We start from the raw sequence: 72,089 nt of genomic DNA, 5'->3' as shown, positions 1-72,089 counted from the left end.
TTGACTCAGGAGCCAAAGCAAATTTTATTACTCTTGAACTTGCAACTCAGTTGGGTCTTCGACCAGAGGAGATTGGTTCTCTTTGTGAGGCCAACATGGCTAATCCAGAGCTTAGTACCCTTGTCACTCCTATCATAGGGAAGCTATGGATTCACATTCAGGGATATGTGGATTATGAGAATTTCTATGTGATGCCTTTACCTGAATGTGATGTTTTGCTGGGGATGCCTTGGATGTACCATGTGCATGCTATCATACATACACATGATAAGAAGCTTACCTTGACTTACAGGGGTAAAACCCAAGTCATAGATGTAAACTCGAAGGGAGAATCAATCCCAGTTGTATCCGCTTCGACGATTCCTTCTATAATGAAAAAGCATCTTTCAAGGTATTTGACTTTTGTCAAAGAAAAAGAACCAGATGAGGATAACTCTGATTTTTCCAAGCTGGAAAAACAGCAAACTAAGTTTTTATTTCAGTTTCAAGATTGTTTTTCAAATGAACTTCCAGAGGAGTTATCTCCTGAGAGGCCAAAAGATCATACCATTGATATCATTCCTAACAGTTCTCCACCTAACCGACCACCATACAGGGTGAGTGTGGCACAGCAGGAGGAGATCATGTGTCAGGTGAATGAATTGTTACAGAAGGAGCTGATTCAGCCAAGCTCTTCTCCATATTGTTCTCCTGTGTTACTTGTGCAGAAGAAGGATGGATCTTGGAGAATGTGTACTAACTACATGGCTTAGAATAAGATCTCAATCAAGAATCGATTTCCTATTCCACGCATTAATGATATCTTAGATCGATTGGAGGGATTAGCCATCTTCAGTCGCATTGACTTAAAGAGTGGTTACCATCAAATACGAATCAGGCCCGAAGATACATAAGACTGCCTTCAGGACTACTTTTGGGGCTTTATGAGTTTCTTGTCATGCCATTTGGTTTGACCAATGCTCCTGCTACCTTCAATCGTACGATGGATCGCATTTTCAGAGAGCACATGAAGTTTGTGGGTACATTCTTTGATGACATTATTGTGCACTCGAAAGATAGAGGAGCATAGGCAACACTTGGTAGTTGTATTTGTAGAACTCAAGAAACACAACTTACTAGTCAACACAAAGAAGAGTGAGTTCTTCATGCCAGAGATACATTTCTTGGGACACATCATCTCACGAGATGGAGTGAGGATGGACACTGCCAAGATAGAGGCAATCAAGAATTGACTTCCATTGAAGAACCTACATGAAGTTCGTAGTTTTCTTGGCTTGTGTTCATACTACAGTCGCTTCATTCGCTATTTTGCTGAGATAGCTTCACCCTTACATGCTTTGCAAAAGAAGGTAGTGCCTATCCATTGGGGGAAGAAAGAAATTGCAGCATTTGATGAGCTGAAAGAAAAGCTATGCTTAGATCCTGACATCATTTTGCCAGACTTGCGAAAGCCTTTTGTTCTTGAATTAGTGTTGGTGGAGTACTTACTTATGCAAGAAGGCAGAGTGGTTGCATATGAGCGCAGACTGCTCCGAGATGCTGAACACAACATGAATGTATATGAGCAAGAGTTGGTAGTTGTAATTCATGCTCTTACTGTGTGGAAGCACTATCTTTTAGGTGCTGATTTTTATGTGCAAACTGATCATCAATCGCTGTGATACTTTCTCACTCAGAGAAAGTTATTAGAAAAGCACATGAGATGGGCAAACTTCCTTTCCATTTTTCATTTTCAAATTGTACATGTGGCTGTAAATAAAAATGTAGTGGCTGATGCACTTTCTAGAAGGCCACGTACAGAAGCTATGTCCAAGAAACCACGCGTATCTACAGTTACCATTGTTTATCACAATGAGCTTGATGCCATGAAGGAGCAGTATGCTATAGATGATGATGCTTTTGCACATATTTATGATCAACTTATGGAGGGCAATAGGCATGATCATTACACAATTAAAGAGGGATTTATGTTGATGCATGGAAAGCTGTGTGTAACGCAACCATTGAGGCATAAGGTGCTCATTGAAAGTCATGCCCCACCATATGCAGGGGACATAGGGGTATTGAGGCTACAGTCAAAGCAGTAGATCACTACTTTTATTGGCCTTCACTACGGAAGGATGTTGAGGCTTATGTCAGGACATGCATCACTTGTCAAAAGGTGAAGTATGACAGGCAGAAACAGCCCGGTTTACTTCAGCCTTTACCTATATACCAGATAGACCATTGTTTGAGGGAAGGGGTTCTTATCCTTTCGGAGGTGTTACCGGAGGCCAAAGGCCACAGGCGTGAGAAGCATGAGTGTTGCAATGCTCTAATGCAATGGATCGCACACAGTGCATCGTGCAATGGTGTGCGAGTGTCGTATGCTATACTGCAGTGACGACATATATACGAGTGCACTATGCTAAATGACAATCACCTGCGAACTCCACAACATAAGCAGAATAAGAAAATATCGTCCTACACTGGTAAACAATCCCCATATCGAGAAGAGACAAGAGAAATGAGAAAGTGACTAAGTTGGCCAAAGTACATATCACTGGACTAGTGTCTCCAGGTCACAAGTCGCAAGTCACAAGAATACACAGGTCTATCCCCATAGTAGACAGAGGGTACACACAAGTCTCTCCGCACTCTCTCCTTGGCGATCTCGTAGCTCTAGCCTCTCTCTCTCCTCACACTCTCTTTTCTTCCGCTCCAGTGCCGAATGCTAAATGCCTTTCCCTCTCTCCACCTTCTCCTCCATCCTCATCCCCCGCCTTGGAGGGTCCCTTCTTCATTGAGAATCCCCCCCTTTCTTCCCATTGGTCATCCTCTTATCTCCTTAACTGTTGAGAATATCCGTTGCGCCGCTGGCTCTCTTGATGGCTACGGCAACTTCCTATGGTGTGTAAGGGGTGTGTGTGTAAGGGGTGGAGAGAACCGATGGAGGGGAGAGAGAGCCAAAAAGCAAATCCACCAAACTTAACCTTATCCATCAAAAATAGCATATCCACTAAATTTAGCATATTCGTCAATTTTAGCATATTTGCCACATTTAGCTAAGTGCCAAAAATAGGTTGGATGTGCATCGTCAGTATGATGGAAGATGGAAGAAAAGGAGATGAGTGTGACAAAGAGTGGAGAGAAAAAGTATTGGTAGGAGAGAGGTGGAGGAGCGACAGGGTGGAGAGAGAAGGTGTTTGTAAAAGGGAGGCAGAGGTGGAAAGGGTGGAGAGGGAATGAGTTTGTAAGAGAGGTGGGAGTTGGAAAGAGGGTGGAAAGAGAAGGGATTTGTAAGAGAGAGGTAGGGGGTTGGACACAGGGTGGAAAGAGAAGGTGTTTGTAAGAGAGAGGTAGGGAGTTGGACAGAGGGTCGAAAGAGAAGGTTTTTGTAAGAGGGAGGTAGATAGTTGAACATAGGGTGGAAAGAGAAGGTTTTTGTAAGAGAGAAGTAGAAGTTGAATAGAGGGTGGAAAGAGGAGGGTTTTGTAAGAGAGGTAGAAGTTGGACAGAGGGTGGAAAGAGAAGGGTTTTGTAAGATTACAAAGGTCGCTAGGAAGCTGCACCACAGGCAAACCAACGCCCGCAGACTCCCCCTCTAGCCCACCCTGTAATTCCCTGCTCAACTCCAAACAGTGAAATGGCATCCAATTACTAGACAACCCTCTATCCTCAACCAACCAAAGCATGCAACAAAGACCCCAAAAGCATCCACTGTCTGTGCCACACCTGCACTTGCACAACCAAGTGCCCAACCAGCCAAACACGACTAAACAAGTGCAAGACAAGCCCTCAACAGCCAAACTCTGGTGCAATCAATCGACAAAGCACTTCCAAACAGGTTGCCTCAATGTATAGCCTCTCTGGCCACTACCCAACAGCATAAATCAACCTCTCTTCGCGAGGAAAGAAACCCAAATGCAATAACTAGCCAGCAACCATCAAGGAACGGCAAAACCAAGCCTTCTACCCAGTATCCACAAAAGATAGGTCACCTAGGCTGAAAAACCCTAGATCCTGCACAGAAAAGATGATTCTGCTCTAGCATAGCACCAAAAGCATCTTAGAAGAGAACACCCACGCCTAGAAAGTTACCAAAATCAACACCACCACCCAGAAGCTCCCCAGAATCAAATCACAAGTTCCTACAGAGTTTGGACAGCCTGGAAAGCAAATCACAACCTTCTACAACAGACTCGACAGCCTGGAAACACCTAGAACATCCTTGGAATAGGTCACAGTCACCTGGCACAGCCTGGAAAGCCTGGAGATCAAATCACAATCTGAAGAAGACACTCTGGCTAAAATCGCAATCTACAACAGGCTCCTAGATCAAGTGCGATTTCTTTTGGCAGGCCCTGGATGCACGGGAACTGGCCCTGGCTGATGGCGATTTTCCCTGATAGGCTTTGGATGCTCCTGGCAGATGACGATTTGGGTCTGGCAGCACCTAGCCGCTCACAACTGATAATCTGACTACTCTGGAACTGATTTTGGCCTTCTGCACCCAAAAATAGGGCTCTTTGCTCAGAGAGGTAGAAGTTGGACAGAGGGTGGAAAGAGAAGGTTTTTATAAGAGAGAGTTGGAAAGAGAAGGGTTTTGTAAGAGAGAAAGGTTTTATAAGAGAGAGGTAGAAGTTGGACAGAGGGTGGAAAGAGAAGGTTTTTGTAAGAGAGAGGTCGGGAGTTGGACAGAGGATGGAAAGAGAAGGGTTTTGTAAGAGAGATAAAAGTTGGTCAGAGGGTGGAAAGAGAAGGTTTTTGTAAGACGGAGATGGGGAGTTGGACAGAGGGTGGAAAGAGAAGGTTTTTATAAGAGGGAGGTGGGGAGTTGGACATAGGGTGGAAAGAGAAGGTTTTTGTAAGAGGGAGGTGGGGAGTTGGACAGAGGGTGAAAAGAGAAGGTTTTTGTAAGAGGGAGGTGGGAGGTGGATAGAGGGTGGAAAGAGAAGGGGTTTGTAAGAAAAGGGTAAGGGGTTGGACAGAGGATGGAAAGAGAACAGTTTTGAAAGAGAGAGAGAAGTTGGGCAGAGGGTGAAAAGAGAAGGTTTTTGTAACAGGGAGTTGGGGAGTTGTACAGAGGGTGGAAAGAGAAGGGTTTTGTAAGAGAGAGGTAGAAGTTGGACAGAGGGTAGAAAGAGAAGGTTTTTGTAAGAGGGAGGTGGGGAGTTGGACAAAGGGTGGAAAGAGAAGGGTTTTGTAAGAGAGAGGTAGAAGTTGGACAGAAGGTGGAAAGAGAAGGTTTTTGTAAGAGGGAGGTGGGGAGTTGGACAGAGGGTGGAAAGAGAAGGTTTTTGTAAGAGGGAGGTGGGGAGTTGGACAGAGGGTGAAAAGAGAAGGGGTTTGTAAGAGAGAGTTGGGAGTTGGACAAAGGGTGGAAAGAGAACAGTTTTGCAAGAGAGAGGTAAAAGTTGGATAGAGGATTGAAAGAGAAGGTTTTTGTAAGAGGGAGTGGGGAGTTGGACAGAGGATGAAAAGAGAAGGTTTTTGTAAGAGGGAGGTGGGGAGTTGAACAGAGGGTGGAAAGAGAAGGTTTTTGTAAGAGGGAGGTGGGGAGTTAGACATAGGGTGGAAAGAGAAGGTTTTTGTAAGAGGGAGGTGGGAGGTGGATAGAGGGTGGAAAGGGAAGGGGTTTGTAAGAGAGAGATGGAAGTTGAAGAGAAGGTAGAAGGAGAAGGAGTTTGTAAAACAGGATGAAAAGTGGAGGCCGTAGTTAGAGAGAGAAAGTGACAGGAGTAAAAAAGAGAGGCCGCATTTAAAGGGTGGTCATTTAGAAAGAGAAAGTGACACGGGATGAAAAAAATGTCACTTAGAGAGAGAAAGTGACTCGGGGTGAAACATGAAGGGCTTACTTAAAGAAAGTGACACTCGAGTGGAAAGAGAAAGACCCATGTAGAGAGAGAAAGTGGCACCAAGGGGAGAGAGGAGGAGCCATGTAGAGAGAAAGTGGCACCAGGGACAGAGAGGAGGACCCTTGTAGAAAGAGAAAGTGGCCCTCAGAGGGAGAAGATGTCACCAAGAAGGAGAAGGTAAGAGTGTATATGGAAGGACTAGGAGGGTGTTTCCTCATTAATCATGGTACCTCTTGATGCGTGACCCATTCACTGGTACAAATAGGAGTCTACCTTCCAAAGTGGCCAAGTAAACTCCACCACTTGGGATAAGCTTGGCAATGAAAAATGAGCCTATCCAACCACTTACAAACTTAGGTTTGTGTTTGAGAAACTTACTGGAATACAAGAGTACTAAATCTCCAACTTTGAAATTTCTTTTTCTGAGGTTCCGGTCATGCCAAGCTTTTTGTCGTTTTTGCCACACTTCTTGAGCGAAAATTGCTTCACATCGATGCTCTGCTAGTGCTTCCAAATCCCACAAGCCTTCCATTGTGCAGGCTTCAAAGTTGTCATTATTGTCTGGAAGAATCCTGTGGGTGTCAAGATGAAATTCATAAGGCATAACGGCCTCCAGTCCATAAACCAGCTCGAAGCGTGAATACCCAGTACTCGCCTTATAAGCAATTCGATAGGCCAATAAAGCAGCTGGAAGTATGTCGTCCCGATCGGCTAAAGAACTTAGGCAAAGTCGATGCACGATCTTGCACATTGTGCGATTTGAGCTCTCAGCTAGACCATTGGCACGTGGGTAATAGAAAGATGAAAATTTGTGAACTATTTGTAGCAGGTGAACTAGTGCAGCAATGGTGTCATTTAGGAAGTGAGACCCTCACTCATCAACTCAACAGGACAGAGAGATGATCTGGTCATATAGAAATGTGGCTACTACCTGGGCTGTACAGTTCTTGACCGACCCATTTGCTTCCATAGTCGGTGGCAAGCAGAGCATACGTGTTCCCTCGACGTGTGGCAGGAGAGATGGGTCCAATGAAATCCAATCGCCAACGATAGAAGGGAGGCACTGGAGTGAATGGTTTGAGAGGGAGGTACTCATGCCTTGTAGGCTTGGGGCCCGCTCGTTGACATGAATCACATCTGGTCACATGAGCATGGCAATCGCAGAAGAGCTTGGGCCACCAGAACCCTGCTCGCATGATCTTCCGAGCAGTAGCATCTAAGGCCATATGCCCTCCCTATGCCAGGATGTGCCTCTTCAAGAATGGATTGTGTCTTGTGCGGAAGCACACACCGTCTCAAGATCTGGTCCTTCCCGAGCTTGTACAATTGACCTGCAATCAACTTAAAAGGAGCAGCTTAAAAGATCCACTTGCGTTTCTCTGTTGGAGTTAATCCTGGAGGAAAGCCACCTGTAGATAAGAGGTATACTATGTTGGCATACCATGGTGGAAAGCAGTCCACCGTAAACAGGCATTCATCAGGTAGTGCCGTCATTCTGAACAAGCTCGCATCGAGTAATTCATCGGTGATACCAGTGGCTGGTTCCCTGGAATGTAACCTGGACAACTGGTTTGCAAGTTGATGCAGTCTCCCAACCCTCACCACAATGTCGAATTCAAGTTCTTGAAAAAGAAGAATCCATCTGCTTATCCGACCACCAAGAGTAGGCTTATTCAATAAATACTTAAGAGCTTGATGATCAGTGATGATCACAAACTTGTTGCCCAAGAGGTAGTGATGATACTTGGTCATGGCATAAACCATGCTGAGGCCCTCCCTTTCTGTGGTACTGTAATTGCGTTCTACTCCATTGAGTTGTCGACTCGCGAATCAATCTTGGTATCCTGGTTAGGTTGAGCCAGTATAGCACCTACTGCCCACCCACTAGCATCCACATGGACATGAAAAATTACATCCCAATCGGGCTGCTTGAGGATGGGGGCCTTCACAAGGCGATGCTTCAGATCATCAAAGGCTAGTTGTTGTAGGCTAGTTGTTGTGGGGTGGCCCAAACAAAAGATCGGTCTTGATGTAGGAGTTCTATCAGTGCAATAGCAATGTCGGCATAGAAACGTATGAACCTTCGGTAATATCCTACATGCCCTAAGAAGGACTTCACCTCTTTGGGTGTACGAGGGATGGGCAATGAGATGATCACCTCTACCTTTTCGGGGTCCGTGGTCATGCCCTCAACAAAAACAATATGACCAAGGAGAACACCTCGGAGGGCGAGAGAGAAACATTTGTCAGGGTTCAAACACAAGCGCACTTCTCTGCACTTATCACAGATCCATCTCAACTTATGTAGATGATCATTTTGTATGGCCGGATCAAGATGGGAGGTCGATTTACCATTAAAAGCAGAGAAGTCATCTAGAAATACCTCAAGAAACTTGCCGATATTCTCTTGAAAGAGTTTATTTACAAGTCGTTGAAAGGTTGCCGGGGCATTACATAATCCAAAGGACATCATTCGGTAGGCGTATGTTCCCCATTGAGTGACAAAGGTAGTCTTGGGTTGATCCTGTTCTTTCACTCGAACTTGGTTGTACCCGCTATATCCATCCATGAATGAGTATAAAGCATGTCCTGCCACTGTCTCCAACACTCTATCTGTGAAGGGAAGGGGGAACCTATCACGTCATGTTGCAAGTTTTCCGGTCTCTCTTTTGGGTACAATGACAATTCCGCTGACCCAATCGGAGTAATCCATTGGGTAGATTAATCCTGCTTGTTCCATTTTTTGTAAATCTGTTTGGACTGCCTTGCCGTAGTTGGGATTCATGCAGTATGGACCTTTAATCACAGGGTCTGCATCCAGATATAAGTCGATGTGATGCTCCATGAAATCAGCTGGAACCCCCTTCAGATCCTTGTAGGACCAAGCAAAGACATCCACAAATTCTTTAAAAAGGTCGATGACTGCAGCTAGAAGATAGTCATGTTCCCAGACCCAAGTGGCTAACTTCAAATGCCTGGGTTGGTCCTCACTTCCAATGTTGAGATACCGCCAGTTCCGTGCCTCACCAACAGGGGCAATGCATTGGGATGTTAAGGTACTTGGTTCACCCATTCTCAGTCTTGTATGTGCATTATGCTAGAGTATCTTCAAGGGGAAAGTCCCCCTCCACTTCTCTCAACCAAGACGGGGGGTAAGTAACCGGGGGGTTCTCAAGCATTAACTGAGATGTAGAATCAGTAGATGTTGTAGATGTTGTATGCCTTCATGCCTCGGTGACTGTTTCAGCATGCCCCGATAAGGTAAGCCTTCCACCTCATAAGTGGTTTCCGGAAGGTCTTGAATTGAGGGGTGGTCGACTTCTGATAAGAAAAGATCCAGCAAAGTGAGATCGACCATGTCCTCACCTTTGTATCCGGTATGCACCCTGGGTCCCCCCAAGACCTCAAGTTGTTGGTGGTGATTCTCCTCAAGTTCAACAATGTCTATGTCACTTTCTTCTAAATCACTATCACCATCAGTCTCGTCTTCATAAGTGTTACTGTCTTCTATATGACCATCATTGCACTCAGCTGTACCATGGTTGTACACCGTAGTACCATGGTTGTGCACCGTAATACCATGATTGTGCTCTGGAGTACCATTGGTGGGTTGTGCAGTACCAGCCTCGTCTACAATAGATCCTTCATTGTATCTTATAGTATTGTCAGCATCATTTTGACCAATGTCCTCCATGTCGGCCACTAGACGATCCTCAATGTTACTGCAATATCATCATTGTCCTCAGTACGATCAGTGGTGTCCACTGTAGTACCCATAGTGACCATTCTCTAATACATGTGTCGACTATTGCAAAGTCCAAAGGGCATCCTTTTGTAAACTAGTTCAGCCAGACCCTGTCGTTCTGGGTGGATTTTTTATACTGCAAGAAGGTGTTCTTTTTTATCTACTTGTTGGCATAGTTCCACCATGTTGACCGCTAAGGAGCCCAGGGCTCCCATCCAATCCAAAATGACAGCTTCCTCGTCTTCTTGATCAGCCCGATCCAACAAGTAGGTCAAACTTTCAAAACCTTCTAGGGTTGTCTCCTTATTGATATCTTGGTCACCACCCCTGGGCCAGTCCCCACAGGCTCAATGCTCCTCTCCGGCTTGTTCTTCAAAATCCTCCTCTCCTAGTTCTATTGGTATGTGCCTTGCATGCCCTGTGACCATATCTATTTCGAGATATGACTGTGGGTCATTGTCTCTAGTGGTTTCTCTTCCATCACTCCTTTCCCTTTTTCCTGGGCAGGGCTAGGTCTTGTCCCCATAGCCCCTTCTCTGTTGAGTGCTGTTGGGGACAAAGTGGGAGGACCTACTCGTGCCTCATTATCCCGGTGCTATCCAAGGGTTGTCACTTCTGTTGCAAACCTCACAGTTTTGGACATGCGGGATGGAAGCTGAGGTGTGCTACCTTCATCTTCAGAACTTGTTTGAAGATCTCTCGTCACACCCTTTACCACCTCCTGATACCTCAAAGACATAGAGTGATCACCCGAGGATGAGGCACTTCCAGAGTTAGTGGTTGACCTTAATGGATGTGTGCCCTTCGAGTTTGTTTCTGAATCACTATCAGAAGCCAGCATGGGTGGTCTATTCCTGGGCGTACTATGTACCTTGGAGGGGGAGAATGACCTCGGTGGGAAAACACTTGTCGAACTCATTGGTGCTAAGGTCTCCGATGCTGACTCTGAGTCACCCTTACATTTGTCACCTTTTGTATGAAATCGTGTCACAACGCCCAACACTGCGCCAATCAAATGGGGACTGTTGCCCTCCCCCGCCACTACTACATCAACCATATTCACTTGGGATGCGGGTTCCACTCTTCTATTGGAACAATCTCTGGTGTAGTGGTCGTTTGTGTTGCACTGTGTACAAGAGGGTCCCCCGAACGACTGTGTACAATCATCTTGGTAACCCATCATGTGTTACAGATGCGGCGAGTACGGCCACTGCAATAAGTGCAACTTCTGGTGCTTTTAGAGTGGTTTCAATTTCTAAGATCATTGGTTTGGTTCTGTGGGGTCATCCTTTAAAAATTGACCCCCTAGAGATCTTACAAACTAGGGTTATTGGTTCCTTTGGATAAGGGTCATGGTGTGCCATCTGACCCCTAGGCGCATTAAAATCCCACACCTCATTTTGCCTATGTGTCTTTTTGTGGCCAATCTGCTTGCCTTGTGTCACCCCTGGAAGGCCCTGGAGCCCTTCCTTGGCTTTCCTTGCTGATTTGAGACTTCACCCCTACCAAGGGCAACTTCATTCCTGGATGGCGGATTTCTGCAGCTCTCCCTTTGCTGGCTGAAGTAGAGTTTCATGCTTTCTTCGTGACAGTTCTCCTCCCCTTGGTGCCCTCTGTTACTGGCATGCTTTCGAGACCTGGACGCCTTCATTCTAGGCCACTTTTCAAGCTGTTTGAGACTTTCTTCGCGATATAAGTTCTTTTCTGCATCTGAAGCCATATTCATGGGCGCCTCTCTTCCTGCTCTTGCGTAGTGCAAGGCGCAATGAGAACGGAGGTGTTTGTGGGCTGTACACTCTGTTCTAGTGGACGCATTCTTGGCTGATCTACTGCAGTTTGCTGGACACACTCTTCTCTAATCTGAAGACACTCATAGGCAGCTCCGTCCTACCAAAGTTTGCTGTCCACTTCTCATCCTACTTTTGGAGCTGTTTCGGGGTGAAACAAGCTCTTTCTGTTGGCTGAATTCTCATCTTCCTCTTACACTCTTTGCTATAGCCATTCCTACTGAGTTCCTACTAGCTTGGATGCCCTGCCGTTGGCCCGAGAGAGGATTGGGGCACTGGTTGTGATACTCTCTTCCTGGGGGTGCAGTGGTTGGCCTTGGGCTCGGTAATGGCTTGGAAATGAGTAATGCATTGCTTGGCATGCTGTCAGACTGGTTTGCTTGTGAATATGCATGTCTACTGAAAGGAACCAAAGTAATGTTGGGGTAAAGGCACTATGGCCACCCAAGTACAGTTAGTATACTTAAGTACAGTTAGTACTTTTATTTGTTAAGTACACTAAGTACGGTGTACTTAGTGTTGTGAAATCATAGGTACCTTTTGGGCATTAACTAAGGCCCCTAGCCTGGTACCCTAGGCTAAATTCAGTGACAATTAGTTTAGACATTTCACCATCACCACCACGTCCCCGTGACATACCTCCCTCTTGAAACAGCAAACTATCTTATTTATTGTCCCAAAATTACAGCAAATAGAAAAGGGTGTCACAATAGGCATAAAATAGCCCATAATCAATAGTAGTACATCACATGAAGTAGCAAAAATACAATGTACATATAACAAGACTGCATATCCATCCATATGGGAGTGTATCAACCAATTGGAGTGTCATGATCACTCATCATAGAAGTCTCATGGGACAGCATTAGTGCCTCGAGTGAAACTGCAGTGTCACCAAGCGACCTCTAGATATTCTGTGAGCTTGTCTGCACTGTGGGTGCGGAGGTGCAACCCCCCCATGAGCATTCGGTAATGCTCCAGACATATGCTCTGCTGAACCAGCATGAGTGACTACCGCAGTAGGCTCGAGACCAAATGCCTCAAGGTAGAGCTGTAAAATCTGAGGTGAATCTGCCAATTCACTCTCTTCAATCTAGATCGCATCATTCGCAGGATAGTTCTTGCACTTCACTCGATAGCCTCTGGTAAGTCTATCATTAACTTTCCGTTCCTTATGTGCCACAATCTGCTCAAGAATCAAGACCTCATCTTGCTCATCAACTTCAGGTTGCTCTTCAATTGGCATATCCTGTGGCACTTCTCCATGAAAAGGCTTTAGCAAGCTAACATGAAAAGCATTGTGGATGGTCCACTGCTCAGGTAACTTCAACCGGTAAGCTATCTCATTGATCTTCTCAAGAACTTGAAAGGGGCTGTAGTACCTCATATTCAGCTTGATGTACAGCTTTACCTTCCTTTTCTTGTTCGTGAGGCGTGCTTTAAGAAAACGCAACAACACCCAATCACCTTTAGTGAAAACCAAGTCCCTGCGATGCTTATCCGCAGCTCTTTTCTGCTTATGTTGGCTGCGTTGGAGGGCATACTTAACCTTTTCATAGGTTGCCCGCAAGTCCTCCACATACTCCTCTGCCACAAAAAAATTCTTCTTTGTATACAAGATAGGAGGAACCTTCCTCGCTCCTTCCACTATTTCAAACGGTGCCTTACCCGTAGAAGAGTGCACTATATTGTTGTATGCATACTCAATCAGTGGCAAGTATTGTTCCCACTTTGTTTTGTGCTCAGACACATAGCATCGGAGCAAATCCAAAGTTGTAGAATTTGCCTCTTCTGATTGACCATCAAATTGTGGATGATAAAAAGATGAAAACAGCAGTGAGGTTCCCATGTCTTCCAATAAACCTCCAAAACATGCTGGTCATCCGTGACTCACGATAGACTCAGGCATCCCATGATACTTGAAAATAGATTTTAAGAACTCCTTTGCCATCTGCTCTGAAGTAATCTTCTTCCTTATTGGAATGAAATGAGCCATCTTGCTGAATCTGCAAATTATGGTCCAAATGCCATCATGACCAGAAGGAGTGCGAGGGAGATAAAAAACAAAATCCATGGCGATACTCTGCCATGGTTGTTACCTTATCACAAGAGGACCACCTGTCGACAGGCGTTGACCACATGACGACATTTGTTGACCACATGTTGACCATGTGTCAACACAAGTTAGCCACGCGATCACGCGGGTTTATCCAGGGGTACTATCTGAGGCAACCATGTATCTACACATGTCAACCACAGGTCGACACATGTCAACCACAGGTCAACCAGGAGTATCATGTCCAAAGCGATCTCATCAAGAGCTGCGCACATGGAGCAGTCACGAGTATTTACATTTACACAGTGGTTCAATGATACAGTGGTGGAGTGGATGAGGATGAGGATGAGGATGAAGGAGAAGGTGGAGAGAGGGAAAGGCATTCAGATTCGACACTGGAGCGGAAGAAAAGAGAGTGTGAGTAGACCTGTGTATTCTTGTGACTTGCGACTTCTGACCTGGAGACACTAGTCCAGTGATATGTACTTTGGCAAACTTGGTTACTTTCTCATTTCTCTTGTCTCTTCTCGATATGGGGATTGTTCACTAGCGTAGGATGAGATTTTCTTATTCTGCTTATGTTGTGGAGTTCGCAGGTGATTGTCATTTAGCATAGTGCACTCGTATGTCGTCATTCACTCCAGTATAGCATACGACACTCGCACACCACTGCACGGTGCACTCTGTGCGATCCATTGCATTAGAGCATTGCAACACTCGTGCTTCTCACGCCAGTGGCCTTTGGCCTCCGGTAACACCTTCGAAAGGATAGGAACCCCTCCCCTCAAACAGTTTATGGCGATCACGGTGGGACACTGCTCGTGGTGAGTAGCACGAGTGAAGTGGTGATCTAGGGTCCTAGAGAGGTCTTATGCCAAGTAGTTCTGAAACATTTGAAGGAGCTAGTGAGAGAACTAGGAGGTACTTGAAGAGAGTGGAGAAATGACTTCCGACAGACCAAACTAGGTACAAGAAGCATTACGTGCGACGTAAGTTTGCGAAGTCCTCAACTCGAGCACAAAGTGAGCTCATTGGAGCAGTAGCCAGAGCAAGTAACTTCATCGACACTCTCATTGACTTGGATCAACAGGAACCCTGGTGGTCAGATCCGGACTCCGGAGAAGTGCAAAGCGGAGAACATGTGAAAGAAGAGGGTACTAAGGACGAGGGCTCCTCAGGGACTCATCAAGGTCAAGGCAGCCCCTCTCCTCCTCCTGCAACGATGTCTTCATCACCACCTCTTCTACCGGAGTAGTGACTCCATCTGCTCCCGCCTCGACCTCTTGTGGACAAGTTGCTACCTCATCTGTTATGCATAGCTCCGGGCTCCTAGCTAATCCTTCTTCTACATCTATCCCATTAAGGGGTACTTTTGCTCCGGCCATGGCTTTATCTGCCATGATGGTTTCATCTCCCTTTCTATCCACATCGGTGTTGCCTTTTCAACTACCTCTTCCTTCCCTTTTGACTACTCATCCATGACTTCAACTCCGTCCCTCTCTTTCCCAAATGCTCTCCCATCCTCTTTCACCCCCACATCTTCCATGTTCTCACCCTTTCCCTCTGCAACACCGAGACCCCCCACTTACGCGCTACCATCTGGGTACACTTCCTCTATGACTACATCAGTAGTCACTTCCCCATTGTGGTCCTCCACAGGAGGAGTTGTTGGGGTGGTCTCCTCCTTGGGAGCACCAACACTCATTACAGCCCCATCTGGACTCCCTCCAACTCTTGCATCTTCTCCAACCTCTCGGGTGGGGATGGCCGTTCTCAGTCCTCCAGATAGAGCTAGACTTCTCGAGCTACTCAACAAGGTCCACGTGAAGACTCAAAAGTTCAAATGTCACCTCCATGAGGATGTGGAAGCTCATGTGAGGAAGTTCCTCACAGCATGTAGAGCTAAAGGTGTGGAGAATGAGCATGCGTTCCTTCACATCTTTCCCTCCTCATTGGAGGATGCCGCGGATGTATGGTACAGTCAATTTCCTCCGAACCACTTTCAGACGTGGACAGACCTAAGGGAGGAATGCTTACGCACTTTCAAGTTGGAAAAATTCGAACACCTGATTGTCCAAGAGTTATCCACTGACACCATGAAGCCTAGAGAAAGCATCTCTGAGATGTACACAAGGATGAGAGTCTTGGCGGCAAAGATGTCTGTGCCACCTAATGATGCTATCATGAAGGGATGATTTTTGAAAGCATTACCCCCTACCATTGCTATAAGGCTGGTTGATAAACTCCCTGAACATGCCTCACTTCAAGACTTCCTTAAAGAAGCTGTCAAGATGGAACAGTCACAACTAAGTTTTGCCTCCTCAACGACTACGACCACCTAATTCCCAAGAGAGGAGGGATCATCTGCATGGCAGCAACGCAAGGAGTTAGAAGAAATCAAAGAAGGCCTGAAAGATAGAATAAAGGTGGATGGCCAATCATCCTTTGAGCCCTAAATTCGAAGTGGCCTTTGGTGCACAGAATGCAAGGGTTCTAACCATGGTTACTGGAAGTGCCCCTCCAAGCGAAAGGTACCTACTTCTACCTCATTTTGTACATTTTGTGAGATCCATGGACATGATGCCTCTAAGTGTAGGTACCTCAAAGGATTAAGGAATCTTCTTTCAGAGTATACCTCGAGGGAACCTCTAGTTGTTGCAGTCAACAGAACGATACCCATAACTTCTAGCCCAGCAGAAGTATCTCTTGCTCCCACTCTTGCACGAGCATCTGAGCCACCTCCTCCTCCTGTCATGCCACCTCCATTGCTTCCGACTCCCCCTACACTCTTGTGTCCATTGTGTGTGTCGGTGTGCTCTCTCTTTCTCACTCTCTCCCACCTCACAAGTAATAGCGCTGTGAGTTGGTCACTCACAGCCATGGGTTGGCATTGCACTGGGTTGCACCTACATGTGAGCTCTTGAAGGGAGTCCCTTCGTATTTTGAGCTAACCAGATTAAATAAATACCGCAAGGGACGCCAAGTGTAGGGGCCAACAAGTGTCACTCTATGTTTCTAAGTAGGGACATTCTAGCCTCCCAAACACCGCTGGTCCAAGTAGGAGAGGAAATGGGCCAAAATCCCATAGCTATCCCTGAAGAGGCAGTGGAAACGCCCTTGGATCTCATAGTAAACAGGACACCTGAAGATGAAATGTTCCTCTGTCTCAACCTCCTGCATGTCACACAGTGTGCATATGCGCCTCTCCCTACGTAGTTGCTCCCTCTCTCTGGGTAGTCGCTCTATTCTGCCGCTCTTGATGCGAAGTCTGAGTGAAGAGACCCAGAACTGCCCGAGAGACCCTGAGTGAGTGGGGTAGGTGAATCTGCTAACTCGGATAGCTACCATGGATAGCTCTATCCTAACTCGGTACATGGATACCATGGATACCCATATTCCCTAACTCGGTACAAGTACGTGATGACTTGAAATGCTATATCTAGCTGTAAAGAGGGTGACCCAAACTCAGCCTAAATGATCTGATTGGCTTACCACGAATCATCTATGATAACATGAGAACCTTAGCTACTCCACACAAGCCCACTCTATATCCGACAAGTCTGGCCCCCAACAAGGACTGCCGTACATCCCCGCTGGACGAACCAAGGAGAGATGGATAGAGAGAGAGAGAGTTTACAAAATCTGACTACATGATGAAACAAAACATGAGTATTGGAGCCTTTTCTCTGACATGTCATGGAACAAAAAGTTCAAAAGTGTGGTATGGCCTAGTCTCAATTGTTTTTCTTACAAAAGCTAATAAGGAAATCAAATTCCTCTTGAAAAAGCTTACCTTTTTTATTGAAGCTTGCACAACACAAATCAACTAGTGTGAGTGCAGCCCCATGTTGCACGACTGTAGGAAACTGCATAAAAACTGAATTGGATGAACATAAACTCACGCCATGGACGTGAATGTCTCTCAAAAGGTCACCAAACTCACTACTTGGTATTTCACTAGGCTTCAAAGGATCTCCATAATACTCTTTCAATAGAAAGAAATCTGGGCAGCCAAAACATGGAGTATCAAGCGAACCATAAGACAAAAGCCTAGGAATTCGTGTGCCTTCAAGACCCTTTAAGTGAAGGTGAATGGACACTTCCTTAGCGTACATTCTCACACGCTCACCTGTCATATATTTAAAAACCCCATACCCATCCTTTGAAATCTGGACTTTATGACCTAGGCCACACTTTTCTAACCTTTTGGGAAAAGAGTCTGGAGCAAAGACTTTGAAATCATTGCACATAACTTGTACATATTTTTTAGGCAAATGGTATTCAATTTGTGCCATCTTGAACATCTTTATCACAGCATCCTTGACCACACTATCCTTCCCGGAAAGCAGCTCTACTTGACCTGAAATGCAGCACATAGCAATCAGAAAGTAATGAACAAAAAAACATAAACTCAAAACAATGCTTTTCTTTATAACACTTCCTCTTTATTATGACATATATAAAGTTCATCTCATCTTTGACCAGTCTTTACTATGATAAGCATGAGGTTTATTTACTCATTTCATTACAAATTTTATAATGATGATGAGCTTCAATCACATTCCCTATGAACTGTGGTTAAAGACCTTAATCTGATCCAACAGAGAGAGAGAGAGAGAGAGAGAAGAAGAAGAAGAAGAAGAAGAAGACTATATTATCGTCCTCTAAAGACCAAAAAATCGGCCTATGGGACCTGAGCAATACAAAATCCTCGTACACAAAGACTCTCCCTCGGAAGGGAGGGTATTAAGAGAAACTACCTTTATGTCTTAGGTGAGTTCTTGTGCTTGAAAAGCTTATAGATAAACGTTCCTAAAGCTGGGGATGACCCGCTATGTAGCATATCAGCCAGTCTGTTATGTCCCTCGAGAAGAGAGCTAAATGCTTTCCGGATGTGAGTATAGTAAGGGCATATCATTACCATGTGTTCTTCAGTTTCTGCCATTCCCTGGTCACATAATTGGCATATTCTGCTCTCTTTTGGCATATCTTTCCATCCTCCTATTTCAATCTGCATCTGGTGTGATCGGGTGCGAAGTGAGGCCAAAGCTCTTCGCTTATGTTTTGCCATAGGTGTGCAAATGTACTTCTGCGTGGCTGTTTCTCTTCCTGTATAAGTAGCCCAATATTCGGGCTTAATAAATGTACGGTAGAGAGAGAGAGAGAGAGAGAGAGCGCACTTAATCTGTATCATCAGCTTTCATCTCTGGGTTGTAGCTTTCATCTCTGGGTTGTGTTCAGATCAAGCCGGACACACTTTATGCATGTTCAAACACACTTTTCAGTATGTACTCATTTCAGGTTGTGGCACATTTAATCAGGTCATAGGGACAGACTGAGGCATTTTCTAGCCTATTTATGGGCTGCCTTCGTTGTACCGTTTCATCACATCCATTCATTCATCCATCAGTTGTATCACCCCTTTTAGTACCCTCTGATAGTTTTCAGTTTCTTCTCTCTTTCTCTCCCTCCTTCAGCTCTCCCGCTGTGCATCTGCAATTCTCACACAAGAGAGTGCACCCTCTATATATCTCTATTGAAGTTATCTAAAATTTTCAAAACTTGTTGATCCTCATCAACTTTTCTCCTGTGTATTAGACTCTGTTTGGGTTCTGTAGTTGACACCCCACGCATTGTCCGCCTTCCACATGCCTGCTTCTTTGGCAACGTGCCATCGCTAAAATATGATGAGATGGATTCAGCGTATGTAGCTATTTTGGACTTTCCTAGGCTAAAGAAAATTCATGATGTGCTGAATTTGTTGGGACTATGGTCTTAGTTTCTTTGGCATTGTGCAGTTTTGGACTCTCCACTGCACGATTTGAAGAAGAAAGCTTTCCAACAAAAATCTCAATACAAGACTGATCTTCACATCATGGAGAGTGAAAGCACTGACTCTTGGGGGCAATGAAGATTGAAATAACATAGTATTTTCTTACATAGAAAAAGTTGTAAGAGTTGCTGCAGCAAATGTTTCACTTCCAGATACTTCATGCGCTAAGAATGTTGTTGCCATGCCACAATCACAGCAATACTTTTTTGGCAAAATCTATGCCATGACGTGGCTCGGTTTTCCAGAAGGGCAAAGTTTGATTAGCAAAAGAGCCCAAGCCTTTCCCTATTCCACATATTTCTTTCTGTGTTTTATCATCAATCTACCAAAGACCGAGAGATCACTTTGACAAGCAAGCCATGGCCCATTGTTACACCAAGAAGTGACAAGGGTTAGAATAACCCATGATCAAGGATAGAACCAACCTCATATGCAGCCCCGCACTGTGGGGACTCATGGATTTACACATAGTCTAAGGGGCTAGCATGATGAGATCGGGGTTGTGGTGAACCACCCATAAGGCATGGAAAGAACTCGCTCATGATCAGTGGACAATTAAAGCATAAGTTACTATGACAGTGATGCGGAAGAAGCACATAGAGATGGTTGAACTTGGCATGATGTGTTGCTAGGCTTGGGCACCATCTGAGCCCATGGACTTGCAATGTCTTTGGACATGAGATTAGTAAAAATAAACGGGAGTGGGTATTTTATAATGCTTCACATCATAGAGCTTTGATTTGGCAAGACATGCTGCAATATCCTTGGAGGAAAAATGCCTTCTTTGTGGAGATTTTAATAATGCGCCACAACCAGGAGATAATACATCTTCAAAAGGTTGGTGAATGGGTGGTAAGACTAGCCATTTCAACAACCCAGTGGTGATTTGAGCAAAGGCATCATAATGCACATACATGTACGGGCTTGGGGTAGCACGAGGTTTGGGTTGGGAAACAAATCCCAATTACTTTGACAAGTCATGTAAGCAAGGTTCATGAGATTTGGTAATGATCTAAGCCGATGCGAGTAGCTAGTTTGTTTGGCTCTAGTGTGACTAAGAGCTACAGTCTAAATGCACACGGTGACTAATAAAATATCCAATAATGATTATTTCCCTCCATATCTCTACAAGCCAATGTGATTGGCCATGGTTCAACAAGAACAAAAAGAACTCCATAAAGGCTCTATCACACAGGATTTACAAGGTCAAAGCTCGAGCTCAGAACATATATGCTTCATCTTCAAGGTTGATTATGAGTGTCTCTCCCTCTGTCTCCACTATTCCCGTAAAATCTTCTCCCTGTGTCTCCTCTACGACACATGCTTTAGCAATTTACTCTTTATTCCTCTTGTCAAAGGCTTGCTTGTAGCAGTGCTTTTCAGTGTGTCCTTTCCTCCAATACTCACAAACCAACTGGCTGCTCTTCGTGTTTTTCCCTTTGCCTTTGTCTTTTATCAAGTATGCAACAGATTTGTCCACCAGCTCACATCTCTCTTCACTCAACCACATTGCTATCACATCATTGAAGTAAAGTGATTCTGACTCGCGTAAAATTCTTACCAAGTCTTCATACTTGGGTGGTAGACTCCTTAGAAGTATAGCTTTGGCATCATCATAGCACCAAGAGCATTCAATTATTTCATCAGAGACTACATATAATTGAGTTGTGCTCCAAGATTGTCGGTTTCACCCATCTCCGATCCAAATAACTGTTGTTTCAACACAATCTTGGAGTTCTTCAGCTTCGAACCGAGTAAAGACTCCAGCATGGCCCAAATCTCAGCATCTATAAGAGCAACATCTACGTGGTGGAAGTATTCCACTCCCGATGCTCTACCAATTATGCTGAGTGCCTTCTCATTTTTCAGTAGCCAAGCTTGTATCTTCTCCAACCCTTGAGCATTAGCAGGGTTCTTTTCAGCTCCGGAGGCAACCCCCCATAAACCTTTCTCCATGAGCGATAGGCGAACAAATAGTTGCCAAGAAGGAAAATTAGGACCATCGAATTTTTCAACAGATGTCTCTGACAAACCCAAACCCGACATGGTGGAGGATCTTCCATCACAGATCACATTATGATTAGGCTCTGATACCACTGGTTTTGCAAGAGGCAAAAGCTTATTACTAGCTACTAATAGTCAGATTGATTGCAACAATGAAGACACAAAAAGATGTCGACATCAACACTATCAGCCACTTATCTCCACACAGGAGCAAACTGAAACAAGTCAGCCGATTCTCCACACAAGAAACTCAAAATCATAGATAGCAGGGCTCAACGCTACCACGCTTGTTGCCCAATACTGAGTACAAGAAATTCTATAACAAGCCGATGTATTCTCTTAACAAGTCAGATTGATTGCAATAGTGAAGACACAAAAAGATGTCGACATGTACTGAAACCAGCCTCAACAAGGTAAAGGGTGGTAGGATCCACTTAATTACAGCATACAGAGTAATTTGACAAATAATTATGCACCACAGATTAAATCACAAGGGAGCTAGAGCCCTCCTACTTAGCTACAAGGACACTGATTGGCCCCAAATGTTGGCGCCCCTTGTCGTATTTATTTAACATTCATTTGAAGCCAAGCGGCTGATTACAAAGGTCTCTGGGAAGCTGCACCACAGGCAAACCAACGCCCACAGACTCCCCGTCCAGCCCACCCTGTAATTCCCTGCTCAACTCCAAACGGTGAAATGGCATCCAATTACTTAGACAACCCTCTGTCCTCAGCCAACCAAAGCATGCAACAGAGACCCCAAAAGCATCCACTGTCTGTGCCACACCTGCAATTGCACAACCAAGTGCCCAACCAGCCAGACATGGCTGAACAATTGCAAGACAAGCCCTCAACAGCCAAACTCTGGTGCAATGAATCAACATAGCACTTCCAAACAGGTAGCCTCAATCTATAGCCACTCTGGCCACTGCCCAACAGCACAAATCAACCTTTCTTTGCGAGGAAAGAAACCCAAACGGCAAAATCAGGCAAAAAGCAAGTCTTCTTATATCCAGTATCCACAGAAGATAGGTCAACGGGGCTGGAAAACCCTGAATCTTATAGAGAAAAGCTCATTCTACTCTGGCACAGCCCCAAAAGCAGCTTAGAAGAGAACACCCACGCCTGCAACATTACCAAAATCAGCAACAACACTCAGAAGCTCCCCAGAATCAAATCGCAAGTTCCCTGCAGAGTCTAGGCAGCCTAGAAAGCAAATCGGAATCTGCAACAAGCACCTGCATCAGGTTGCAATCACCTAGAACAGCCCTTGAACAAGTCACAGTCACCTGGAACAGCCCGGAAGACCTAGAGATCAAATCGCAATCTGAAGAAGACACCCGGGTAGAAATCGTAATTTACAACAGGCTCCTGGATCAACTGCGATTTCTTCTGGCAGGCTCTGGATGCACTGGAACTGGCCCTGGCTTATGACGATTTCCCCTAGCAAGCTCTGGATGCTCCTGGCAGATGGGGATTTGGCTCTGGCAGCAACTGCACGCTCTCGCAGCTCGCAACTGATAATCTGGCTCCTCTGGAACTGATTTTGGCCTTTTGCCCCCAAAAACAGGGCTCTTTGTTCTTTTTGGAATCCTGTGCTAAAATTATCAATTTTTAATTGCACCACTATTTTGGCCCCCCTGTTGCAAACTTTGGCCCTAGGAATTAATTGCCTAGTAACTGGGCGCACATTCACAATTCCCAAGGGCCCACTAGGGAATTTTAATTCCCCAAGTTTCGCCCCATGGCTGGACCCATAATTTCACGTCCTCGTAACATGTACTAAAAGGGCTCAAAAGCTACAAAAGCTGAACACTATCAGCCGATTATCTCCACATAGGAGCAAACTGAAACAAGTCAGCCGATTCTCCACACAAGAAACTCAAAATCATAGATTGCAGGGCTCAGCGCTACCACGCTTGTTGCCCAACACTGAGTACAAGAAATTATATAACCTTAGTCAATACACAAGCCGATGTATTCTCTTGACACATAGTCTATAAGAGTTGACAACAAAAGCCTACGCTTGGTGAAAACCAACACAACAAAGCATTTCGGCGTGCTATATATCATCGTGAAGACTCCACATACATAAGCGACATCGAAGCACCCTGAACGACCATTACTAAAACCACCCTTGATCTCACCGCCATGAGCAAGGTCTAGAAATTGCCAGACCACTGCTAGATCCACGTAGCATGCCGAATCCATTCTTTACAAGTGTTGTAAACCTAATCAACCTTACATGGATCTCAGTTCAAACTCCGTCCACAAGCCTATGCAAAGACTATTGTGTCCCGTAACACCATATCCCATCCAAGAGGAACCCATCCTGCATCTGCTACATTTGCAAAGAAAGGTAGGTCTAATTATATTACTTGAAAATCATGAAATACAAAGATAGACCGGAAAAACGGCCGGGATAGGGATACTACACTAGCTCGAGGACCTCTCGGGTCACAAAATAGTCACCATTGGCCTCCACCCAGGAGCCAAATCCATGCCGACAACGGAAGCACTTCCTTCGCTCACGGCACACCTAGAAGTCACCCTGGACGTAACCCCATTGCCCCTTGAGCGAGTGGACAATCTCGCTCCAAATGTCTGCCATCATCTAAGATGATAAGAGTGCCTCTCTCCCAAGGCCTTGTGTGCATCTGGCCTTTCAAATATACCACCCCACAATGCTTCCAATGATCTCCCAAACCTGGTGCCACTCGTGGGTGCCTGCATCCATCTCCACCTACTGCAACGTTATAGCCTCAAGGTGAGCCCAGGTGCAAGGGTGATATGATAGACAGGGTCCTGAGGCTCGGCCTCGACGCGGCCAAGTGCATGGTGTCCGCTGTACTGGTCCAATAGAAAGCACCCCATGTGACAAAACCGAGCTCAAGGGACGCCTGAGCCAAAATCCTGAAAGCACCATACAAAACCTCTTGCGTGCGGGGGCAAAGCCAAAGACAGTACTTTGGCATCTCAGTGCTATGACACTGGCACCTCTGGCATACACCATCACGTTGGAAAGGTCACCTCCCCATCTGTAAGCCCCCATATGAGGAGAGAATGGGGGCGGTGAACCTGGAGTCTAAGAGACTGACACATGCGCAGAGTATTGACTGCCATGTGGCAGCAGGAATCAAAGAAAGAAACAAGAATAGTACGGAGCTGTTATAGGCAGATCAGAGGGCCAGAATAGTACGGAAGCATAGCAGATCTGTACGGATTACAGGAGCCTGCTGTACGGCTGTTTTCAAGGACACGGAGCTTGGGCAGGTGCCCTAGAGCTGGAACAAGCCTGAAGCAGGGGTGAGATAGTCTGGGGCAGATTGCGATGGATCTAGTACATGGAGGCGCACTATTTGCAGCAGGTTTGGGGGGGGCTGGACCCTCAATATATAGGAGGGCATCTACCCTTGAAGTGAAGGCCAAACCCCTAGTGTTGTGGGCCAGGAGCCCTTGTTATGAGAGCCCTTTAAGGGCGGTTTTTCAGCAGACTGGTCGGCCTGTTTGGGTCGGCCAGAATGATGCTGCTGGTCGGTTTCTTGGAGCAGGCCTTGGGCGTATATAAAGAGGCCATTGGGCCTTATTCATTCATCCAACAGCTCAGCAGAAAAGGCAGCAGAAAGGAACAGCCAGAAGACACTTTCTTGGGCCTCATCCTGGAGGTGAAGGAGAGTAGAAGGTGTGCTGCAGACTGAGCTCTCAAGGGCTGAACCTTGGCTGTCTCTCAGGGCAGCAAGGTGTTGTGATCTAGACGGAAAGTCTACTTACGCTCGAGGTGGAGCACGCGGGCTCGAATCTAGAGATAGTCGGCAGATAGGAGGACCTTGTGGTACGGAAATATATTATTTTGGTGTCTTCTATATCTGACTGGTTCATTGTCTATTGATGAGTCTACACATCTATCCTACACATAAGTTTAAGAAGTTTGTGATTCCACACCCCACACCACACTGTGTGAGCTCCTGGCCTATTCTATCAATCTTTCACTGTGCATACCCTCTGTTGGTCGATTTCTAACATGGTATCAGAGCCCAAGTAGGAGGCTCACAGGTGTGGGAGCCTGAAGGCACGGACCTTGCTGAAGGACGGCCCTGATTCAGATGCTCTTGGGAATCGACTTCCACGACTAGAGGATAGTGCCCTTGCAAGAAGGAGGGTTACTCACATTCAATCAGGTGCGTTCAAAGTTCTAGTCTACTAAAGGTCGAGTTTGTTCGACTTTGCTATGTGGTTAAGCACCAAAGATGTCGATCTCAAGAGCATCTTCAACCTCTTCATACCCTGCTCTCCCTTCCTCCTCCCCCATATTTCTTTCTTTCACCATCCCTAACTTTGGAGAGTCTGGGAAACTGGACGGGACAAACTACACGATTTGGAAGGTGAAGATCTGGAGTCATTTAGTGGCTTAGAAGCAGTGGAAACTGACAACGCGAGTGGAGGTGAAGCCGAAGGATATGGTGGACAGACAGGGGAAGATACTCATGGCAGTAAACGGAGAGGAGCTCGAAGCTTGGAAAGACAGAGATGCCCATGTCCTGGCATTGATCATAGGGACTATGGCGGACTCTGTGCTTCCTCACATCCAGATGGCCGAGACGTCCGTAGAGGCATGGGTCATTTTGAAGGATCTGTACGAGACAGACAACACATCCCGAATCTTGCTTCTTCAGCATCAGCTCTATAACCTTGATATGGATGAGCGAGATTCGATACATGACTACTTGACGAAGGTCAAGGTGGTGAGGGATCAACTGGCATCACTTGGTCAAAAAGTGGACTCGTGCCATTTGGCCTTGATGGTACTGAGGAGGCTACCTCGGAGTTTCAAAAGATTTGTTACAACTGTGACAACAGGACTACATCGAAGTTTCAAAAGCTTTGTTACGACTGTGACAGCAGGACAGAGGACCAAACCTCTGACTTTTGAGGAGTTGGATCCACTACTGCTACAAGAAGAAGCTAGGGAGAAGCTCTAGAACAATGACAAAGATGACAAGGCACTGTTGGCGAAGGATTACACGGGCAAAGGAAAGGGCAAGCGTAACGGTGGCAAGTCCAAGAAAAAGACGAGGACACTTCCAAGAGGAAACTGGAACATACAGGGCCTAGGCGGAGTTCCACACCGTCGCTGTAGGCAGCTGATCCGGAATCAGCTTCATCCAGGTGTCACTGGAGGTGCTATTGATATCCTTTTTATCCAGGAACACAAGTTGGATGCCAGTGATTACTCTAAGTCTGGCAAACTGCTTTCAAGACATACCTTCTAGTCGCCTGCTATGGGCACAACGGGAGGTACTTGCATTTCGGTCTCTCCTTCTATTCTCCCCTTGGTTGCTGGTCATGGTATTATCTCCCCCTCTAGAGCTCAATGGATCATTATTTTGATTGGAGGGCGTAAAATTGGTCTTCTCAATCTTTATGCTCCCAACAACAGAGGGGAGCGGATCTCCTTTTGGAAGGAGTTACTCTCTTGGGCCCCCATTGCAGATTCTTGGATCATTGGTGGCGATTTCAACATGGTTGAGTTGCCATTAGACAAAAAGGGAGGCACACAGGGTGGAATTCATTCTTTGGAGAGGGCAGCCTGGGATGCCTTTCTCTTTCAGTACAATGGCAGGGACACTTGGTTGGATGATGCCTTTCATGTTATGCCACAGTCACTCCTATACTCTTGGTCGAACAGGAGAATACACATGCCCATCCATGCACGTATTGACAGATTTTATGTAGATGATTGGGCACTTGACACAGGAGGATCTGTAGGTTTCCACCTCATATCATTTTCCAGTGGTGTTGCAGATTCTTGAGCCTCATCGGAGAGGACACTCTATCAATGTCAGGATTCCGGATGCTCTTTATGCAGATGAGAGCCTCACAAAGGATATTTTACAGATTTGGGTTTCTCACATACAGGGTGGAGCTCTCCGCCCATCTCAAGTAGCTGCAGTCTTATCCGGAATTAGTGACTATTATCATACAATCGCTGATTCCAGGAGAAGTGAGATTTGTATACGCCAGCAGTTAGCGTCCCTTCATAGGAAAGAGCATTGGAGGCCCACAGATGCTTGGATTCAAGAGCGCCTTGCTGCAGCAAGGGCTCATATGCAGACATTGTTGGATCAAAGAGCAGAATATGCCTTTCATGCACGAGAATCCTTTTGGATTCAGATGGGTGGCAGGGTCAACAAACACTTTTTCTCTACGCATGGGCCTAGACATAGTAGAGATAGTGTCTCGCAGCTTGTTGACTCAGACGGGGTGTTATAGTCAGATCCTGATGCCGTCATGCGTGTAGCTTCAGATTTTTTTGCATCCCTTCTTACTGCAGATCCGGCCACGCAGACCATAGATGATGCTAGAGAGGTTATTTGGCAGTGTATCCCTGTATTGGTGAAGGATGAGATGTATATTTCTCTTGATGCACCAATGCAAAATTCAAGACTGCATTACTTGCCCTTCAAAAGGGCAACTGCCCAGGTTCGGATGGACTTACCCCTTCCTTTTTCATTACTTTTTGGAAGCAGATTGGTGATCACATTACATCAGCCCTCCAGGGCGTGTGGGACTCTCGTGAGATGCCTGACTCACTTACAGATGGTCTCATTCATCTCATCCCAAAGGGGGGTAATAGGAATCTAGTGTCTCAATGGAGACCCATCACTCTATTGGGCACTTTTTACAAGATTCTGGCGAAAGCCATCAATCTGCGGCTACAGTTTTTTCTTCTAGATTGGATTCATGACACGCAGACAGGGTTTGTGCATGGCAGAAGTATTTTCGATAATATTTTCTCATTTTGGGAGGCATCAGAATGGGCCATGCACAGCCGCCAGAGATTGGCCATTCTACTCTTGGACTTTGACAAAGCTTATGAATGGGCCATGCAGAGCCGCCAGAGATTGGCCATTCTACTCTTGGACTTTGACAAAGCTTACGAGAGAGTAGACTAGGACTTTTTACAGGGTACTCTATCTCGCTTTGGTTTTTCAGATGCATGGATTAGAGGAGTATCCTCTCTCTACAGATCAGCCCATAGCCAGGTGCTTATTGTGGGGGGTAAGAGGGGACAGGTTTCGGATTTTCAGATCAGTCCGCCAGGGATGTCCTCGTGCCCCTTTTCTTTTTCTGTTCGTGGCGGAAGCTATGACTATCTACCTTAGATCTCAAGCTGATATTTATGGGCTGAGGCTTCCTATCCGCCGGGAAGAAGAGCTCCTCGATAGTGAGTTGGCAGATGACACGGCTGTTTTATTGGATGCCTCTCCCAGGACACTCACTTCCTTCCGGACAAAGCCTTGGATTTATTTTGTACGGCTGCAGATGCACACATTAATTGGCATAAATCCAATGGTTTTTGGATTTGCGATGATGACACCCCGGATTGGGGTAATGATATTGGCTTCACTTGGGTAGAGAGGGGCGTCTCTGTCAGATATTTGGGCTGCCAGGTTGGGGTGGGCATCTCTCCTTCACAACAATTTGCTCCGATGTTGGAGAGCATCAGAAGAAAGCTCCTTTTCTGAAGCTCAGCCAAACTTGACTTGGCTTCCAAGGTGGTGGTGGTTAACCAGGTTCTTCTAGGCACAGCATGGTTTGTATGCTCTTGTTGGTGCCACTCTAGGGATTGTATCACTCAGCTTAAGAGGCCCGTACGAAACTTTTTATGGAGTGGTCTAGATGGCACAACTGATGTTACAGCCAGGGTGGCTTGGGTGCATACAGTCTCGTACGCCCAATTTAGGAGAGGATTGGACACACAATACCACAAGGGTTTTCACCACAGCCCACCTCAGATCTCCCTCTTCCCCTCTTATGGTTGCTATCCTGAAAGCATGGGCCAGCTTCAGGAGTACTCTTCGCAGGATTCCCCCATCCACCCGTGAAGAGATTGAAAGGCAGCCTATCATGTGGAACGACAGTATTTTGGATGAGCATGGCAGACCACTTGGAGCTTCTCCTTAAATGCAGTGGCCAAGATGGGAGAGGGGCCCTGCATCTACTGTGGGAGTATGAAAAGTCTTCAGGAAGCTTCCTACAGACCGACAGGCCCAGATGGTTCTTAATCTCAAAGGGAGTGCAGGGAGAGTCCAACAGATTGATGCAGCCTTGCCCTTGGATTGGTTGGACACAGATGACATGCCTATTACTTGTTCCACCTGGATGGGGGCGTTTTCCAGATTGGGAGTTCCTTTACAAGTGATTGCCTTTCATGACACACATGAGGATGCCTTAGTCTTTGATGTTTCTTCGGGGGGTAGGTTGTCCAGATCCACAGACGATATCTTGTTGGAGGTACCGTTTCAGCCAGTCAGGATAGTGGGCTTCATGGAGCATGGCTCTCTTTCACAGTGTACTTGGATCCTGACCCGCTTCTCATCGCCCTGGGCTCATGGAGGCTATGGCTCTATGGAGGTGTCCCAATTAAGTTTTTGTAGTGGGACCCTAGGGAATGGGAATGGATAGATGAAGGGCACCGAGAGAAGGGCATCCCCTTCTTTCATTACACGGTCAGTAATGCCAAGAAATTCCAGCTCAGCTGTAGGGGTTGGAGGCCTACCAGAGCTTCTCATTGGGAGAACTTTCAGATTTCTGCTGACTTGCAGAAAATTTTTTGGCAAAGGCTCTGGAAATCCCACCGGAATAGAAAAATCACTCTCTTCTTTTGGCTTTCTATTCATGGTGGGATAGCAGTGAACCAATGGAGATCCAGGTTCGGAGCTGACCCTTCTTGCCCTCATTGCCTTTCTGCTTTGGAGACAATACAGCACTGCCTTTGGGATTGCAAACAGGCGAGAATCATATGGAAGGGGATTGCAAGACTTTTCAGCACTTTTGTTCGCCTACCTTTCTATATGACCTGGGGATCAGTGGCTTGGCTCACTCTTTCAGGGCCCCAAGTCTTCTTTGAGATACTTGACTCCTCTTGGGCTCTTCACATCCGACGACACCTTGTGGAGTCGTGCTCTCTAGAGGATGTTCCGGCCACTCTCTTCAGGGCTGCTCATTCCTTGGTTTAACTCTCCATGGGAGGTCTTAGCTAGCATTGCAGCATGGCACATTTGGAGAGCCAGGTGCACTGAGGCTTTGGAGGGTTCTCAGGTTCACCCTTCTCAGATCTTGGCCAATACTTGGACAAATACGGTACACACGCTGATGGCCATTTGGGCGACCATGCAGGGATCCTCCCGAGCAGCCTCCTCCAGGAGAGTTACTTTTCTCAGAGATTGGAGAGACTCTCCCTTCTTTGCTGAGACTTCTACAGGGTTCAGTTGGCATTTTCAGCCTCAGCCTTGGTTTCTTTCTACGTCATTCCTCTGAGGTGTTTTTTATTACATGCTTAGCATGTTGTATTTCCGCTCAGAGCTTGCTCTCTTAATATTAGTCTCTTTTTTGCCAAAAAAAAAAAAAAGAAAAGGGGGGTTAAGGCCCCTTATATAGGGCTGGGAACCAGCCAACCTTGGATAATCTCTCAGACATGAAGGCTGAGTGAGTGAAAAGGGGGGCTGAAGCCCCATTATATAGGGGTGGGAGCTAGCCAACCTTGGGCCAACAAAACAAAATACAAAATTAGAGAATCTCCTAGACATGAAGGCTGAGTCGGTGAAAAGGGGGGCTGAAGGCCCCTTATATAGGGCTGGGAACCAGCCAACCTTGTATAATCTCCCAGACATGAAGTATGAGTGAGTGAAAAGGGGGGCTGAAGCTCCCTTATATAGGGCTGGGAACCAGCTAACCCTTGGGCCAGGAGAACAAAATACAAAATTAGATAATCTCCCAGAGATGAAGGCAAAGTTACTGAAACGGGGGGATGAAAGCTCCTTATATAGGGCTGGGAACCAGCCAACCTTGGGCCAGCAGAACCGATTGGCTTCTGACTAGAAGACTGGCCGTCTTTCTTTTGGTACTGGTTGTCGTTTTTCTGATCCTTACCTACTGGGTTGGTTGATTGCTGCGGGGCTTTGGAATCCTTCTAGACTTGGTTCGTTCAGCATCATTTCTTGATTCTGGGCAAGAGTCAGCATCCGAGCTCGTAATCGGGCAGGTTGAAGTTTTGGACGGGAAATGAATGTTACTGTCCAGATAATCTCCCAGACATGCTCCCTCCTCTTCTAACTGAGGCTGGAGGCTGGGAGTCGAGTCCTAAATTGAGGAAGGTTGGAGGCTGGGAGGTGGGTCCTGAACTGAGGAAGGCTGAGTGAGTGAAAAGGGGGGCTGAAGGCCCCTTATATAGGGCTGGGAACCAGCCAACCTTGGGCCAGTAAAACAAAATACAAAATTAGATAATCTCCCAGTTATGCTCGCTCCTCTTCTAACTGAGGCTAGAGACTAGGAGCTGAGCCCTGAACTAAGGAAAGCTGGAGGCTGGGAGCTGGGTCCTGAACTGAGGAAGGCTGAGTGAGTGAAATCGGGGGGCTAAGGGCCCCTTATATAGGGCTGGGAACCAAACAACCTTGGGCCAGCAGAACCGACTGACTTCTGACCAGAAGACTGGCCGTGTTTCTTTTGGTACTGGTTGTCCTTCTTCTGATCCTTACCCGCTGGGTTGGTTGATTGTGGCGGGGCTTTGGAATCCTTCTAGACGTGCTTGGGCTTTTCCTTGTTCAACATCATTTCTTGTTTCTAGGCAAGAGTCACCGCCCGCTCGTAATCGGACAGGTCGAAGTTTTGGACGGGAAAACGTATGTTACTATCCAATCCCCTAATGAATTGCTTCAACTTACCGCTTTCAAACATGTCCAATTGCTGTGCCAATGTGATGACCTTGTTACTATAAGACAACACAGGCAATCCATTTTGGGAGAGATGAGAAAACTCATCCTCCATGTTAAGCATATACTGCGGTGGTAGAAAACGAGCTTTGAAATCGGTAACAAACGTTGCCCAAACGAATTCATCTTATGAGTTGCTTGATCAGTCTGCTTACTAGCCCAATGTTGCCACCAAGTAAGCGCCTCACCAGTAAGATGAGGGCTGTTAGGTGGACTTTGTCTTCAATTCGTGCTAACAAATAGTGAGCGACAAACTACTTGAGTTGGCAGCAATTCACGATCTGATCATATATAATGGCCTCCAGAGAAGGCTCATCTTGTGGGCTCACTTGTTTTCCACATGGTGGGGAACGAGTACCATGACTACCTAGTGGGTCCGTTAGCCTTTGCCTCATGGATACACGACTTTATTGTGCCTCCCCCCCCACTCGGTGTTGACCACTCATACCTGCTATTATGCCAATTACAAGGAGTGCCCATCCCACATCAACTCAGATCCAGATCCTCTTTGACTATGCCCTTCATCCCTTCTATGTGAGCCACTTAGCCTGGGAGATGATCGAGATCTCGTCCATGCCTCAGACACCCTTTCCTCAGTGGTACAAGACGCTGCCCTCAAATCTTTCCCCACGACTCGATCCATACATGGCACAGCTGGAAAGATGCCCAAAACCTTGATACGATGACGAGTACAAAGAGATGAGAGCCACCTCACACGTGAGTGAGCCCTAAGCCATTTGACGTCACCTTGAGGCGTAGCAGATCTCCCAACGAGTGAGACATCGTAATAGGCAGGCTTTCCTCATGCATAGGATGGATGAGGTGATCAGATCATTCCGAGGGGGAGATCCTACCATTGGATGGGGGCTTCTATCGGAGGGGAAGCCACCTATTCCCATCACAGATCCAAGGATTGACACACAGATGCATGCTCTCTCTATGAAGTTCTGATGCAGGCCCCATCGGACATGTCCTCTATGCCTAGAGCCCACTACCTGTCATTTGTTCACTGCACAGAACGTACGAGCTGCACTCCATCGGCTTCATAATTGGAGAGCACAAGACCATGAGGGGCTAAGGACAGAGCATTTCGCACATGGGCATGATCGATCCTAGCACACATCTTCAACCATGCGGTATGCCACAGCTTCCCACCTGCTTGGAGCACTACCACCATTGTACCGATACACAAAGTAGCTCATCCCATGGACATTGGGAACTACCGTACCCTCATGATTGGCCACACCTTGGCCAAGATTCATTGTTTAGTACTAGATAGAGAGACCAACGGCCACATAGAGACCCATGGACAGAGGGCTCTAGGTCAACCAAGTTTTCGGAGACAACACTCCACCCTAGACCATATGTTCACTATCATTGAGGAAGTGAGGTCGAGACACCAAAAAGTCTACGCTTGCTTTGTAGACTTTCGGAAGGCTTTGGCTCTGTCACACAATCTTGCATGATCAGGAGGCTACATGAGACGCAGATAACAGAGATCTTGATTTGGGAGGTGATGAGCCTGTATGAGTCTGTTAGAGGGAGAGTTCGAGCCCCAGGAGGCCTATCGGATTGGGTTGAGCACAATCGGGCATGAAGCAGGGAAGCCCCCTTTCACCGACTCTTTTCGGACTCTACATTGATGAGATCACATCCTTTATAGACAGCCTAGGAGGCGAGGGATCACTACTTACTGACTTGATAATACACATACTGCTATATGCAAATGACATAGTCCTCATATTGTCTTCAAGAGAGGGGCTACAAAGACATTTAGAGACCCTTGAGGTGTTCTGCAGAGAGAGACTCTTGACAATTAACCTTGGGAAGACCAAGATTATGATCTTCAACACCTCACGAGCAGTACTCCATCAATAGAGCTTCACTTACCGAGGAAAATCAGTGGACTCTGGAGATAGTGCAATCCTACACATACTTGGGGGCAGCTTTCACAAGACCAGTCTTCACAATGACCCACACAGCTAGGGCACGACTCACACAAGGACGACGCGCTCTAGCCTGGCTAGAGAGACAATGCTTCCAAGCTCACTTTCAAGATCCACCAATGAAGGGCTGGATTTTCGACACCCTAGTGAGGCCAACTGCCATGTATACAACACCCTTCTAGGAATGTGATCTCCCGACAATAGAGTGGAAGAAATTTAAGAGGCTACAGGTGACCATGGGATCTAGGATGATTCGGAGTAAGCCCTCAGTCCCACATCAGATCATACAAGCAGAGTTTGGTACGACACCAGTTCAAATTGATGCCATCTTTCAAACAGTGACTTTTCTCCATAGAGCCTGGGAGCTACCCAGATGGAGATTCTTTAGGCTGGCCCTATGGGGCTTGTATTTAGGCACACCATCATCAGTGACCTTCATCTTATAGACCCATTTACATGGCAATCCATTCATCCAAACAATTAGCAGAGAACAGAGTCAACAAATCATGGTATGCACTCGTAATCCGCATGGTTTTCCAGACAAGGTCTTCAGATGGACCGACTCCCCCCATTTCAGTATAGCATGGATGTCCCACCAAAGTAGATCCCACGAGATGAGATTACTCATAGATCTTCTCTAGCTCCATACGTCTCGAACTGGGGGGCACGGGGGGGGGCATAGTTGCCAGGGGACGCCGTTCCATAGCTATGGAACGTTGGAACGGTGTTCTCTTCAATCAGCTTGAAGAGAACCTCTGTGGAACGTCTCGCCTTTGGAACGGCTATGGAACGTTCCATATCCCTTGTGGAACGTCTAGGGAGCATTCCCTAAGCCGTTCCCTTCATGCAGGTAAAGATTTGGGGCAAATTATCTAATCCTAATCTAATCTGCGCGATTCGCTGCTCTGTGTGTTCCCCGCTTGCAATCAACCTCCATGCTTTGCGTGTTCGCCGCTTGCAAGCTTGGCGTATGTTCAACCTGCAAGGCTGCATGCAACGCCTAGCCTATGCCTAGCAGCTTGCTAACGCTATAGCCTATCTAGCTATGCTAGCCTACGCTACCATCACGGAGCCTACACTACAGCCTATGCTACAGCTAGCCTACGCACTGCTAGCCTACGCATAGCTAGCCTACTGCATGCAAGCGTTCCAACACACACAGGCGACAGCACAAGACAGACAGCTACGCTAACACATATCTTCCGACTGCATACATAGGTGAAGGCTACATAAAAGAAGAGTTCTAGCTAATCGCTAGAGGCTGGGCCTTGGCAACTACACTAGCTTCTACGAACTGTTGGCAATAGACTGTTGTGCTCAACAACCAATTAGAACTTGGCGTTGAGGCTTGAGCTAGAGAAGGCTGAAGCATTGACCGTGGACTCTACGTTGAGACTCTACGTTCAGATTCCAAAAGCTAAGCAGAGGAGTGAGGAGTTAAGACTCAGGAGGTGCTCAAGCCTCAGTGAAGCAGCCTGCAGGTACATTACTACAAAAATTATATACATATGCACAGTGCCAATGCTGTGCGCAAGTTGCACAGTTTGGTCATAATGAATTGCATGTATAATGTGTCAATGCATCGTATATTTGCCTATTGTGCAATGTACCAAGTTGATATTGATGGGACTTCAATTTGTTGCTTTAACAATGAACTGTGAGAGCAGCAAACAAGTTACAATGATCACTAAAGAATGTGACAATCACAAACTTCTAGAAATCACTGGATGCCCTGGTGCTCCTATGGAACCTTGGAACTTCACATCCATTCCTCTCTTGGCTTTTACGACTTTTTCCTCTTCTTAGAAACATTTGAGATCATCAAGGATGCTAGCCTCTCAACAAATCCTCCTCCCTTCACGACTATTGCTAGGAAGTCAAGGATCTGTGCTGTTGAGCATGTGCATGCTCTAGTAGTTGGAGGGAGGGCAAAATATAATGGCCTTTTTTGTGCGGCCAATTTTTTTTTTTAAGAAGGAAAATGCCATATAGGCCATATATAGGCGCACTGATGTGTAGGTGATACTAGCAATTATAGGCACAATTGTAGCTAGCATGAATAGGGTAGGATATGATAGCCAGTGAATAGCACAACAATGATCTCTTTTATTTTCAAAGACGATATTTTATATCGACTATATATTTCACAAATAAAAGTTTGCTTGTATGGAGAACCGTGATTGCAAGAAATGATTACATGAACTTTGTCGCCAATTTGATGATTGGATGACCATTGGGAGCTTGGATATGGACCTTGGAATCTTGGCATCAATGGATTCAGAATGTGTACTAGAGGAGCACTAGTAGTGAAGGGGCAGTGAAATGGCAAAAAGGTGTGGTCACTAAGGAGTTGAAGAACCACCCATGCTTTTCTTGTAAAGACTCTAGTTAAGGGGATACTTTCAATGCCCACACCAAAAAAAGAAAGAACCATAGAGAGGGGTGGAAAGGTGAAATAAAAGGATAGGCTCCCATTGGTGGGAGTTAAAGGGCCAATCAAAAGGCAAGATTTTGCGTGGAGAAGTGATGGACGTGATTCTATTGAGCACATACAAAGTCACAGCCAGGCGCAGGTTCAAGAAGGAATTTTCAGATGAGCTAGGTGACTCGGTTGTAGGTCCTACCTGTGCTCTTGATGAGCCGGTGTGGAGTTCTTGGCTGCTCGTGGTTCACAACGTGAGTTTCTTCCACAGCGTTGCGACGGCTTCTGAGTATATGAGGCAGATGGTGTTTGAATAATCGTTAAGGGCCGAGTCCCATGATTGATTGTTGGGTGTTGGAAGCAATGGAAGCACAATGGAGAAAAATGAGATGCTGTAATAGATTGCATGGAGGCTCAAGGGAGAGCCAACATAACAAAACCGTAGGGCTAACTGTCCTAACTGGACTAAGTGTCCTAACTGACTTAGATGGTACATAAACTAACTGTACCAATAGTCCTAACTGACTATAACTAGGCCTACAAGGCTCATACCAAGGTATAAGTGGCATCTATGGATAGCCCATGAGATAGCCTACAATGGTATGGGCTGAAGTATCCTGGACATGGCTCAAGATACCTAAATATCTAGTGTCATGGTTGCACATGTTCATCCCGTAGGATATAGCAACCTATGACTGTACAAAGTACAACAGATCAAGTTACAAAAGGTACTAAGTTTAAAGCTCGCCGTAAAGCCTCAAACTTAGGTCGAGATAGAGCCTTCGTAAAAAGATCTGCCAAGTTGTCTTCAGTGGAAACATAAGACAACTCAATATCACCTGATGATAATCGCTCTCTGACATAGTGATAGTGAACCTCAATGTGCTTTGTGCGAGCATGGAAAACTGGATTCCGTGCGATGGCCAAAGCGCTCTGACTATCAGTGAAGATGACGGCAGGAGCAGTCTGACATGCACAAAGATCTGCAAGTAGCTTCCGAAGCCAAACACACTCCACTGTAGCTGTAAAAGCCGCTCCGTACTCAGCTTCACAGCTAGAAGCAGAAATTGTACTCTGCTTCTTGCTGAACCAAGAAACACATATAGTACCAAGCATAAAACAGTGGCCACTATGTGACACACGAGTGTCAGAACAACCAGCCCAATCACTATCAGTGAACCCATGCATGACAAGTGAAGAATCAACCCCATAAAGAAGGCATAAATGCTGAGTGCCTTTAAGATATCTGCAAAAGACTCTACTATCCCAAGGCGTACCTGTTGCAAGAAAAATCCCCAAAGGCAACACGAGGCCTTTCCAAAATGCAAATGAAGCAGAAATTGGAAAAAGCCCATGCAACAACGGCTTACCCAATGATGAACAGCAGTGACAGGCTCTGAAAGCGAGCAAATGAGGGCTGGAAATGAGAATTACAGCAAAAGAAGTGCTCCCACGAGGAGGAGAGCATGTAGAAATGGAAAGAAAGAGATCCAATGGAGAGAAGCTAGTAGCCCAAGGCAAAGGGATGCCAAATGAGGAGGGAAGGGCTTAAAGAGAAGTCTCCAGATCAATTCAACAGCTCCAAATGGCTCCAAACGCCGACACGTAGCTCAAGGCAGGTGTTGGAAGCAATGGAAGCACAATGGAGAAAAACGAGATGCTGTAATAGATTGCTACAAAATTGAAGTGTGGAGGCTCAAGGGAGAGCCAACATGACAAAACCCTAGGGCTAACTGCCCTAACTGGACTAAGTGTCCTAACTGACCTAGATGGTACATAAACTAACTGTACAACCTTGGGTAGAGGTTTGTACATGTCCACCCATCTTTGCCCGGTCATATGCACCTTTGTTCAATCTGTTTACCTGGCCCTGGAAAGCAACATTATTTACAATGTAATGAGACCATCGCATTGATCTACTTCCGAACTCGACACCTCCAAGTAAGTTCCCGTACCGACTTTGGAGGGGGAGAGCAGCAATTGTCTCAATTACTGCGTGCATGGTTTATTAGATCTTCTTCTTCGCCTTTTGCTGCACCCATTCTATTTGTGGCAAAGAAGAATAAGTCCACACGACTATGTAACGATTACAAAAAATTCAACAGGCTTACAGTAAGCAACAAGTTTCCTATGCCCCGCACCAAGTACATCTTGGAATGATTCAATGGTGCAATATTTTTCTCAAAGATTGACCTCAAGAGTGGCTACCATCAAGTCCAGATTTTTAAAGCCGACATCCCAAAGACAGCTTTCCGAACAGAGTGAGCTCATTACAAGTTCATCGTCATGCCCTTTGGTTTAAAGAATGCACCACCAACATTCAACAAGATGATGTCACGGGTATTTGCAAAGTATATTGGGAAGTGCATGTTCATCTTTCTTAATGATATCCTTATCTTTTCCGCTACAACCGAGCAGCATATTAAGGATGTGCGATGTGCCCATTTCTGGTAATCACAGACGCTAGCAATGTCGCCATCGGGGCAGTTTTACAGCAAGAAGATAGCCCTGTGGCATATTACAACAAAAAGCTTAATGATGCCGAAAAGAACTATTCAGTTTATGATAGAGAGCGATCGACAACGGTGGAGCCAGATATCCCAGCAGTTTGGGGGAATGATCGAGTACGTTCCCGGCAAAAACCACCCCGTTGCCGACGCTCTCAGTCAGAAAGGTTCCATCCAGACCATTGAGCAAGCCACTGTGCTCGAAATCAAAGGAAAGGATCTCGATAGCATGAAGGCACAATACATGGAGTCAGCAGAGTTTGGCACACAGTTCCAGTTAGCCACGACGTTTGCTCCAAGCCATTACTCATTAGAGGACGGTTGGCTTTTCTATAAGAAAAGATTATGTGTACTCAAAGACAAACGGCAGTTACTTCTTCATGATACCCATGAAGCCCTTACCGATGGTCACAAAGGTATCAATAGGACTTTGGAGAAGTTAAAGCGCTATTTCTATTGGCCAAAGATGCGGAAGGACGTATAAAGCTATGTTCAAAATTGTCAAATATGCCAAAAGGTCAAGGCTTCCCACAAGAAAGTGGCAGGCTTACTTAAGCCATTGCCAATCCCCGACGGTCCTTTTCAGGACATAGGTATGGATTTCGTGGGGCCACTTCTAGCATCCGCAGATACGCATAATACCCAATGTCTTACTGTTGTTTGTCGCTTTAGTGAATATTGTATGCTTATTCCCTGCAAACAAACGGCCAACGCTAAGGATGTAGCTCATTTGTTTATCAAGTATTGGTATCCCATTGGAGGGTTGCAAAGACCATCACATCCCTCTAACTTTTGGCGAGCCTTGTTTGATAATTTTGTGTTAGAAAATACCCAACACAGGGTACACACAGGAGCTCACACAGTGTGCGGTGTGGGGTGTGGAATCACAAACTTCTTTACTTATTGCATTCAATAGATGTGCAGACTCGTCAATAGACAATGAACCAGCCAGATAGAGAAACCACCAAAACTTGAATATTTTTGTCCAAAACTATGGACACAATACAAAAGAGATAGATCCAGAGTCCACCAATGGTGTGGTCCTCTGATCTTACCACAAGGTCCTTCTCCTATCTACTGGCTATCTCTAGACTCGAGCCCGCGTGCTCCACCTCGAGCGTCTGTAGACTTTCCGTCCAGTGTGTTCTTATCCACTTTACTAGGTGGGCAGCCCCTGCCAAGCTTTGTCTGCAGCACACAGGTCCCTGTTCCACTGCTCCAACCTGCTTGTGAATGGCTGCTCCAGAAGGTATGATGATCACAACACCTAGCTGGCCTAGAAGACAGCCAAGGTCCCAGCCCTTAGGGAACTCAGTCTGCAGCACTCCTTCAACTCTCCTTTACCTCCAAGATGAGGCCAAAGGGAATGCCTTCAGGCTGCTCCTGTCTGCTCCACTTTCTGCTGGATGTTGGATGAATAATGGGGCATGAAGCCCCCCCTTTTATAGGCCTAGGGACCTGTCAAAAACCCGACCAGTCTGTCCCAATCTGGGCCGACTGGACAGACCAGGTTGGCTGGCCCAACCGACCTGGTTGGCTCAGCCCAACCAGCCCTTTAAGGGCTCATAAAACTAGGGCCCTTTGGCCCACACTTTTAGGGCTTGTGGCCCTCCAATCAAGGCAGGGGCCCAGCCTATACAAGGCATGCCACTGCCCACTGGCAGCCCCATTTGCTGCTCTACCAGGCCCCATGCAGCCCTGTACACCTGCGCTCCTGACCTGCCATGTCAGCGCCTGTTTGTCCTGCTGGTTCTGCCCTCTGCCAGGCTCTTCTCCAGCGCCGTACAATTCCGTACACTACTGATGTCATCGCGCCTTTCAAGGGGTCCTGCTGCAGTCCACTGAGTGCCTCATGCCAGGCCTGATCCAAGACACTGTGTCCCCGCCATCTTCCTGCACATGAGCTGCTCCTGATGCAGCCTTTCATCCTTGGGATACCCCACCAACCATGAATGCTCCAGATCTGTCCCAGATCCACACATCCAAGTAATCTCTCTTTGGGCACATCCTGCCCTAGGTCTCCCTCCCCCACGCTCTCCTCATTTGGGGGGTTACAGATGGGGAGGTGACCTTTCCAACATTTTGGTACTAAGCTACAGATGTCCAGCGCTTTCCATCCGCAATCAAACGAGACGGAAAAGTATAATGGTATGGCGTTTGATATTTTGAAAGCATATTGTCATGATGCTCAGGGAAAGTGGGAGCAGTTTCTTCCACTTGTGCAGGCCATTCTCAACAATATCGAGTATTGGTCGGACACCTTATGAAGCGGCGTTTGGATGGCGGTTTACATCACTCCTCACACGGATGGTGTCTCCATGTCTTGAAGCCAACAAAACCACAGAATCAATGGCAGAGATTACGGAGTTCGTGAAAAGCCGCATCGCCAAAGCATCGACAATCCACTACCGGGACAACAAGAGAGTGCGCGAGACAGGGGGTGAGAGGGCACGAGAAGATTGCATGGAAGAGAGCCGTGGAAGAAAGGTTGCACGTAAGACACAAGAAGAGCGGAGTGCTACGCGCAAAGGTTGTGCACGAGTGGAGAGGCAGACGAAAGAATAGGCGCAAGTTACCGACAGTAGCCTGCAGATTCCTGCGCGGAACAATGCCTTGGGTGGCGCGTGCGTGAAGTGAAGGAGGTTGCTGCAACAGCCCAGAAGAAGACTGCAAGGAAAGGTGCAAGTTTGGAAGGAAGATATTTCTGATCGTTGCAAACCCTGGATTTTGGAGGGCCTAACGTAAGGGATATCTCTGAATTTTTTTGTCTTTAGACAAGGAACGGGGTGTCCTAACGGGGTGACTCCCCCCGTGCAAATAGACCCTTAAAACCCTTAAACCGTGGGGAAAAAAGACCCCCCCCCCTCGTTTCTCCCCAACGGAAAGTCGAATTGGAACAAGATTTTAAGGGGGTGATCCACCCATCAAGTACACCCTATAACGGTATCTAGAGCTCCAATCCACTCAAAATAAGTAGCCCAAATGGAGCACACCAGTTTACAGCAGAAATACAAGAAGAAAAGCTTAAAAGAGAAGGAAGAAGAGGTCATTTCAAGTGTTTTCTCGATACAAACAAAGCAGGAGTCTAATAAGTACCACGAACTCTACAACACTTGACTTTTGCTGTAAAATAAACCCCTTTTCTGAAATTACAGCAAGTCATTTTCTCTCTTGTATTACTAAAAGGAAAGAATGGAAGGAGAAGGGATATTTAATAATGAACTTGTCCTTTTTCCTCCACTACCAGAAGGAGATAGGGAGAGAACACCATCACCTCCTCCTAAAGAGGATAATGTAGATGAGAGTTACACACATATTGAGTATGATAACCCACGTATAGAATTACCTTCATCTCTCCTTCAAGAATCTCTTGATAGGGCATTTTCCTTCAAAAATGAAGGGAGAAACGAGTTCATCCAAGATCAAGGCACTGAGTTTACGCATTTAACTCAAAATCCCGTACACATTGATTATAATCTGAGGGAGAGAGGAGTCCCCCGTTGATAAGCTAGTTTCTCAGCTTAGCCATATGATTGAACAGTCCATTATGACAAAATTTGGGACTAAGAGAGTGCTGAATTTTGGGGATGACGATTCAAGTATCCCCTCGAAGAGAGCTGAAATTCTACCTCAAGAGAGAATGGAATTCCCAAAGTATGATGGAGCAAGAGAGGCAGATAAATTCCTCAATTGGAGTCGCCATTTTGAGCTATATTTTGCCCATCAAGATAAGACCGACCACGAGATGTGTGAACTGAATAGAGAGTATGCATATTCATTGTAGAGTATGGACAAAGAATAAAGAATCTTCTCTTGCACGTAGAGCGTCTTATAGGATGAACAGGGCTGAAATAGAAGAAAAAAAAAAGAAAAAGAGATTGAAGGTCTATAGTTTCTATAGACTAAGTAGTTCTCCATCGCAAAATCAACTATGGCCAAAGTCTACCTAGTTCAATAACACATTTGGGGTGAGAGAACATCTTTTGAAAACTGATTAGTTTGTTCAGAATGTTTTTCTACTTATTGAGCAAGTTACTATAAAGAGATTTCAACAACTTGGTATTCAGAAGAGAGTTCTGAGTATTTCTTGCTGAACCACCTGTTTCATTGCCTGTGGAGGTGGCAAGACATCCTGTGGCTGAACTGAAGCATCGGGAGGTGGCTGTAAATTCTGATTTGCATCAGAAATATCAGCAGGGGAACCCAAGGAAATGGGTAGCAACCCCTCAAAAACATCCTCTGAAGAAGAAGGCATATGAAATTCAGCTCGAGTGTGAGCTGAATTTTTTGCAAATATCACATCTCTACTGACAATGATCTTGCGTGTAGCAAGATTGTAGAGATGGTACCCCTTGCTTTCTGCACTGCACCCAACAAATATGCAATTGCCTTATCTGACAACTTATGCCGAAATTCAACTGGCACATGAGCATATGCAAGGCATCTAAAGACTCGGAAATGATCCACTGAAGGCTTTCTCCCATTCCAGACCTCATAGGGAGTTTTTGTTTTCAAAGCCTTACTGGGAGCCCGATTTAAGATGTAGTTGGCACACATTAGACCTTCAAGCCAGAATTTGTGAGGCATGTGTTTGCTTTTCAGCATACATCTGTCCATCTTCATAAGAGTTCTATTTTTCCTCTCAGCTTTGCCATTTTGCTGAGGGATCAGCCTCACTGTGAGCTGATGCACAATACCCTTGCCTTCAGAAAAGCATCAAAATCTGCAAACAAGTATTCCCCACCTCTATCTATGCGCAATGTTTGTATCTTAAGTCCAGTTTCATTTTCAACCATGGCTGAAAAGTTTTTAAACACCATGAACACTTCTGATTTGCGCTTCAGCCCATAGACCCAAGTGAAATTGGAGTAATCATCAATAAAAGTAACAAAGTAGAGATGACCACCCAATGATGGAGTCCTCATGGGACCACAGACATCACTGTGTATAAGCTGTAATTTCCTGACAGCTTTAACTGAACCATCCTTTTTGAAAGGGAATCTATGCATCTTGCCTAAAATGCACCCTTCACAGGCATGTGGAGGAGGTATCTCAAGAGGTGGCAATGCATCAACCATAGAGTGCTTCTGAAGTGTCATCAAGCTGTTGTAATGCATGTGGCCATATCGGGCATGCCATAATTCTGCATTCTGCATGGCAGCAGTAAGAGTAGAAACTGCAAGAGCATGGGCTGCTCTTTTCTCAAAAAGATCAAGCTGAAAAAGCCCACGCAGCAGAGTACGAGATAATCTCAAGGCATAATCATTTTCCCTGTCTCAGACAGCACATTTGTCATCCTCAAAGATGACCTGAAATCCATCCCTGTTAAGAGTGGACACTGAAAGGAGATTCTTGGTGATACCAGGCACATACAAGACATCTGAAAGTCTGAAAACTGAGCCATCAATGGCAATAAGCTCAACTTCTCCTGTACCACGTACTGAATATGACGAGTTGTTGGCATAAGTGACTTTCTTACCAACGGGAGGTGGATGTAAGGAAGTAAAGGGACACTTCCTAGAAGTGATATGCTTGGAGGCACCGCTATCAAAATACCAAGTATTCAGTGTTTCATTGACACTGAAAGCTGATGCATCCGTAGAAGGGTCATAATTGCAAGTCAAAAAGGCATATGTATCGTAATTACAAGTGGCTGTACTATCCCGAGCATCTGGAGCAGCCAGCCTAGAATGAAATGCAAGACAAAAAGGCATAATCCTGTCCAACAAAGTTGGCTGCAGCATCCCCACTGTCAGATGCATGAGGAGCTGAATTTGAAACAGCCATACCGGAGCTGTTTTTCTTCTCTTTTGCAAGCCTTTTCTTGCATTCTGCAATGTGATGACCTAGCTTTTTGCAGTAATGACAAGAACCCTTCTTTTTGGGCTTACTTGCATCATTTTTAGCCTTTTGTGAAGGCTGTCCTGACCCACTGGAAGGCTGATTTACTGATGTCTTTGCCTGTCCCTTTGTTTTTGACTTGAACTTTGAGAGCATAGCTTGTTCACCTGCACGTGAAGCCAAGTTTTTCCTAGTCTGCTCTTCCTGAAGCAAAAGTCCTATCAACTCATGAAAAGTGAGAGGATTTGCACCCCCCCTCAATGATAAGTTCAGCGAGATATCTGAGAGAGAGATTTAAGCAGATACAAAACTGAATTCCCTTACTGGGAATGAAATGCACAACTCCCAAAAAACACAGCCAAGCACTGGCTGTAAATGCAACTCAGATTCCTGCACTTGCACTGTCAAAAATCTGTCCAAGCATCAAAAACTCTCCAGAATCTGCCAAAAGTGCTGCAAAGCACTTCAAGAAAGGCAGTATGAACTGAAATCTCCAAAATTGCTCTCCCAACACAAAAGCCCCAAAATAGGCCCGAAATTGCAACCAGAAAGGGGCAAATTAATCAAAAACCCCAAATGTTGCAAGAATTGCACTCTGTCAACAAAAGCCCCAAATTTCACTGTGAAATTGCAGTGTAATCACAAAATCCCCAAATTTCTTCAAGAAATTGTATTGCAAAACTGAAAGCCCAAAATTTCGAGCTTGAAATTGCAACCAGAAAGGGACAAATTTACAAAAAGCCCCAAATTTGCAATTTCTGAACAAAAGCCCCAAATTTCAGACCAAATCTACAGATCTGCCTGCAATGTTTGCTTCACAAGCAACTGTGAACCTGAAAATACCCAAATGACTCCAAAGGACTGCAAATGTCTGCTGGTACAATGAGTATAGACGACCAAGTACAGATTGTACGGACAAGCAGATCGTACGGTCGCATGTACGGACAGGACTGCATGATGTACGGCGACGGCAGATCGTACGATCGACGATGTTGCATGTGCGATTGGTACGGAAGCAGGTACGATTGGTACGTACGGCGATGACGCAGGTAAGGCTGCAAGTGCGAGCAATACGGCGCTGATCTTGCTGTACGGTCAGGTGCGAGCAGTACGGCGCTACAGATCACGAAATGTGCAAGTACGACTGATACAACGAACTGATTGCAGGTGCAAGCAGGTATAGCACGTACGGCATGTACGAAATGATGCAGGGTAAGGCAAGTACGAATGACGAATCATATGGAACTGACGAAAAATGGTACCGATGGCGACCACACGTGCGGTGCGGCCGACGATCACGATCAGTACGGACAGCGCAAATGGAGCAGGGAGATGTTGGGCTGGAGCTGGAGGCAGAAAGCACGAGCTGAAGGGAGCAGGGAGCACGGAGCTCTTGAACCTGCTCTGATACCAAATGTAAGTTTTGGAGAGAGAGAGAGAGAGCAAGAGAGTGAGCTGAGAGCTGAAAGCTTAGTTGCAATAGAAGAGTGTGAGAGTACAACTGAAAGAGTGAGAGATAAGGTTTTGTCACTAGGACAAAACCTTAGTAGTCACTAACCATAGTTAGTGGACTAACTGCGGTTAGGGGAAAAAACCTCTTAAAAAGGTAAGAGTGCCCCTAACTAGCTTATTAAATTACATTGGTCACTGCTGAATTATAGATATAATTCTAACAATTTAAGTTATGATTCAGAAGAGATCATGTACTACCACGAGAAGACTATTTGCAGATTATGAAGAGGAGATGCAAATGCAGAAGTAAAAGAGAAGCGTACCCAAGAGAAAGAGACAAGAGAGGATCTAGAAGAGAACTTATGCCCATTTAAGCAAGAGGGAGTGTCATGACAAGAGAAATCACTAATCCGTGATTAGTAGACTTTAAAACATTATTATATATAATACGCCAATGGTGTAACATGTATATGTATTTATGATGGACACCGACCGATTTGTTATGGCGGTGGATCATCTTAGTAGATGGGACTAGTCAAGCTGGAGCCACTGCTTCAGACGGCATCAAATTCGGATATGTGATACTTATTCTATTAATAAAAATGTGCACACACGTGTCTAGGTCCTAGGGGCAATAGGAAGGGAAGGGTACATTAAGGTGCATTGAATGGTAGATGCATGGGTCATAGGCTAAGGGGCATGTAGGTCAAAACAGAAACAAGTACTCTCACGAGGGCGCTCCTCCCCATTGGAGGGCCAATCCGGATTCAAATTCTGCATGCATTGCACACATTTGCATTCTTGAGAAGGCTGGTTTCTTCACAGGGCACCCTCCTTGTCTGGCTAGACTCTAGCTAGACTCTAGCTCTGACTTTGGCTCGGCTCACATATGGAGCCCAATAGACCCAAACTCCAACACCCCCTCGCAACTCCACCTATGAAGCCACAATCCAAAAAAAGGGAACTCATGCATAAGGTCCCCAATCTCTCGAGTGAGTCCATACTCCCTAACTTATGTTGCCATACAACCATAATCAAAGAAGAAACCCGCCCTGCCAACATTGCAACTATGGCTGACTATTCATTGTGGGAGCTACCGACGACTAGTCCATGAAGTTCCACCCTAGATCTCCTCAGCTCTAACATGCAAGATCTCATCCACAATCATGAGAGGAATAAGCCCCTTAAGCCTCCACACCCCCTCCGGACGAAAGGAGTGCAGGAGAAACACAAAAATTGTCACAGCCTCTGTCAAGTTTGAAGAACCTCGAACACCAACAAAAGTTGAGGATCTAACCAATTCCTAAGCGCGGCTCAATTAGTGTTCAATCAAAGGTAACCTTGAGACCACACATCCAAGCATGCTGAATCTGAACAAAAACTGACAGAATGGACATATCAAAAGTGGAAGCAAATGGGAGAGACAGGACAACCAAGGTCCAAGATTCAACAAATAGAGCAAATGTTGAATCAATAGAGAGGCAAATAGCCTAAACATATATACAGAAAAAAATGGCCAGGTTTGCCACAAAGATCTGAGAAAACCATCCTACAACCTGAACGTATACATAACTACAATAATAGCAATGAAGTGCCAACAAATGTGTCCATACAATAATAAGTATGTCCATGTATTCTGGCCACTAAAAGCTGATTGTATCCGGCTATTGTGGCTGCCCAAACGCACCCAAAACAGGCCACACCAGGCCCAGGCTGGAGATTTACAATGAAGTGCCCAACAAATGTGTCCATACAATAATAAGTATGTCCATGTAATCTGGTCACCAAAAGCTGATTGTATCCGGCAATGTGGCTGCCCAAACGCATCCAAAACAGGCCACACCAGGCCCAGGCTAGAGATATACGTCCACATGCACAACAATGGCCCTCATATTCAACGTGATTCTTCATAACAGCAAGGCTTGAAAGGATAATTGCAAGCATGGACACAAAATCTTCGTGACCAGCCATGTCTTGAAAGGATGATCACATCTCTATGGAAATCTTGATGACATCCTTATGGCACACTTGGTTACATGGATCTTGTAATGTGATTCTAGTTTGGTATTTAATCGAAGAATTAATACAACCATGAAGGTGGTAAGATTGAGGTCTATAGATGTATATTTTAGGGGGAAGAACAAGTCTCGAATGTGACAACATGATGTATGAATTGGAACTTGCAAGTTGCATGCGTGTTTTCATGCTTTTATAAGTATGTAGACATTATAGGGGCAGGCCAATGCTGTAATGTTTCACATTAGGTTCTTATATTGTGTGATCTAACGTATCGTGAACTAATAGCTCTAAGTCATGATGGTTCATGTTACTATTCCCGTGATGTTTGCTTGGAATGAAAGAAACCCTCGTAACTTTCAAAGAGTGAGTTGGATGCAACATGTGAAGCTGGATTTGGAATCAAGATGTCGAAATTGACTTGAAGGACCTGTCTGTAGGCCATCTTCTGGTGGTTCTAGTGATGCCCTATAGGCCATGGTATGTGCCTTGTAGGCATAAGTGTAGGCACTTATAGTGTTAGTGCCTTTAGGCCACATAGGACACTTAGTCCTATGTGCACCTAGGACACTTAGTCCTAGGTCTAGGTACAAGTACTTTGTACTTGTGTATTTTCAACTTATCTAAAGTTTGACGTGACTACTCATCTATCGACTCGTTACGTACCTGCACTCTCTCCTTCTTCGTTTCGTACCTTCAATGGTATCAGAGCAGGTATTGCTCTAGTCTTCCAGCTCTCCTCAGCCCCCGAGTCCTCCATTGCTCATTGGGAGTTTTCTGCCCTACTGGTCGTCACATTTCCAGCCTGTTCGAGGCTCTTCAGCTACTGTCCAAGATCCAAGCGTCCAGCTTCCCAAACCAAAGGTGTAACTGCATTCCCTTCTGTACAATCGTACAGGCGTACGGAAGGTCTGGTACCTGTCCCGTACTGCCTGCAGTACCTGCGCCGTATAGCCAGTACGTGAGCAGACGTGCATCGCCCTACATGCGCGTGGAACCTACCTGCATCGCCGTACGCTGTACCGTACACTGCGCCGTACTTGATCCATACATCGTGCATATTCCGTACATGTACGTGGAACGTACCTGCATCACCGTACTTGATCCGTACATTGTGCATATTCCGTACATGTACTTCCGTACGTCGTACCGTACACAGCATCGTACCTTCAGTGGTATCACCGTACAGATCAACCGTACTTACATACAACCACCATACTTTCGTACAACCACTGTACTTTCGTACACCACCGTACTTTCGTACCTTCAGTGGTATCACCTGCAGATGAGCCGTCAACTTCTTGTGAAATTTGGGGCTTTTGCAAGACATTGGCAAATTTGGGGCTTTCAGTTCTTTTCACCTCCTTTGGTTGCAATTTCTTGCAATAATATTGGACTTTTGGGATTTGGTCTGCAATTTCTTGTTTAGATTGCAGTACATTGGGTCAAATTGCAGGACATTAAGTTACATTTGCAGGACATTGAGTCAGATTTGCATACATTGGGTCACATTTGCAAAAATTTCAGCAAAATTTGGGGCTTGTCTGCATTTGCCCTCTTTTTGGCCTGTTTGCCCTCAATAAATTTGGGGCTTTTGCCAAATTTGCTGTTTTTGCGGTGAACATTGCCTGTCACAGTCACATTTGGGTCAAATCTGCATTTGCCCTTTCATTTGGGTCAGAAATTTGCAGATATTTGCTGTCATTTTTGGGACAGCCAGCTTTTTGCAGTGATAGCCTTGAGGCTTTTGGGTTTTCAGGTCTTTTTCAGGGTATCACAGTTGCTATGGCTGGGAACAATCAAGATTTATTTGGAGTTCTTCGTGAAGATGATAAGTTGGATGGCACCAACTATCCGATGTGGTCTTATCTCATGAAACATATTCTTGTTACAAAGCATTTGTGGAATATTGTTTCTGGGGCTGATCTGAGGCCAGCCAATGCTACAGTGGTTGTTTCTACTGCTGGTCGTTCTACAGGGGGTACTCCTCCTGATGCCTCTTCCTCTAGCACTCCTGCCGCTGCTCTTCCAACTCAAGAATAGTCAAGATGGGATGCAAGAGATGCAAATGCACATTCATGCATTGCTTTATCATGCAAGAGGATCATTATTCCACACATCCCGTCTTGCAGGACAGCAAAGGATGCTTGGGATAAATTGGCTTCTCTCTATCAGATTCGCAGTGAAGCTCGTGTTGCATATTTGAGAAGGCAATTATAGGAAGTGAATATGAATGAAGGTGAGTCAATGGATGCATGTTTGACAAAGGTCAAGGACCTCATGGAACAGCTTGCCAACATTGATGAGGTGGTGCCAAATTCACAGCTTGTCAGTACCACATTGAATGGACTGCCAAATACATATCAAGGGTTTGCTACAACCCTTCGATTAGTGGCCATGGGTAATCCAGACCACTATTCTTTTGACCAGCTAGTTACTTTGCTTTTGCAGGAAGAGCAAAGTAGAGCTAACAGACAAGTCATTATTCCTGATCATGCATTTGCTTCACAGCAGACAGGAAGAGGCAAGGCTTCCAAGCCTATGGGCAAGCCAAAATCTGCGCATAGCAGCTGCAATTCCTCTACACATAGCAGCTGCAATTCCTCCCATGCATCTAAAAATACAACAGATAAGGGAAAGAAGAAAAGATGCAACTATTGTCGCAAGCTTGGACCTGACATTTCAGAATGCAAGCAGCGCATTGCTTCGGAGAAAAAGAAAGCAGGATTGACAGTTAATGCCTCACATGCCATTGAATCCCATGAGCCAGCAGATGCTTCACATGCACATGCTCTTCAAGATGATTGGGCATGGGCTGTCCATTGCTCATTTGATCCCTCCAAAGCTGATGCACTCTTTACTACTAATGATGCTCAGTCCTGGTACTTTGATAGTGGTGCTTCCAAGCATGTCACATCTTGCAAACAGTTGTTTCATTCTCTAGCTGATGCACCTCGAGGGGGGACTGTTACATGTGCTAATAATGCTTCATATGCTGTAAAAGGAATTGGAGATGTGCAGCTCACATCCATTTCCAGCCATCCTGTCACTTTGACAAATGTTCTTTTTGTGCCTGGCATTGAAGTTAACTTGATTTCAATTTCCGCAATTGCTACTTCAGGTTTCAGAGTAATTTTTCATGGCTACAGATGCCTAGTATATGATCTTCGTGATGACAATGCCATAGTTCTCACTGGCACTTTGCAAAAAGGGCTTTATCACCTTGATCATCATCCAGCTGCACTTTCTATTGAAGCATTGGCTATTTCAGATTCACAGCTTGCTGAAACTCATCTTTGGCATGAGAGAATGGGCCATCTCAATTATAGAGCTCTTGCAAAGCTACATTCACAGCAGATGGCAAATGATGTACCTCAGACTCACACAGTTTCCAAACATGTGTGTGAGGGTTGTCTTTTGGGTAAGATGCATCGATTTCCTTTTCAAAAGAATTGTCCAAAACTCTCACAAAGGAAATTGCAGCTAGTACACAGTGATGTCTGTGGCCTAATGAGGACAAATGCCATTGGAGAATACAAGTATTTCATGACTCTCATTGATGATTTCACAAGGTATTGCTGGGTATATCCTTTAAAGGCCAAATCTGAAGTTTTCTTATCCTTTCAGAGATGGCTGAATATGGTTGAGAATGAATCAGGAAACAAGCTTGTCACCCTCAACACCGATAGGGGGGGTGAGTATATGTCAAAGGAGTTTGATGCATTTCTATCCTCACGGGGCATTATTCACTCATGCACTACTCCTTACACTCCTCAGCAGAATCCTGTTTCTGAAAGGAAAAACAGGTCCACAATGGAGATGGCCAGATGCATGCTTAAGGCCAAGTCTTTGCCCAATAAATTTTGGCTTGATGCAGTAATGCGTGCCAACTATGTGCTGAATAGATCACCTACACGGGCATTAAAGACTATTATACCTTATGAAGCATGGAAAGGCAGGAAGCCTTCACTTTCACACATGAAAGTTTTTGAGTCTCTTGCATATGTTCATGTACCATCTCAGCTGAGACATAAACTTGATGACAAGGCAATCAAATGCATTTTCATTGGTTACAGCCAAGAGAGCAGAGGGTATCGGTTATATCAACCAAATACTGGGAAGATTATTGTCAGTAGAGATGTGATCTTTGCTGAACATTCAGCTTCTCCTCTTGTGGACTGCAAAGCAAGGCCAGATGTTGACATGTTTGATGCCTTTGAATCTTGGTCACCTCTGCCATCATCAGAAGAGGATTTTGAACAGCAACATGAGCCTCCTGCAGGCCCTCCACTAAGCATTAATCAGCCTCACCCTCATGCTGATTTGCAGGTTTCTCTTCCGGCACAAAATGATCCCACTACTCATGATGCAGTCATTGAAGAAAGAGCTGTCAATAGACAGCAAAGGCAAGTTCCCAGATGGCTTCTTGATACATTGAGGGACAGCAAACAAGATCAGCCTTTTGCTGCCTGGACAAGATCAAGTAATAGACAGCATGGTCACTTTCTTGAGTTTGCACTCCTTGCTACAGCTTGCAATGAAGAGCCTTTGTGCCATAAAGATGCTTTTGACAGCAAAGAGTGGATGGATGCAATGAAAGCTGCGTTACAATCTATTGCCACAAATGACACATGGGAATTAGTAGATCTCCCACCTGGCAAGCATGCCATTGGAACGCGGTGGGTCTACAAATTAAAAAGGAAATCTGATGGCAGCATAGATCGATACAAAGCCCGTCTTGTTGCAAAAGGGTATGCCCAACAACAAGGCATTGACTTTGAGGAGACATTTGCTCCCACATCCAGGATTACTACCATTCGATGTGTTATTGCCATTGCAGCCCATCATCATTGGCAAGTGCACCAACTTGACATCAAGACCGCTTTTCTTCATGGGGATCTGCAGGAAGAAGTCTATGTCACACAACCTCCTGGCTTTGAGGTTGTTAATTCTGAAAATAAGGTATGCCGGCTTAGAAAAGCCCTTTATGGTTTGAAGCAGGCACCCAGGGCATGGTATGCCAAAATTCATGCACACTTACTATCCCTTGGTTTTCAGAATAGTCCCATAGAACCCACTCTTTATGTCCGTGGGAGTGGACCTGATTTTTTAGTGCTGATTTTATATGTGGATGATATGCTTATCACGGGCCCAGATACTCAGCAAATTGCAGCTTTCACGGCTGATTTGCAGCAGATTTTTGACATGTCAAACATGGGACAGCTCCATTATTATTTGAGCATTCAGTTTGCTCATGTTGAGGGGGGTATCATGATGTCTCAGTCCAAGTATATTGGACAGCTCCTTGATCGTTTTCAGTTTGAGGATTGCAAGCCAATCTCTACTCCAGTGGACCCTGGCTTCAAATTCTCAGCTCATGATGGGAGCTCACCATGTGATATCACTCTGTATCAGCAGGCTGTTGGATGCCTTATTTATTTATGTCACACCAGATGTTACAGACTTTCTCTATTTACTACTGCATATCACGGGAGTAGCACCAACTTAATTCCACCCAGCCTAATCCTGTTGAAGCGTGAGAGCTCTCAGAGAAGTCGAAATCCACAAATCCATACGTGAAGGTTCATTCTCCTTCTCTCACTAACTCCAACAAGCCCCATCTCCCTAGATGGATCTAGATGCCACATGTCATCATCATAGGGCCTTCCTAATGCATCTTTTCACCCCTCTCTTGGGATACTTTAATTCCAATTGCCCCTAGGCACATTTTTTTGCATTAGGCCCTTAGCCTTAGATCCACCTAGTCTGGTGCTATCAGCCCTCACCTAGGACCTTGACATTAATTCCCTCTCGATCATTTACAAGAAGCGCAAGCAAATCTATTCCAAACATAGATCCTTTAAGGGAAATGTCGACTCATTCTTCCGAGGTCATGCTACCTCAGCTAGAGCGTAACATTCCTTCCCTCTTCAGACATCAGCGTCCTCGATGATAAAGTCTAGGAACACTCTCCGCAACTGGTATACGGATTCCCAGGTAGCTTCTGATAGGCGCTGACCATGCCATGCAACCAACACCGTGGGTATCTTTCGATTGCGTACTTGCATTGTTCCTAGTCCAGGATTCTTGTTGGTTTGCGCCTTACATTATCCTCTATCTCCTAAAACAAAACCACACCTTCGATTAGTGAGTCACCTATATGTAAAAATTTCTTTAAGCGTGAAACATGAAAAACTGGGTGCACCTTGCAACCCTGTGGCAATTCTAATTTATAGGCTACCTTGCCTATTCTCTCTAGAATTAACCACGGCCCACAGTATCGAGGTGATAACTTAGCACACTCTCCTGAAGTTAACGATTTCGAGTGCAAAGAAACTCTGAGAAAAACTTTTTCTCCTTCCTTAAATTCTCTTATAGACCGGTTTTCATCCGCATACGCCTTGGCTCTATCCATAGCCTGGCGGATATTAGCTCTCGCAAGTGCTAGCATCTCCCGCATCTGAACTACAAAGTTCGCGGCACTAGGCACTCTCTGAGGTATTCCAATTGTAGTTGGATTTGTTAGTCTATAACCATAATTCAATTCAAACGGACTAAACTCCGTAGAGGAATGTTTTCTATCATTGTAGGCAAACTCCAACAATGGCAACCACTTGTCCCATGTCTGTTGCCTCAATGACACATATGCCCTCAGCATATCCTCTAAAATCTGGTTCACTCTCTCCGTCTGACCATCCGTTTCAGGATGATCCCCACTACTCATTCCCAACTCAGTCCTTAGTGTCTCAAATACCACTATCCAAAAATGACCGGTAAATCTGACATCTCTGTCTGACACTATGGATCTAGGCAATCCATGCAGACGAAATACATGTCTAATAAACAAATCCGCCACTTGCGGGGCACTAACAGACTCTCTAGTCGGAATGAAGTGAGCCATCTTAGTTAGACGATCAACCACCACAAGGATAGAATCATATCCACCTTGTGTCGTACATAGCCCTACAATAAAGTCCATGGAAATGCTCTCCCACTTACTTAGTGGTATCTCCAAGGGTTATAAAAGTCCGGGTGGGTTCACCCGCTCGGCCTTGCTTACCTGACACGAAAAACACCGTCACATATTCATGAATATGCTTTTTCATCTTTGGCCAAAAGAAATCTCGCTTCACGAGATCATGTCTTCTCGACTCCTGGATGTCCCGCACATGGGCTATCATGGCACTGTCGAATGACTCTCTGCCTGAGATCATTCTGACTAGGTACTACAACCTTGCCATTTCTTTTCAGCATACCATCCCTTATGGTATATCTTGCATACGTTTGGCCTTTTCTAGATGCCAGGTCATCCTTTTCTTTCCCAAGTCTAAACACATGAGCTTTAGGCCATAAGCTCTGGACAAACTCGTCCACCTTTTGAGTTTCTCTTATCTCGGTCATTAGAGCACTCTCTAATACCGTAAAACTCATATTGTGCATAATGCGAGACAACGCATCAGCAACCTTATTATCCTTCCCTCTTCGGTACCGAATCGTCAAATTAAACTCCTCCATGAGCTCTATCCACCTAGCTTGGCGGCCCCTCAAGTTAGGTTATTTACAAAAATGTTTCAGAGTATCATGATCCACATCCACATAAAACTCTGAACCATACAAATAATGCCTCCATGTTTTCAAAGCATGGATAACAGCATACAACTCCAATTCATGGCCAATTCATGAGTTGGCCAATTCCTTTGAGGGGGAGAAAGCTTCTTGCTTTCAAAGGCTACTGGCCTTCCCTCTTGAAGGAGAACTGCTCCTACCGCAATGCCACTTGCATCGGTTTCCAGGAACAACGGTTTCTAGGGATCAACTATTTTTAACACCGGTCTTGTAACCACAGCTTGTTTTATGGTATTAAAATTTTCTTGTTGATTATGTCCCCATATAAAAGATACTTTATCTGAGGTCAGATCAGTCAATGGCGATACTATTTCGGAATATCCTTTGATATGCCTTCGATAAAATTGAACAAATCCCAAGAATGATTGCAAAGCGGTCAGACTCTGAGAGATTGGCCAAGTCAATATCACAGCCACTTTCTTTGGATCCATTTCTACCCCCTCTAGAGTAATTATGAATCCTAAATATTCAAGCCTAACCATACACAATTTGTTTTCTTTTTTATTTACATAAAGACTGGCTTTCCTCAAAGTACTGAACACTATTCTTAAGTGTTCACGATGTTCAGTAATACTTTTACTGAACACTAGAATATCGTCAATAAAATGTACTACAAACTTTCCGACATACAGACGTAGTAAATCGTTCATAAGCATGACGAATGTAGCTGGAGCATTAGTAAGTCCAAAGGGCATTACCAAAAACTCATAATGACCAAACCTGCTTCTAAAAGCGGTTTTATGCACATCCTCGGCTCTAATCCGAATTTGATAGTAGCCACACTTAAGATCTATCTTGCTGAAAATCACGGCTCCATGTAATGCATCTAGCAAATCATCAATCCAAGCCATCGGATACCTGTGGTTAACAGTGATATTATTCAATGCTCTGTAATCTATACAGAGGCGAAACGTATCATCCTTTTTATTCTTTAATATCACTGGCGAAGCAAAAGGTGAGAAACTTGGTTGAATCTGTCCCAACTTCAGGTATTCTTCCAGTTGTCTACGCACCTCCGCCTCTTCAATAAAACTCATTCTATAGGGAGGTCTATTTACAGGTTCTGCCCCCGAGATCAGTTCAATCTTATGCTGAACATTCCGCTCCAAAGGTAACCCATAAGGTAACTCATCCCTAAAACATTCAGAGAACTCCTCTGCTATTAGATTAGCCAGCTTGGCCATCTCACCACTTTGAACAACATCGGTGCTAGCCGAAGAATCATCAACCGGCTCTACCGATGCCGTACAAAGGAATAAAAACTCTTCTTGAGCTTTGCGGATTTCCATCACGGAAACCAACGGTCCCTGAGGTACATCTTTCTCACCTTATAAGACATAAAGCACATCATTCATCTTGAATTAATATACGTGCTTTTTCCAATCAATGGCTGGATTCTTCCTAAAATGCCACGCCATACCCAGGGCTATATCTGCATGAGCAAGCTTAGTCATTTCAAACTCAAGCTTCTCAGCATAGTCCTGAATACGAAGCTCCAACTGGGTAACCCTTTGGTCCCATACTTCAGTTGAACTTCCATCTGCCATCCTGACTGAAGTGGCCAATCATGATGTCATTGTGTTGTTTGACTGTATACGCATAGTCAAATGGGCTAGTCTTTAACTTCAGTCTCTTCACAAGCTTGGAGTTAATTACATTGTGAGTTGACGCCAAGTCAAACAACACAATGACATCATGATTGGCCACTTGCCCTTTCATCTTAATTAACTCCGTATCATTAAAGGCTATATACCCCATTGCTGCGGGCTTAGATAGGATGTTATCAAGTGCACTCGTTACTAGCTTAGCAACAGACACACATAACAAACAAGGTACTGACCTTTGAGAACATCCCGCTAGCTGAATCTACATCTGTTCCGCTATGGGACTTCTCTCCATTTCCACGTCGCATTCTGAGACTACCATCTCAACCATCTGACGATCCTTATTTCGTGGACAATCCTTCCACTGATGAGGCTGAAGGCAACCAAAACACAAGCCTTCTCTCCTCGCTTTTTCTCTTTGATCTGGGTTTAAGGGAGACTTTGACCACCCGGGCTGCCATTGGTGTTACTTTCCTCTTCACTCCAATGGTGGTACTTGATTTAGGAGTTTCAGCTCGTTTCGCCTGCTTGGCTTGACCACTCGACTGAGAACCACTCCCTTTACTAATCCATTTCTTCTTAAACCCAGATTTCTTCTGATACCCATACTGGGTTCCGACCCGCGCAAACCCACTTGGCCTGTTGCCCTTGGCATCTTCATAGTTCAGGACTATGGCTATTGCATCATCCAACGTGTTCCCATACTTAGCTCGAACTTCCATTTTAATCCGATCATTCAATCCAAATATGAAATCTTTTACTTGGATTGATTGAGGTAGGGGTTCATCAATCTTCATTACGCTCTCTCGAAACTTATCAGTGTATTCTGCCACTGACAAATTTCTCTAACGAAGGTTTCTATACTAATCCCAAGCTCGGGATGCTTCGTCAGGAGGTAAGAAGTGTTTCCTAAATTCCCTTTTAAACCCCTCCCAGGTAGTGGATGCAATATCATCTTTCTATTGTTTAATCCACCACCGATCCGCTGCCTCACTAAACATGTGGGTGGCCTCGCAGATCTTCTTGATATCATTTCTGATTTCACAAATCGCGAACGTCTCATCCCATTTGTGTAACCAAGTCTCAATGACATCAGAACTACAGTCATTCATCCGACCAGAATACTTTTCCGGCCTATAATTGGCAATATTAGGTACTTTAGCCTTTCTAGGCTCGACCATATGGACACTAGACTCCGGTTCCATTGGAACCTTTCCTTTCTCATCTCGAGAAGATCTAGCAGACATATTGTGTATTGCTCTTCTAAGTTCAGAGTGCCCTGCATTTGCCTATAACTGTTGCGCTAATAACTGCTGCAAGGCATCCTCAAGTAATGCAATCCTGCCAGATAAGGTGTGAGCTACTGGGCGCGACTGTTGCTAGGTCGGCCGAACTCCTGACTCACCAGGGTCCCTCACAGAAGCCCCTTCTTCTGCTTCCATTCAAGTCAATAGGTGTTTTTTTTTTTTAAACACTGCTAGAATACTGTATTTACAAACTGACACAATTTCCTATACTGGGGAATACCTGCAATCTGACAACTACACTGACTAGGTAATTGACACAGGCATATATCCAATTACCGCTTTTCCCTATACTAGGGAAATTCCTGCAAATCAACTCTGACTAAAGCACACAAGCATATGCACAAGCATAGTCTCAAAGACTATTCACCAAAAAAAAAAAAATATTCACTTCAGATTCCCTTCTACTGTACAGAAATAAATAAACTGTAAATTGAAATTTTGTACAGAAAAGAAAAGTACTGCTCCCTGGTTGTTCGCTCCTGCCACCCAATTTAATCCCCTAGAGTCTTCACATAGCGCAGATGTCCCGAAGCCAGCAGCCTCCACGTAACTCCCTGATAGCAGACGATACGACCTTTTTCTTCTTTTGCAAGCTGTTCTTCCGTTGGCTAATTCGCAAAGAGATCGACCGGAACCTCCTGATCGCTATGAAGCTTCATGGTTCGGTCGATGAGCTGTCTACGTGACCTTGGAGGACTATGACTGTGAGTCCGTTAGCGAAGCAGGTCGAAATTTATTACGAGCCAGTCAGCCACGTAGCTAGAGAGCGTAGGCACGGGATATGCAACGGTTGATAAGCCACGAAAATTTTGGGGAGCTCGACGACGATGCGTAATCCAACGGAGACCAGGGAGATGGGGCTCTGCGAAATGTTAATTTACCTCTCTCTTGCCTCCGTCAAAGGAAGTCCGCACAACAGAGCCACCTATAATCTCCACCCTTGCTCTCTATTCCGTTAGGCGTATGCCTCGCGATGCCCAACTGCAGGAAGCTTGCTGCGATGCCTCGAAGCTGAAAATCGCTAGGGATGGTGAAGCGAGGAGCGTACAATGACCATTACAAATCTCGACTGCATCACGCTGTCCCAATCATCAACGCTCCCTTACGAATGATCACGACCCTTCTCCACTACAGGCGTTCCAATGCCCCAAATCCCGTTCGTCTAGCCTGATGCTCTGATACCAAATGTTACAGACTTTCTCTATTTACTACTGCATATCACGGGAGTAGCACCAACTTACTTCCACCCAGCCAAATCCTATTGAAGCGTGAGAGCTCTCAGAGAAGTCGAAATCCAGAAATCCATACATGAAGGTTCATTCTCCTTCTCTCACTAACTCCAACAAGCCCCATCTCCCTAGATGGATCTAGATGCCACATGTCATCATCATAGGGCCTTCCTAATGCATCTTTTCACCCCTCTTGGGATACTTTAATTCCAATTGCCCCTAGGCACATTTTTTTGCATTAGGCCCTTAGCCTTAGATCCACCTAGTCTAGTGCTATCAGCCCTCACCTAGGACCTTGATATTAATTCCCTCTCGATCATTTACATGAAGCGCAAGCAAATATATTCCAAACATAGATCCTTTAAGGGAACACCAGACCTGACTTCCAGTATGCAGTATCTCAGCTCAGCAGATTCATGCACATGCCCAGTTCATAGCATTGGCAGGCAGTAAAGAGAGTCTTCAGATACCTCAGAGGCACTCAAATTTAGCCCTCTTCTATGGTGATCAGGGTTCACTTACCATGCATGCTTACACGGATAGTGACTGGGCAGGATGTTCCGACACATGAGTGTCACATACTGGCAATTGTTTTTTACTTGGCAATTCATGTATTTCTTGGCTCACCAAGAAGCAACCGACAGTTACCACGTCTAGCTGTGAAGCTGAGTACAGGGCAGCTTTCACCACTACAGTAGAGTGTGTTTGGCTTCGACAGTTACTTACAGATCTTGGTATTTGCCAGACATCCTCCACTATTGTCTACACTAACAACCAGAGTGCTTTGGCCATTGCGCGTAACCCAGTGTTTCATGCGCGTACCAAGCATATTGAAGTTCACTATCATTATGTTCGCGAGCGGTTGTCAGCAGGAGACAGAGTTGTCCTATCTTCCCACAAAGGACAACATCATAGATATGTTTACAAAGGCACTTCCTCGTCCCAAGTTCGAAGTCTTCCGACAGGCTTTATACTTGGTTCCCTTTGTTACATGATCTGACATTCCTTGTACATTCATAGGTGGCTATATCCTTTTGGATGAACATGTGCCACCATGACCAGAATCTACCAGGTATTCTGAGACGTTTCTAGAGTACTTCAGCCCATCCCATGGAGGGGGGTTTGTAGGCCATCTTATGGTGGTTCTAGTGATGCCCTATAGGCCATGGTATGTGCCTTGTAGGCATAAGTGTAGGCACTTATAGTGTTAGTGCCTTTAGGCCACATAGGACACTTAGTCCTATGTGATACCTAGTCCTAGGTCTAGGTACAAGTACTTTGTACTTGTGTATTTTCAACTTATCTAAAGTTTGACATGACTACTCATCTATCGACTCGTTACGTACCTGCACTCTCCTTCTTCGTTTCATACCTTCACTGTCGCCCAAAAAGGTGGAACAAAACCCGATCAAGACTCCAAGTAGAATTCCCAACAATCCATAAGCTATCCTTGGTTTCCCAATCTTGTAAGAAGGTGGTTGTATTCAATAAAGAAGCAAACAAGCACGGGCCATCACCTTCTCGTGTACTCTTTGTCTTTGTATGTTGTCTCTTTTAAATATCATGGAAACCAGGTTCTTATCTCATTAAGTTGTTAAGTTTGGAAGTAGGCTCACATGGTGATCATGATCCATCACTTCATGCGTGTTGGCAATTGTCATTGTCTTGCCTTGCCATTAGTCCTATAGCTCGTATGGCTGAAATTAATCTCACTGCGCCTATAAGACTACGTGTGCAGATTTGCGAATGATGATTCTGAGAGGAAGGAGAGGAAGAGGGAGGAAACAAGAATGGAGGAGCGAGGATAGGTGTTGATATTATCTCGTTGAAAGAGCACCGCAAGACATATTTAAGACTTCTTAGGCCTACTTTTGCTTTTTTTCATGGTTACTTTTAGTGGTCTGGCTTGAAAAGTTGTGGCATGTGTGCACTCCCTTAACATCTTCCAAAATATTGTGATAGGACCTCCACATCTTATATTTTCATTCTAATGTAGGGATATATCCACACAAGACTACAACTCTAGACCCTCATGTGCAAGATTAGGTGGTCATTATAAAGAAAGTTCTTGGAGACAAATAAAACAACACTAAAGACTAATGATAGCTGAAGAAGAAATATATATCACCAAAGGAACTCAATACAAGATAAGAAATATCTGAGAAAGAAACTGTGGAGGGAGCAAACAGCAGTCCTCCAGAACAGCCAACTGAAGTAGGCTCTGCACTAGCTCCACTAGCTGGAACTGAACCAGATCTGGGTCAATAACCTATTGCCAGAAGAGCAAAGGTTTGCTGCAGATCTGGAGGAAATAATACAGCAGCAGTAGAGAAATAAGTCGATGCTGATCTGGAGCAGCAGCAGGAGAGGATGATGGAGCTGAAGCAGAGGAGGCAGAGATGCTGGAGCTGAGGCAGAGGAGGCAGAGATGCTGGAGCGGAAGCAGGAGTGGAGGCAGAGGATGCTGGAGAGGATGCAAGAGTGGAGGCAAAGGAAGCAGAGGCGGTAGAAATGCTCGAGCACAGATGTGCAACAGCCTGTTCCAGAAAAGGTAACTGAGTAGCTAGGGGGCTACTGCCTTTTATAGGCCTGACCCATCTGGTCGGCCAGATCTGGTCGGTCAGGTCGGCCAGTTTCGGTCGGCCAATTCTGGTCGGCCAGTTCTGGTCGACCAGATATGGCCTTTTTTGCCATTTATTTGGCCCTGACCTCGGTGTTTGGAGATTTGCCAGTTTTGGCCTTTCTGGCCATTTGTTTGGCCCTGGCCTCTGCATTTGGAGATTGCCTGTCTTAACACCCCCTCTCAATGTCCAACGTAGAATGGTTCCAGGGGTAATCAAAAAATGGTTCCAGGGGTGATCTATCTTCTTCATCAGCTCTTTTTTTTTTTTCCCAACAAGAGGGTTTTCATTTAGATGGAGATGCCTACGAAGTAGGTTTTCATCTTTGCTAAATGCCTAGTAGTGATGGTACAATCATAAAGTACAGAAAGAGAGGTGCTTAAGGAGTGCCCTCGCAGGGGATTTGTTCACTTCCTTAAGCACTAGTATACAAATACTGCTAAGGAGAAGGAGGCGGTACACCAATCCCAAGCCGTGGGCTAAGATGCTCAAGAATAGGTCGGTTAACCGGCTTGGTAAGTATGTCAGCATGATTATCGGCAACTGGAACATATATCAATCGAATAGTAGCCAATTCCACTTGCTCGCGAGTAAAATGAAAGTGTACGCCAACATGTTTGGTGCGGTTGGAGAAAATGGGATTGCCGGCGAGAGCGATGGCACTTTTGTTGTCGACGTAGAGGACCGCTGGTTCAGTACAAGGAAAGTGTAGCTCTACCAGAAACTGCCGGAGATATATGGCCTCTGTGGTACAATCATACAAGGCCCAGTATTCAGCCTCGAAAGAAGATCCAGCAACAGTTTCTTGTTTACGGCTGGACCAACAAACAGGTGCCAAGCCGAATGAGAAAATGTAGCCGCCATGAGAACGGCGATTGTCCGAGTCGCCAGCCCAGTCGGAATCAATGTATCCTTGTAGTGTTAGTCCTGGTCTGAAATGTAAACCATAAGAGTAAGTACCACGTATGAACCGCAAGATACGAATACATGCATGCCAATGAGTGTGCTTGAGTTCATTAAAGTACCGACTGAGAATAGAAACTGAGTAAGAAAGATCCGGACGAGTGTGAATGAGCCAGAGCAGCTTGCCAACAACCTGACGATAGAGATGTTCATCAAAGGGAGGAGACTCCAAGTCTTTTGAGAGCTTGACTGTGGGATCCAAGGGAGTGGCAGCTAGCTTAGGCTCGTGGGGAATGATCTTATCAAGGAGTTGAAGAGCATATTTCTGTTGAGAAACAAAGATACCACCAGAATGCTGGACAACTTCCATGCCCAAGAAATAGGAGAGAAGACCCAGATCGGTCATCTCGAATGTGGTGCTGAGTTGTGTTTTAATGAATTGAAGTGTGGTGGTGGTAGAGCCCAAAAGCAAAAGATCATCCACGAAAAGTAAGATAAAGCAAACCCCCTCTGAAGATTGATGTATATATAAATTCAGATCAAAAGGAGTGGAATGAAACCCATTAGTTTTGAGAAAGGTGTCTATTCGGTGGAACCAGGACCGAGGTGCTTGTTTAAGCCCGTAAAGAGCTTTGCGGAGACGGAATACCTTATTTTCATGGCCAGGAGGAGAAAAACTTGGTGGGGGAGTCACATAGACTTCCTCATCGAGATAGCCATTGAGAAAGGCACTCTTGACATCCATCTGATAGATAGACCAGCTGTGATGAGCGGCTAGGGCGAGGAGAAGGCGAAAGGATGTTAATCGAGCAGTAGGTACAAAGGTTTCCTCATAATCGATACCATGTTTTTGGCGAAATCCTTGCACTACTAAGCGAGCTTTGTACTTGTCCAGTATTCCATCTGCTTTGAGTTTTGTTCGGAAGATCCACTGTGTTCCTATGACCTTTTTGTGACTGGGTCGATCGACCAAAATCCAGGTCTCATTGCGATCAATGCTCTCAAGCTCCTGTTCCATGGCACGATGCCACTTAGGGTGTTGAACTGCCTCCTGCCAAGTGGCAGATTCAGAATGTATGATATAGGCTGTGGTAAAAATGGAGGCAGTGGTAGTGGAAGAAACTGTCCAGGTAGAGCGTCGAGGACCGGAAGGAGGAAGTTCTAAGGGAACAATCCCGGAATCCTTCATAGTTTGTCGATACCAGCGTGACAGCGGGTCGTGAGAAGAGGATCGAGGAACGGGAGAAGCAATGGGTGGAGAGAAAGAAGTTTCGGGGGGAGAGAGAGAAGTTTCGAGGGGAGAGAAAGAGGTTTCGGGGGGAGCGGGAGTAGGTGCATGATTGCATCATCAGCGGGGAGAATAGAGGAATTTTTTAGAACATCTCTTTCATCGAAGACTACATCACGACGAACCAAAACTTTGTTTGTGCGAGGATCAAATAAGCGATAAGCTTTGGCTTCCGCTGAGTAGCCAACGAGAAGTAGAGGTTCAACACGAGGTTCTAGTTTACCGCCAGTATCATTGGGAGTATGAGTGTACGCACGGCATCCAAAGATGCGGATATGAGAAATAGAGGGTCGGTAGCCATAGAAAGCCTCAAAAGGCGTCATGTTTGAGATGGGCTGAGTAGGGCAACGATTAAGGAGATAGACAGAAGTATTCACAGCTTCTGGCCAGAGACGTTCGGGCAACTCGACTGCAAAAAGCATGGAGCGTGCCATGTTCATGATTGTGCGCTGTCTCCTTTCGACACGAGCATTTTGGGAGGGCGAATTGGGAGATGTAAGATGGCGTTGCACCATGCTCGTGAAGGAAGTGAGTGAATTCATGGGAAATGGCTCGCGATAATTTAGGTAGGCCATCAACCAAACGATTCCGAGACATTTCATATAAAGAGTCATAGGACAAATGTCCCAGACGATAATGCCACAATCGTTCTGTGTCAGTTGGATCTTTCAGGGTAGCAAGGCCATGAAGCCGATGAAACTCAGAGCCGGTATTGGAGGGAGTCTCAAGAAATTGTGTCATGAGATACAGACCATGAGGTTGGGCTTCGCCCCAAGCTAAAAGAAGTCCCGATGTCTCATCTATGATTTCGACATGCATCTTTGTAAATAGCACCACGTGGCCAAGAAGGCAAAGTTGATGGACGGAAAGAAGATTGACCCCTAATTGGGGGACATAAAACACTTGATCCAACTGAGCAAGATCGGGGCCTATGTGATTGAACCAATGCCACGAATAGGAGCGACAGAGTTATTGCCACAACGGACTACCCCTGTTGCCGGTTGGCGAGAAATGAAGAGATCATGATCAGGGGTCATATGATGAGTGGCTCCACATCCACAATCCAAGGGGCTTTAGGGCCACATAGAAGAGTATGAAACGCTCATCCAAATATGGATGGGGAGGAGTCAAGCTCGGTGATATGGATCAAGGCTTGAGAAGTGAAGTCTAGAGAATCTCCAGTGCACCAGTCAGACAGACCTTCGGGAGTGATGAAGGGAGAGAATGGGGTGAAATGATTAGTGACATGGCCTTGTGGTCTCCAAAGGCCAATGTTAGGTGGAGGAGGACCACTCCTAGGGCGCCAACGAGGTGGCAGAGGAGTCGTGGTGAGGGCTGTGGGAGAATGCCTTTGGCTTTGGAGCGACATTCGCCATCAACATGCCCAACTTTCTCGCAATGCTGACAAAACCGGTTCTTTTTGGAAAGGTTGTGCCATGCGGATTTAATACCAAAGGAGTTATTGGAGTCAGGAGTGGGAGAGGGCTTCTTGAAGCTGAGTTGATCTTTTTAAATCCCGGAGTGAAGAGCCCCCTCTGAAGCAAGAACACTATGTTTTTGGTGGACCTGAGAGTAGAGACGAGCATAACACAAGAGTTGACATTCGAACTCATAAAAAGTAGGAAGGGAGGGTTGAGAAATGATTTGCTGCATAAAACTAAAATACTTGGGCGGGAGTTTGTTCAAAAAGAAAGTAACTTGGTCATCCTCGGATTTGGGAGGACCAGTTGTGGCAAATTCAGCAATTAACCGCCAGTAGTCTGCCAGTTTGACCTTGAGATCATCATCAACAATGATCTGGAATTGCTGGAGATCGTGGTCAAGATTGATGCGACGAGTACGATCTCGGGCCGCATAGCGGTCAGTGAGATGTACCCATCACTCAGAGGCAAGGTCAAAATGCAGTAATTGAGAGTGAAATTCAGGGAAAAGACCTTGCATGATTTCGATAATGGCAGTGGCATTACGATGTCGCCACAAGCGAACTACCTGATAAGGATAAACATGAGGATCGGGTTGCAGTTTAGTATCTTGAACGAGTTCCCATAGGTCTTGAGAATCAAGCACATGGCGCATGAGATTTGACCAAGTGGTATAATTAGACCCATTAAAACGAGTCATATCAGTAAAAGCATGTTTGGCTATTGCAGAGATAGGGTGAGAGGAAGAAAGGGAATGATAGGGAGAAGCAACCAGTGGATGCATGAGGACTCATAACAGGAGCGGAGTGAGAAGGAGGGAGAGGCGGCACCACCGGAGGAACAAAAGGAGGTGAGGGATAAACATGAGAGGCGGGATACGACATGAGAGGGGAAAAAGGGACAGCGGGAGAGATAGAGCGAAATAAACTATAGGAGCCCAGTGGCATGGGAGAAGACGGAGGATGAGAAGCCACTGGAGGAAAGATGGCAGCGGAAGATATGAGAGGGATGGAAGCGAAGGAAGAATGAGAACCGAAAGCAAACTCATTGTCTGACGCATTTCCCTTTCTCGTCTACGAGTGTTCACATGCATGTATGGATCTGTGTCCTCGTGATTACTCGTTCCTATGCCTTGCATAACAGACGGAGTTGCACCAAGGGAATAGGGCAACATACCTTGCATTGATTCTTGTGGAATAGGCATTGTCGAATAACCCATTGTCCTCATGCCAACCTGTCCTCTTTCGTCAGGGTATACTTGTTCTTCGTCGGCACCGAACTTGAAATGTTGCTCTGCTTCTTCCGAGTTGAATAGACGTCCCTGTTGACGTATCGGAGAAAAACGTGGAGAAGAAGAAGCACGGGGTGTGCGGGTACTTGCTTCAAGTTCCTTCCATTTCTGAAATTCAGCAAATTCTTTAAAGAGTTTGAAGAGGTATTCATCACCTTCGATCCTTGCAGACTCTTTCTCGACATATGACGAGGGTGGTGGTTGAATAGAGGTCGATTCGGGCTGAGATCGCTTCGGGGAAGAAGGAGAAGACATCTTCAGTTGATGATCTATCTTCCAAGCTTTCCAGGTCAAGGCTTAGGTGTCGATAGGCACACCTTGCTCTGATACCATATAAAGAAAGTTCTTGGAGACAAATCAAACAACACTGAAGACTAATGATAGCTGAAGAAGAAATATATATCACCAAAGGAACTCAATACAAGATAAGAAATATCTGAGAAAGAAACTGTGGAGGGAGCAAACAGCAGTCCTCAAGAACAGCCAACTGAAATAGGCTCTGCACTAGCTCCACTAGCTGGAACTGAACCAGATCTGCGTCAGTAACCTATTGCCAGAAGAGCAAAGGTTTGCTGCAGATCTGGAGGAAATAATACAGCAGCAGTAGAGAAATAAGAATTGCTGATATGGAGCAGCAGCAAGAGAGGATGATGGAGCTGAAGCAGAGGAGGCAGAGATGCTAGAGCTGAGGCAGAGGAGGCAGAGATGCTGGAGCGGAAGCAGGAGTGGAGGCAGAGGATGCTGGAGAGGATGCAGGAGTGGAGGCAGAGGATGCTGGAGAGGATGCAGGAGTGGAGGCAAAGGAAGCAGAGGCGGTAGAAATGCTGGAGCGCAGGTGTGCAGCAGCCTGTTCCAGAAAAGGTAACTGAGTAGCCAGGGGGCTACTGCCTTTTATAGGCCTGACCCATCTGGTCGGCCAGATCTGGTCGGTCAGGTCGGCCAGTTCTGGTCGGCCAGTTATGGCCTTTTTGGCCATTTATTTGGCCCTGACCTCGGTGTTTGGAGATTTGCCAGTTTTGGCCTTTCTGGCCATTTGTTTGGCCCTGGCCTCTGCATTTGGAGATTGCCTGTCTTAACAGTCATCACCTCTTTTACAAATCCTATGATCCTGAGAGAGAAAATTTGCAGCCTACCCATCTACTCTCCAACTCTCACTGAATTAGAAGACTTGCAAGCTGCTTATGTGCAGTGTGATTCTCCTTTCAAGGGTTACTGGACCTTGCAAGGTATTTATCTTCAAAAGAATTAGGATACTTCCCGACACGTTCCAACCCACATGAGAATTAGGAATACTCACAACCTACTTCGTCCTTCTACCGCTATAGACCATCATGTACAAGAATAGGTGTAGTCATCACCGTTGTACACAAGCCTATCGCCCTTGAGAGTTATGAGAACCTGCATTGCAAACTACCCATCTCCACTTCATCTCTGACAATGAGTTACTATATGCATGTCGAATCTCTTTCCCAAGGATTAAAGCATCTTGCAAGCTACCCTGACCAAAGCTTGAGATACATCTATGCTAACCCTCCTAGAGTATTAGGGGTACCTAACCCTCCTAGAGAACTAGGGCTACTTGTAAGCTAGCTGCTACTCTATCTGCACTACCCTCCTGGATTAGGGATATTCTAGTCTTCTACACGAGAGAGAGAGAGAGAGAGAGAGAGAGAGGATTCTTGCATCCATTTGCAAGATGTCCTACACTAAGGTTTCTCTTGCAAGCTAATCATTTGCACACCTTGGGATTCGAGCTTCTAGCTATACTTGCCACATTCTTATGGAATCCACATTTTGGCATGGACACACTTCTGTATGGTAGAACCTTTGCCATCAATCATTGTGGGGTCATGTGGAGGGGCCTATGAAACTATAACTTGAAATTACAACAAGAAAAACAAAACAAGAAGGAAGATGGAAGTACCACAGGTATCACCAGCATGTGCAGAACTCCAAGTTGCGTGCTCTGCAAAAATCAAGTTCTTGCATCGGAAAATCTAGTTCTTGTATCAACAAGGTATGTTGCAGAGAATTAAAGAAAGAACCGTTCCTTACCAGAAGTACAAGGTGAATCAAGAGATGTCGTACTATCTGAATCAGGTGACACTGCCACAACCAACAAGTTGAACGACGTTCGTTAGGCCTGCCTTGAAATAGAAATCGAGAAAAAGAGGGAGAAAATGATGGAGAAGAGAGATAACAACCTCTCTCACTATCGCTATGGCACGTGTAAAAATATTTTTTTATGCAAAAAGAAAAAGGGTAAATGGAGAACGATTACCAGGTGGTCCAGAAACAAGCCGCAGTAGAGCGCTTTTGACAGCCTCATCGACGTCATCAAAGAGAATCAAACGATCGCCCTCACTTCTGTTCAAGAGCTCTGCTTTGATCTGGCCACGCAGTTCAGGTTCCGGAATAAGCTGCTTCAGCTTCTGAGCCCAAGGGACGTCCGCCATATTAACGCAGTCATGCACGGTGGCTAGGAATTTGGCGCTCTCTTTTGGCCTGCCCTCGCTAGGGTTTTTTTAGTGCAAGAGGCCCTCGCTATAGTTATTTGCCTTGCGACGTGCCTACTCTCACTATGGCACGCGTAAAACATTTTAAATATTGTGGCGTAGTTATACATGGATATGCCACGTGTCATACGTGTGTAACTTCTTGGGCTAGACATGACCTAACGCTGCGTCTGGATGTAGCTTGCTTCTGGCCGTTAACTGTACTGTCACAGCACTTCACATCTGGTGAAGACGCTGGGAGAAGGGACGAATAGAGGATGGAAAAGCACCAGGACCCGGGGCCTTGTCGTCCTCCAAGGAGAGAAGAGCCTCTTCCAATTCCATAAGAGTGAGCGGCCTGCTCACAATGGCAATTCCAACTTCGTAACAATCTTTTATTCTACGTATCAGCCAATCAAGAACCTCATCTATATGTCCATGCTCCACTTCATTTTCATTTTACAGATTACTTCCATTCACACCCTCTCTTTGGTCATTTAGGCATCCATCGCATCTTACAGATAATCAGAACCCAATATTACTGGCCAAAAATGCAATCCTACATTACAGACCACCTACTATGAGCTTTTCCCACATGTCAAGCTACTAAGTCCTCCCATGCCAAACCACCCGGGCTACTACATGTCAAGCTATTAAATCCTCCCATGCCAAACCACCCAGCCTACTACAAAGTATTCAAGTCTCAGTACCCTTTGAATTGGACTCCTAGGATATCGTCGGCCCTTTTCCTCAGTCCCTTGCAGGCAACAAATATATAATTGTTCTAATAGAGTATTTGACATGTTGGTGTGAAGCTGCAACTGTTCCAAATATCTCTGCTAATATAGTTGCATAGTTCCTCATTGATCAACTCATTTCCAGGCATGCTTGTCCTATGACGCTTCTCTCTGATCAGGGGTCCAATTTCAAATCTCAAGTGATGGCAGTACTCGCACAGTGCCTTGGCATTCACCTAATGTTCAGGTGATGGCAATACTCGCACAGTGCCTTGGCATTCACCTAACATTCGCAAGTCTGCACCATAATCAATTAATTGGCTTACCAAAAAGACTCAATCAAACGATCAAGCAAATGATCTGGACGTACATCAGTCCTACACATGACAACTGGGATCACATCTTGCCTTACATTCTTCATGCCTATCGAATGACCGTGCAAGCATCAATGCGTGTTAGCCCATTCAGAGCTCTCTTTGGACGTGACCCGAAGTTTCCTCCTCAATTGCCAGAGATAGTCATTCCCACAAAATTCAAGGATGCAATTGACTCATACCAGCACCACCTAAAAGTTCAGCCATTGCTTCGATCGTCAATCTTATGCAATCTGCAGATAGCCTAAACACAACAGATGTGAAACTACAACAAAGACCGCATTGATGTCGAATACAGCGTAGGAGATCTAGTATATGTGTACTATCCTGCTTGATGAAAAGGCTTGTCAGAAAGCTTCATGCATAACTGGATAGACCCCTACAAGGTGCTGAAGAAGCTTCACCAATACACATATCTTCTTCAACAATTGTCAAACAGGTCTGTTACATGTGCTCATGTCTGTAGGCTTAAACCTTTTGTAAAGCTTTTAGCTTAGGGGGAGGTGTGGCGTACTGACATGTGGATATGCCATGTGTCATACGGTTATAACACGGTTGTAACTTCTTAGGCTAAACATGATAATAAAATGACCTAACAATGCATCTAGACATAGCTTGCTTCTAGCCTCTAGGTGTATTGTCGCAACACTTCACAATATCTAAGAAAAAAAATCACCATTTTTACTTTCCGCAACAGAAACCTTTAGAGCCTGTGCACACGGCATCAAAAGTGCACGGATGGTGTGACCCTCAAGCCCAAACTGCATTGTCTCACGTGAACAAAAAGGCTAAGCATTTAATACATCGCAGAATCCTCACGAAAGCGTTGCTAGCCATTTGATGGTTTTCCGTTCTCATTTCCTATTGGCTGTGTAGAATAGCTTCAATGATGGAGGAACATTGAAAGCTCTGGAACCTAAGGTCAGAGCCAGATGGCAAGGTAGTATAGGACAAAAGAAAAATCGTGCATCGGTG

General features: G+C 45.5%; 2 protein-coding genes across 4 annotated transcripts in view; one reads left to right on the top strand and one right to left on the bottom strand.

Annotated features, from left to right (window-relative positions):
* The window catches only part of LOC147886021 (uncharacterized), a 789-nt gene extending 37 nt beyond the window's left edge, over window positions 1-752 (top strand). The window contains exon 1 of the mRNA XM_087396272.1: window positions 1-752. This exon is cut by the window's left edge and continues 37 nt beyond it. Coding sequence (XP_087252398.1) covers window positions 1-752 — 752 coding nt within the window.
* A 16,358-nt stretch (window positions 753-17,110) lies between these two features.
* Window positions 17,111-70,074, bottom strand: LOC147886020 (uncharacterized). 3 transcript variants are annotated; one of them, XM_087396824.1, is made up of 5 exons: window positions 70,028-70,057; window positions 69,790-69,992; window positions 69,564-69,614; window positions 69,433-69,474; window positions 17,111-17,785 (listed from the first exon to the last, which is right to left on the bottom strand). In XM_087396824.1, the coding sequence occupies exons 2-5, from the start codon at window positions 69,962-69,964 to the stop codon at window positions 17,160-17,162; spliced, it is 894 nt and encodes a 297-aa protein (XP_087252950.1). In that variant the 5' UTR covers window positions 69,965-69,992; window positions 70,028-70,057; the 3' UTR covers window positions 17,111-17,159. The 3 variants fall into 3 exon arrangements, with proteins under 3 accessions (XP_087252950.1, XP_087252949.1, XP_087252951.1); XM_087396823.1 differs by having other exon boundaries at window positions 69,790-70,074; XM_087396825.1 differs by having other exon boundaries at window positions 69,564-69,599; window positions 69,790-70,074.
* Window positions 70,075-72,089: the final 2,015 nt, after the last annotated feature.

The sequence above is a fragment of the Dipteris shenzhenensis genome, chromosome 25 (genome assembly GCF_047967505.1).
Source record: "Dipteris shenzhenensis isolate YYH24624 ecotype China chromosome 25, Dip_SZ_1.0, whole genome shotgun sequence".
Lineage (NCBI taxonomy): Eukaryota > Viridiplantae > Streptophyta > Polypodiopsida > Gleicheniales > Dipteridaceae > Dipteris > Dipteris shenzhenensis.
Note: the sequence above shows the minus strand (reverse complement) of the source record. Positions and strands in the feature narration are given on the sequence as shown.

What these genes read in the sequence shown, in the direction of transcription:
- LOC147886020 (XM_087396823.1), bottom strand. Translation starts at nt 69,964, where the DNA reads ATGGCGGACGTCCCTTGGGCTCAGAAGCTGAAGCAGCTTATTCCGGAA. An exon ending in GCTTGTTTCTGGACCACCTG is followed by an intron (nt 69,615 to 69,789) that starts GTAATCGTTCTC and finishes TGGTTGTGGCAG; the next exon opens with TGTCACCTGATTCAGATAGT. An exon ending in TGATTCACCTTGTACTTCTG is followed by an intron (nt 69,475 to 69,563) that starts GTAAGGAACGGT and finishes TGATTTTTGCAG; the next exon opens with AGCACGCAACTTGGAGTTCT.